The sequence below is a fragment of the Spea bombifrons genome, chromosome 13 (assembly GCF_027358695.1).
Source record: "Spea bombifrons isolate aSpeBom1 chromosome 13, aSpeBom1.2.pri, whole genome shotgun sequence".
NCBI classification, from domain to species: Eukaryota; Metazoa; Chordata; class Amphibia; order Anura; family Pelobatidae; genus Spea; species Spea bombifrons.
In genome coordinates, this window is record NC_071099.1 from 22,442,598 (window position 1) to 22,503,545 (window position 60,948).

At 42.9% G+C, this 60,948-nt stretch overlaps 5 protein-coding genes across 9 annotated transcripts; 1 reads left to right on the forward strand and 4 right to left on the reverse strand.

Moving 5' to 3' along the window:
- Positions 1–4,243: 4,243 nt before the first annotated feature.
- On the reverse strand, positions 4,244–8,235 carry TVP23C (trans-golgi network vesicle protein 23 homolog C). The gene is made up of 7 exons (XM_053454155.1): positions 8,128–8,235; positions 7,082–7,164; positions 6,458–6,602; positions 5,965–6,054; positions 5,640–5,768; positions 5,118–5,246; positions 4,244–4,783 (listed from the first exon to the last, which is right to left on the reverse strand). Exons 1-7 carry the CDS (start codon positions 8,197–8,199, stop codon positions 4,751–4,753), a joined length of 681 nt encoding a protein of 226 aa, XP_053310130.1. The 5' UTR covers positions 8,200–8,235; the 3' UTR covers positions 4,244–4,750.
- Positions 8,236–9,001: 766 nt separating this feature from the next.
- FBXW10B (F-box and WD repeat domain containing 10B) lies at positions 9,002–18,094 on the reverse strand. 2 transcript variants are annotated; one of them, XM_053454135.1, is made up of 14 exons: positions 17,449–18,094; positions 16,903–17,088; positions 16,349–16,476; positions 15,439–15,555; positions 15,139–15,248; positions 14,585–14,788; positions 14,359–14,480; positions 13,864–14,012; positions 13,492–13,634; positions 12,822–12,980; positions 12,039–12,376; positions 11,120–11,639; positions 10,551–10,748; positions 9,002–10,145 (listed from the first exon to the last, which is right to left on the reverse strand). In XM_053454135.1, exons 1-12 carry the CDS (start codon positions 17,960–17,962, stop codon positions 11,470–11,472), a joined length of 2,340 nt encoding a protein of 779 aa, XP_053310110.1. In that variant the 5' UTR covers positions 17,963–18,094; the 3' UTR covers positions 9,002–10,145; positions 10,551–10,748; positions 11,120–11,469. The 2 variants fall into 2 exon arrangements, with proteins under 2 accessions (XP_053310110.1, XP_053310109.1); XM_053454134.1 differs by having other exon boundaries at positions 9,002–10,154.
- A 1,044-nt stretch (positions 18,095–19,138) lies between these two features.
- On the reverse strand, positions 19,139–23,565 carry LOC128472084 (cytochrome P450 2F3-like). Its single transcript, XM_053454145.1, has 9 exons — positions 23,327–23,565; positions 22,447–22,609; positions 22,049–22,198; positions 21,769–21,929; positions 20,941–21,117; positions 20,616–20,757; positions 20,021–20,208; positions 19,749–19,887; positions 19,139–19,520 (listed from the first exon to the last, which is right to left on the reverse strand). The coding sequence occupies exons 1-9, from the start codon at positions 23,489–23,491 to the stop codon at positions 19,342–19,344; spliced, it is 1,464 nt and encodes a 487-aa protein (XP_053310120.1). The 5' UTR covers positions 23,492–23,565; the 3' UTR covers positions 19,139–19,341.
- A 1,863-nt stretch (positions 23,566–25,428) lies between these two features.
- LOC128472088 (aquaporin-8-like) lies at positions 25,429–28,132 on the reverse strand. Its single transcript, XM_053454152.1, has 5 exons — positions 27,769–28,132; positions 27,164–27,290; positions 26,623–26,834; positions 26,067–26,201; positions 25,429–25,842 (listed from the first exon to the last, which is right to left on the reverse strand). The coding sequence occupies exons 1-5, from the start codon at positions 28,035–28,037 to the stop codon at positions 25,800–25,802; spliced, it is 786 nt and encodes a 261-aa protein (XP_053310127.1). The 5' UTR covers positions 28,038–28,132; the 3' UTR covers positions 25,429–25,799.
- A 1,276-nt stretch (positions 28,133–29,408) lies between these two features.
- Positions 29,409–60,710, forward strand: ARHGAP44 (Rho GTPase activating protein 44). 4 transcript variants are annotated; one of them, XM_053454130.1, is made up of 23 exons: positions 29,409–29,791; positions 43,151–43,190; positions 43,392–43,496; positions 43,700–43,776; positions 43,876–43,987; positions 44,078–44,154; positions 44,919–45,036; positions 45,215–45,283; positions 46,154–46,235; positions 47,547–47,674; positions 48,774–48,885; positions 49,294–49,375; positions 49,769–49,849; positions 50,046–50,159; positions 50,688–50,779; positions 50,918–51,098; positions 52,213–52,230; positions 52,603–52,818; positions 55,020–55,442; positions 56,189–56,322; positions 56,468–56,818; positions 57,468–57,520; positions 59,563–59,699. In XM_053454130.1, exons 1-22 carry the CDS (start codon positions 29,739–29,741, stop codon positions 57,473–57,475), a joined length of 2,673 nt encoding a protein of 890 aa, XP_053310105.1. In that variant the 5' UTR covers positions 29,409–29,738; the 3' UTR covers positions 57,476–57,520; positions 59,563–59,699. The 4 variants fall into 4 exon arrangements, with proteins under 4 accessions (XP_053310105.1, XP_053310103.1, XP_053310104.1 ...); XM_053454128.1 differs by lacking the exon at positions 57,468–57,520 and having other exon boundaries at positions 59,563–60,710; XM_053454129.1 differs by lacking the exons at positions 52,213–52,230; positions 57,468–57,520 and having other exon boundaries at positions 59,563–60,710.
- Positions 60,711–60,948: the final 238 nt, after the last annotated feature.

The window sequence follows — 60,948 nt, forward strand, 5'->3', positions numbered from 1 at the left end:
GAACGACATTCTCTTTTCCTCCAGGAAGTGACAATTGTTTCGTGTGCGACCCACTTATTTGGGCGACGTAGAAAAAGCCATGTAAGCTTTAGGGACCGCAGAGGTCTCTTGTTCGGTTGATGTGGGTAGAGGCATTGCTAGGAAGCAGGGTCTTAGCGAGACATGCCATGTGACTTCGAGACCCTTTGACAGCTGTTTATGTAACTAAAGAATAATGTACTTTTGCACCTTTTAATTTATAAAAAGCCGTTTCCTGCTGTTTCTATACACATTATCGGGGGGGGGGGGGTTAGGGCTGTAGAACCCTGCGATCCCCTCATACCCAGCAAACATTCTGACCGCCTAGAAAAGAGGGGCATCAGGGGAGGAGAGAGGGGCATCAGGGGAGAAAAAGCAGCACATCAACTTGGGTCCCAAGGAGGGACTGTCTCTCCTAAAGAGGGATACCTGGAAGGTATATATTAGTCAGTCTAATATACCAGCCCATAAGTACACCAAGCTTGATGGGTAATCGGTTCCCTTAACCTCTGCCTCTCTGGACAGTCTCTAGCAAGCTGAAACTTTTCATTTAACACATTTTATCCCCCCCCCCCACAAAAAGTGCTGTGAATCCTAAGCTATTTGTATTACTAATGTGAGGAATGCTCGGCCTTTAAACCTTCACGCCGTACGCGTCTGGTCTCCTGACGGGATGAAGTGTTATAAGCGCAGTTCCTGTACAATCCTTCCAAGCAAGTGACTTCATTCTGGGCAGACAGAGCAAATTGCAAACACTTTCCCATGTCACCCAGCAGCTTTCCTAGCCCGGAGATGGAAGGGCCTGGCTCGCTAAGCAGTGATCTCCTTGGAGAGACAGCAAGGCGAGCACTTTAGAAATGCACGGTTGGGTTTACGTGCACAAAGCAATCCTGGTGGTAAAAGTGGAATAATTAGAACATTCCATTGCTGGCTACGGTATCTACATACACTGTAGCACTTTGCACGAGAACAGCCCTTTGTATGCAGCCCCTGTTATTCCTACAGTATGAAAATTATTATATATTCTCTAAAAAGTGATGTATTTGTCAATAGGATTAAAGGGGATACAAAACACGCAGAAGCACAAGAGTTTAAAGTCCTTATTACCAAGAGCTTACAATCGAGTGCAATGTTCTAAGTTTTTTATGGCATTCGCAATAAATCCTTGAATTATTCATGTACAATAAACCTCCATGTTCAATACAGGTTATTCCGTACGCAACGTACAAATATACTAACCATAGTTTCGTTGTAACTTAGGGCACTAGGAAAAGTTAGTGGCCCTCACCGTGAACCATAGGGCGCATGCGGTTATTTTGCAAGGATGGGGGCACTAATTCAGTACCCCGCTCAGGAATTGCCAGAATCTTCAACTAACGTAATCAAATCTACCCAAAGAACACGCCAACACAACATGACCATCTGCGGCATAGAGACTATGCCTCTCCTTTCTGATTCCTTTTTTCCCCCCATCCCTGCTGTTTTGTGACAGATCATGAATCACAGAGAGAATCTCCCTTTTTTGCGATAAGGGGTTATGATTCTCTCCCACAGAAATCCCTTGTATCGCAGCGATGGGTTTTACACGCTGGGACTGGATGGGTGGGAGCGAGTCATGCGTTCAGGAATTTTTGTCAGGCGGCGATGCGCACGTGTAAACGTTGGGGTGGATATCTGGTGCCCAGATGAGGTATGATGGAAATGCAGTACGTCATCTTTTGTAAGCCACAGTGCTACCGATTACAGCACAACTCTAGATCCAGAATGGATTTTCATCTTTTGGTTTGAGAATTCGGAATTAGGGTGGTAGGAATAAGGAGTCCCAAGGTGCAGCCAACAGTTCCTGGTAATCAAGAGTGCCGACAGATCAATCGGTGGTCAAGAAAACATAACCTGTCCTCTTAGAGGTCTAGAGGGGTCTATAACCTTTGTGAGCCAAGCTGGTTACAATGTTCATTGGCAATAAATGCTTACGACCAGTTTGCGATGGCTTGCCTGATATCGCAGGTGTTGGGCTAATATTTTCTTTTAATCTATTTGATTTACTTGACATATTGTTAGTGTAGCCAACTTCATTCGCTCTAGAACTCCAGAGCCTGGACCATGCAGTTCTAGATCCCTTGGAATCATTCAGAGTTCTGGCAGGTCTGACATCTTAATCCAGAGTTAGACAGATGCGAGGCTTCGAGCTTCAGACGTTGCGAGGATAGGAGGGTCAATGAATATCTGCAGCTGGAAACTCTCACATTTCACTGGAAACCATCACAAAACCCAGCCAGGACCCCGCGCCTTTACAATCCATTATATAAGGTTATTTCATTACATCCCTCCCTAGGGACCCTGGCCTGGCGTAGAAGAGCTTTACGGTATATAGAACACACACACATTGTTATTGTTATTCGGATCGGGCCTATTCTCACGCCTGTCTTCTATTACTCTATTACATTGTCTTCATCCTAACCGGCCTAACTTCTCAGCGGCGACTAGTTCCTTCATAATATCCATATTATGTCCATCAGCCTTAAAACAAACGTCTCGATCCGGATAACACATAGAAACGAAGAGTCTGACGCGAGACGAGAAACGCTTGTCGAAGGGTCTTTTCACATTCCCAGTCTACAGTATTGTACCCATTCCTGGTGATCACACATTGAGATACTGATGGGTTTATGGTTGCCCAGGTTGACGGGACCTTAGGATCCGTAATAATCCAGCGGAAGAACCAATCTAGCTCATATTTTTTCTTCTAAGTGTTATTAATCCAGTTTGTCCCGCAGCTCTGTTGTCTTCCAGCTTGGTCCCTGGGTGCCTCCAAAGAGAAGGTCCTCATCAAACATCATCATATCCAAGTTCCTTCAGGAATGCTAGATGCTCAACTGACACAGGACCCCCAAAACTAATCAGATGACAGATCTGAAGGAAGACATGGACCTCCTACCGATCATCTCGAGTCTAGGACTACCAGTCTGCTAGTTGCTCTGCTTGCATGCGCAGATTATCTTAAACATTTATCTAACTTAGAAAGACGCTGTCAACACCATGTATTTGCCTCACAAAAAAACCCCCCAAAAACGTTATCACCACAAACTTTCAAAGTTTGTCAAATCATGGAATTGGATGAGCAAGCTGTTTTTTTTTCCAAGACAGGATTTCCTTCTCAAGATTAGACACCCCATGCCCCTACTAAATAAGACCGAAGGACTACTTTACGCAGCCATTTTGAGATACTGTTGGGAAATCTAGATGTTTGGGCTCCCTCTCATGTCCACGACGAGGACTGCAAATAAATGGCATGGCTTTCCAACTTATTTATTGTTTTTACACATTTTTACAACTGTGCAAGTTTCTAAAAGATTTGTAAAAACATCAATTTTTTCCTTCAATATACAAGACACATTTTGTATATTTATACATTAAAAACATTATTATTCAGCTTCACATTGAAGCGGTTTTAATGAACACCGGTGGAATTGTAGAGAAGAAGGATGGCGTGAACAGGTCCTGAATGGATCTCCTGTTTTATACATTCCGTTTTGTTGCACCGCTCACAAAATATACATTGTTCGTTCAGGGGCCCTAACCTGTCTTAAATGTATCTGTTAAGATAACCTGTTGTCACAGTAAAGTCTAACCTACATCCCCTGCTTCCTGCCTGCGGTTTGGAGAAACATTCCAAGCATAGCTGCGGCCTCGCAGTCCTGGCAGAGCGTTTTTCTGATGTTTTCTTTGGAATAAATGTTGTGTTCGGGTGACGTGAGGGGTTCCTGCCATTGGATTCCCTCGGCCTGTTATGCTCACAGGCTGCGTTGTGTGCGTGTACTGGCATGCGCAAGCTGAACGCCTTCAGGCATGGGAACCGATAACGCACCGCGCTCTGGGATTCAACATAAACAACGTGTCTTATTTTCAAGTTTGAAGAAAAACTAAAACAAAAATACGGCATTCGGTAGTATAAAAACAAAATGCTTCTCCTACCTCGGGAAGAAACTGTCACCTGTATAATCGTAAAAGACATTTGCTTGACTCCAGTTATTTTTTACGTAAAACTCCTTTACGATTTTTAAAGATATTCCGCTATGTACTTCCTAAGCGAGCCTAAAAACAGAAAGCAGGGAAGCATTATGAACGAAGGCTGGGGAGGTCAGCATCATATACGTACAAAGTCAAATAAATGGGGGAGTAGCGGTCACCCTTATCATGTAAAGTAACTGCATGAATACCAATAAACATTTGAAAATAAATTTTATTTGTCTCTCCAAGACAATGCTGCGCTGCATCGAGCTTTAATTTATAAATATATATTTACAATTGTCAGCCAGAGAAAAACATATTATGTAGATATTTTCTAGTCACAAATCCATTTTTAACAACAGAAGAGAAAATAAATGCTGAATAACACCCAGGATTAAAAACCAAACCAGAATTTTTGTTGCAGCAAAAAAAAGAAAAAATTGATGAATTTTAGGTTTCCCAATCTAGAAACGCCAACTAAAGACATTTTTAATAAATATCATCTGGCACGAGTTCATCCAACGCAGACCCATACAGATCTCTGGTTCCACACGCCACACCAGGCCCTGTATGTTCATAAGAACATTATCAGTCTGGAGTTTCCACGAGAGTGTCATGGAATATATAAAAGCGGTTCATCACAGTATTATGGGAAAAATATAATACTTGTTGTCCGAATCTGGTCAGCAGTAAAAATACAATCCATAATAAAGTGAACGGTTTAGGATTCAGCCTGGTTTTCTCGAGCTAGTGTCTGGAACACACAAAGAAAATCAGCAGTTTAGAGAAGCATTCACAGCTTATATAAAGTATTATAGAATGACTCGCTTTCATTTTATGATCTAATTATCATTTTATTGGGATATAAACTAACCCCCCATAAACCTTCTATTGTAGTTGCATTGCAAAAGTAGTGAGTTCATCAAAAAAAGAGTAATCTCACTCAATTTAATGTAAACTCTAGCAAATGGCATCACAAAAAAACATTTTATTTCTGTCCATCATGTTCGATGAAATAGTGTAATTCTCACATTATGTCAGCTGTTCAACGGCTTCTTTGTATCGCTGAAGCCACCACTCACACTCACCTGTCTGAGGAACTGGCTGCCGAGATAACTGGTAGCGATGCTGGTCAGGTTCTTTCGGCTGCCCACTTTACATTTGACGTAACCGTAGAGGTTTGCACCTTGTAGAACGACTCCCATAATAACTACAGCCTGTGGCGAGAAGACAACGCGTCAGGGAAAGGGAACCTTACGTCATTTCCTCTACTTAGCTCTCACAAAGACAAACTAAGCAGTTGATAAGATGGGGTAGTAGGAGCATCTATCAATGTTTTTAGAGGATATTGTAAATGTCTCTAAAATTCTGTTGAGTTTTCTGTAATTAACATGTTATGACTTTATTAATATGTTGTATCTTAATAGCGTTCCATGTGTTATCCAATATGCCGGATATTTGTTCTACAGCAGCAGAAGAAACTACATGTTGAGTTCCTCTGGTTTAGGCCAATTTATTGCATATACATGGAGACACCAGAACTCGATCTCTGAATGTTGTTTTTCTTTTGAGTAATTTTTTTTTTGCACACACTCAGGACACCCACTTACCAGCCATTTTACTTTGAAGGAGAACAAAGCACTGAAGGCAAAGATAACCCAAATAATCGGGCATGTGATGAGCCCCAACCAGAAGATACGCGACTCAGCGTCTGTTGTGGCCTTTTTTCCTTGAGTTGCCTTGAAAAAAGTACAACAAATTATTATTTACAAAGGTGATGCTCTTCCGGCTCAAAGTCTATGAATGAATGAAGCAGACACGTGTTTAAAGTTGCAATAACATGCAGTTTGCAAATATCCACCCATATGGTAAAGCTATTGTCCTGAAACCACATACTTTCTTTTTAGAGTCTGCAGCTGAAAATAAATCGCTTACCTTTCTGGATTCATAGACCCAGTGACTCTGCCCGTCATCATCCACCTGGTTCCACCATCGCAGCCCGACCATTAACCTCCCTGTGATGTTCTACAAACATGAAACATATTTCAGTGCGTGTAGCGTATGCATACGAAGGTTCTGACGAACACGTGGTTCATGACAGCTGTTTAATAGTGTCTGTCTCTATTGTCTTGATATTTGGAATTCACTGGCACAGTCTATTGATATAAAGCATTTGGGGCAGTTTGTCCATGCGACTGTGACTATTTGTGGGGGTGAGCATAGCAGTTGGTGATGCCATAGCTGCCTTTCCTACTTTCTGTTTATAGTTAGTGTTGTGGGTTGGCTCTATCTATTTGTAAATCTCTCACACTCACGTTACTAATAATCTGCATGGTCAGATTCACACATCTTTTACATGAGAGCTTAAACTGTCCACTGTAGAAGTGGTCACCCCATTATATAATTAATTGATGATGTCATACTTTACCTTAACTGCCCAGAAGTCACAGGACAGAAGTAAGATGATTGTAACCATGCAGGCAATGAAACTGCTGCTTATCAATTCGCAGAGGAGGTAAACCACTATGGCACCGACGCGGAAAAACAGGTGGAAAAAAGATGCAATTGGATGCCTGGGGAAAAAAACAATATGTAAATATTCCAGCCATAGGAAGTATGAACAAATATTATGGTATTTACGTATTTAAACACATGATGGAAAGCAACAATGCAGTGGTAAAAGCAAGTAAAAGCAGCTTTATAACACAAATAAAGCTTGGTGGGTTGGATAGAGTGCCTCCTCAATGGTATCTGCTGACGGAAACTGGCTCCAAATTAAAACAATAAGAATAACACTCATTAAGAAGTCATTAAGACATTAAAGAGACAGTTTACGGTTTACACGGGAGTCACCACGGAAATTAAAAGAGACCTCTCAGCTATCATATGCATTAAAGTGCAAACGGTGGCTAGAGTATCTCTAAGCATTACTGCTTAATTAACACAATGCAGCGAGAATGCACATCTTTATAATTCGATTGCAGACAAGTAAAACCGACTTTATTACTGCAGAATACTGGAGAAGCGGTCTACAACCTACAGTGTAATGTACCTTATCTTTTTCTTTTTAGCAGTTCTTGGTGCATCCTCGTCGGCATCAAACAGAGAAACATCCTCTGTCTCATCGTTACTGTCCTACACAAAACAAAGAGAAGAAGAAGTGTAACAATCGTCTTTCGCAGAACCCTTTAACGTACATGTGCAAAGTTATAAGAGAAGAGATAAAGGGTGCAGGGAGGTTTTAAGAGGGTTAGTCCAGATAATTACAAGCTCAGACTACATGAGACTACTGGGAGCCAAAGAAAAGATCGCACTGTGCGGAAAACCATGACAAGGAGCAGCTAGAGAGAGACAAGCAGAGCGAGGGATTAACCGGAGGGAGGATAGGTGGTCAAAATAGAAATCGGATAGAATTAAGTTGCAGAAGTCAGATTGTGACACAAAAGAACAAATGAAAATAGTCATGAAACACGATTTCTGTCTCGTGTAAGCAGTGCATTTATTGCATAGGCTTTATTTACATTGACACGGAAGGGGTTTAGGAGACGGGCTGGGTCACGGGGACATGTTAGCAGTAATGTTCGTGATGGGCTGAGTGTTCAGTTGTCTTTTACACATTTACTATAACTGCCCCTGATAAAGGGGCCATGTCCAGCTCAATGACCCCTGAGATAACCGGTCACATGTCCTGCGGCGCACTGACCCATCAGAACCACTGAACCCAGACAACGGGGACCCAGCTGGGTTCTGGAAATCACTTTATTGGGTTAACTGCAAAAGGGGGACAGAGGGATTAAGGTCCAAAAGAATGACCATCGCCCCTCAGGACAGTTGTGACAGTAAGTAACTCCCCTGACTGCAGGGAGCAGATATGTCATGTGAATGCTGTGTATTCCCCTAACACACAGACACGCTGCAGGTCTATGTACATGTAACATAAACATGGCTACATACATCAGACACAGGCTGACAGCACTGTGCTGTGTAATACGGCTGCCGCCTCTCAGGCCGTGTGCACGTAGGGTAAATGCCGCTACGCAAATCCCCCTCCTCCGGCTACCCCTGCCAGGTACCCCTCACTGCTCCCACAAACCTCACCTGCCGCATCATATCTGCGCTGATCAGGAAGTAAAGCCTCTCATTTCCGGGACACGCAGCCACTTCCGACATCCGGTAGCGAGGCCACACCCCGCGCACGCGCAACCAGGCAGTAAGTTAAGCCCATGTTGCTATGGTGACGCTCTGTGTGGCGCGCAGAGTAGTTTATTCACTTCGTGAAGTAAATGATCGACTGAGGCAGACCGGTCTGGATTCTTTGAACAAGTTTAAGAACGTTTGTTGACTGTTGGTAAGGCCAATAAAGTGATGATGTCATAGATAACATGCCTGACGTAACTTATTCTGGGTCAGGATGTTCTCATACTTTTTTCTTAAATGATATAGGCCCTTTTTCATAAAAACTCTTAATGAGCCCGATTGAGCTGAAGTAGTTATTACTTTTTAATATTTAATATTTGTATCCTTCTGGTCCAAAAAAACCCCCCCAACAACGTGGATGAGGGAGGGCACTGCCTTCCTTTTTGGGGTTATTCTATTATGCCTTCATGATAGCCGAGCGTCCAGATTGGTGCTTTTCTCCCTTCTAAATCACTGCTGGAATCCCTGCTTGAATACAGGTGACTCCATTCAGAATATAGTTACCTCCTGACCAGCCACAGTTTCCATAAACCCCATTTATAAGAACCATTTGGCTGCCGCCATTAGCGGGTGGCTCTGTGTGACTGTCTATTAAAAGGTTAAAATTTAAAAACGGTACCGGATCATTTCATTTGGAAATATCCCCGGTGTGGGGAGAAATCACCTCCATGTTGATGGAATATAACAACCTTTACAATAGTTAATTCTTTAATAAACAAACCAATTCTTTGATCGACATGAAGGGTTCATTTTAATACAGAAGAGGCCTTCGAGGTACAGAAAGCTTATGTCATTTACTGTGTTGGCCCAATGAAAGATTTTGACTAAATACATGTTTTCTTGAGCTAAAAGAGTTATAGTTTTTTTGTCTCATCCCTTTCATGACCGTATTAGCCTAGAAAGAAAAAAAGGCAAGTTTTGTAAAGATGATCCCTTTATTGGCCAACTGAAGTATAATAGATAGGAAGCTCTCAAGACTATCTAGCTCTTCTTTAAGTTAATTAGATAGTCCCAGAAGCTTGCAATCTTATTATACTTAGCCAATAAAGGGATCGTCTTTACCAAACTTGCCCTTTCGTCAAGACCCATTCGGAGGAACAGATCTGGTCTGGACTACTTCCCAAGCTCGCGTCTTCGTTTCTTGTGATGTTTCGCCGTGCGTTCCCTTTTAAACTCCAGAGTTTTCTTTTCTTGCTCCTCGATCTTCTTACAATGGGCATCCCTTCTGGCCTTCATTGTGTCGAGCAGTTCTATGACGGCGTCGTCCGTTGTGTTTTCCCGAGGCGTCTTTCCATCCTCGTATTCCTTCTGCTGCTTTGCAGTCAGAAGCCGGAAGCCACAGCTTATTCTGAAAGGATTGCGAGCGACGAACGGCACGGGTCTTTTGACGGCTGCCCTGTTTGGGAGCAATGAGCTCCCGCGAAAAACGCGTTCATCTTCGGTGTCTTCTACTGAAGAGTCCAATGTCTCGTCTACAACAGGACTTCTTTTTCTCTCCTTGGATCCACCGCTCGTCTTTGGTGGTTCCGTAGTTGGTTGATGCACCGGAGGTTGAACTCTTGAACCCTGTAAGGAATCCCTGTAAGGGCCAATTTGTCTTATTGGTCCCGAAAAAGTCTTCATTCCTCCATAAGCACCAGAAAATCTGGTTTGCTCTGAACGGGTTGAAGCAACCTCTTTCTTGTTTCCCATGAGGAGCACGGGAGGTCCCCATGAATCACGGAGGCTGAAATTGAATTCCATGTTTGAGGCCAGCTCATCAGACCGCTGCAGGTTTTGGATGGTGCTGATTTTGAGAAGCATTTGATTGGGGCTCATTGGAGAATGGGGTCCACGTTTCCTCACGCGCTCCGCGGATGCTTTCTCGCTTCTCGAAAGGGCGGATTTCGGTCCTGCAGAGTCATAGCCCGATTCCTTATCTGAAATTGCTAAAATATCAAAATTCTAATTACGGAATGTTACTAAAACCACGCGTGCGAGCTGCGCTAAAAACACTGCGGCTTCACGTAGGGTAAATGAGTTGGATGAGGGAGGTCTGTGTGTGTTAGTGTAAGTAAGTGTCTGTGGGTTAGTATGAGTATGAGTGTCTTTAGGTGTGTCTCACTTATCCATCTCAATTTTATTATTCTCTCTTTCTCTCCCTTCTCACATCCCACCCACCATCTCTTTTTGTTCCTCCCTTCCCTCCTTTTCTCTTTTCTTGCTTGTCTCTCTCCCGTCTATGGTAACACGTGCCTGTCCAAAAAATATTCCTGATTGCCGCCCTACATAGAGACCAGTATGCTGATGCCCCCTGTATTTGATTTTTTAATATTATGTGTTACCAGAAGCCTCCTTGGTCCCCAGTTCTGCAGTAGCGTTCCATCTCAAGGTGTCTCCGCTGTGCCGTGCCCTGGCTTGCGATCTGCCGGCGGACAGGGCCTTTCTGAGGGTCCTGGGGTCTAAATCTATATTTTCAAAGTTCCTGAGATAATTTTGAAAGTCCTGCCATGTTATCAGTGGTAAAGGCTCCAGATCAGCATCTGTAGGCAGATAATGAATAATTACTATTCACAGGTCGCTCTCGCACGGGTTATCTAGACTGCCTTATCAGCAGCGGAGCTGAAGTAACACGTTCTATATGAATGAGGCTTCTGTTGGATCTACACCAGTTTAGGACACGCAATAAGATGGAATCCGTGGACTTGTGACTCAATTACTCATTTTGACTGGTAGCAGAGGTCTAACCGGATCGACTGCCTCCTGCGCTAACGGCGTTGACACAGGAGAGAGGGGGGGCGTTTATCCAGCACGATTTTATGCCACCTTGGCGGAAACCGTTACGGACAGAAGCTCAAAAGATATAACCTGCAAAATATAACAAGCTAGGAGGCTTTTGATTATCCTGTGTTACCTGGTGTTTTGTATTTTGTGATTGCGTTCTCTGTGCAGGGGTCGGGGCTCCGCCACACTCTTCTTCTTGAAGGGAAAGTCTCAGAATCCAGATCCGTGTTTTGAATGCTCCTGAGAGAATTCTCTAAATCAAGCCATGTTATTGGGGGTAGAAACTCCGGATCTGCGGGCAGATAACGTAACTAAAAAATATGTAGAACTACATGAATTTTCCAGATTGCTTCTGTTGAATTACCAGGATTAGTAATGATATGTAGTAAGGCGGAAAGACTACTGTCTTTTATACATTGATACCAGCTCTCCACAGGAACCGTTACAAACAAACACAAAAAGATAAAATGCTACAGAATATCAACGCGTGTTACCCTTGGCCTTGGGTTTTGTACGTCCGCCTCTCATTTTTTGGCTGGATGATAGCACTTTTCTAAGAAACATGGGCTCCAGATCTAAGTCTTCAAAGGTCCCGAGATACCTCAGCAAGTCAAGCCATGTTATAGGTGGGAGCGACTCTCGTCGGGCATCTATGGGCAGAAAAGGAGCTAATTAACACAACTATCTCGTTATATGACATTTATTGTTAATACCCATGATGGTAAGTATTATAATGAAACTGGTTCTAGTGGTTGACAGTATCGACCATCTGAAAAGTGATACGTCCAGAGAGATAAGAAATATAGAAGTTTGTGGGATTATTCATGGTATGGATAGCGGGACTTTCCAGCAATGGATCCAGGAATTTGAATACTTACCCCAAACACTATTGTGCCATCTCTGCACGGGAGCGCAAAAGATAAAACAAAAATGTTATGCAACACATTTTCAAAAGAGCCCTACATTTTCAAAAAGTTGCAAAAGAACAAGGTTTTGCGTCTTGGAAAATATATTTTTATACAAAAAGGATTTTCAATCAGCAGACTCACTCTGCGTTTCGGCCGTACTCTTTACACGCTGGGTTTGACCGCGATGGGATAGGCTTTTGACACCTTGTACCTCTTCCTTCTCTCCTGCCGTTTTCTCCACTCTCCTGTCTTGGTCGTCTTTTTCCTTTTGTTGTCGCTCAGAAACCTTTGTATTGCCGGAGCCGAATATTTTCAGTCTCTGAGCCCGCGCGTAGCTGTACGGCGCAGGCGTTAAAGCTGCCGCTTTAAACTTTTCCCTTTTTTTCAGGGCAATTACATGGGCCGACGCCATGGAGTAATCCCAAGATATATTTCCAAACTCGAAGATTATGATGCTTGATGTCACATTGATGACCAGTCTAGAACACAAGAAGAAAGGTAGGCCATCACAGGACCATGGGGTTTGTGGTTGGGATAGGGTTTCTCGTTTTTTTTTATCAGCTTCCATTAAATTGGTCTGCAGTACAGCGAAGGGGATGCCAATCTTCCTATCCTAAAAATGCATATTTGTTGAGTTGTCAAAAAGCAATGCAAGGAAATGTTTGCAAATTTCTTGGAAGCTCTCGTTATTTCTCATAGGAATATTAAACAGTGTGCAAATTATCACCATAATAAAATCATTAAGACCTTAAGGAAACAATACATTTTAAACTAACTGACCGATCTACAAAAAGGGGAATTTCTGACACTAAGTCCAACAGCTACCATTGAATAGCATCAAATAATATTCTGTTATCCTCATTTATGGATACATAGGATTTGTGCATGGAATTCCCTTTTGAAACAATGTCACCATTAATGTACCTATTGTCTCGGACACATAAGGACATCACGGGGTCGTCTCTGCTGGTGACTCTCATCACTCTGAGGCAGTCTCCACTGAGGAAGTTGAACACACGAATTTTGCCATCAGCACAGCTTGTAATGACTCTGAGATAGTGTAATGTTACGCTCGTGACCTCCCTGCAAAAGAATATATGCTTAAGACATGGCTTGATATAGGTCAACAGAGGGTACAATAATCATTTTAAAATATACCTATCCACTACTATAAAAAATAATAATAATTTCAAGCATTGGCATATTCCTTCCTGGCTTCTTACATTGGTTCAGTAGGATATACAGTATGCCTGCTCCTCACAATCTTAGTCCATCAGGCGTCACGCTCTATATCCAGAATTGATTTGGCCAGATTATTTGGAAGTTAGCCTTTCATTGGTTTGACTAGTGCAGGTCTGACAAATCTTTTTTAATTCCACAGAGATTCATTGACATGACGGCTGCTATTTTTGAGCTAGCTAGTTCACTGAAGTCATTAGGTATAATTCAACAACGTACACTTTACTGAACCCGAAAGTGGTGTGAAATAGTACAATGATGTACAATAAGTATAATAAAATCATTATTACCACTTTTCCGTTTATATAGTGGAAACCTACTGATAGCTTGGTTTCTAATTCTCAGAGGGACGTACTTGGGATGCCAGAATGTGATTAGGCTTTTCTGAAAGGTTCCCACCATGCTCCAAGCGATGGCGTTTCCATCCATTCCTCCCGACACCAAATGCCACTGGTCAAGAAAAAGGCATTTTATTCTGCCCTGGTGACCTGTCAGTGTCTTGAAAGAGACACAAAAATGTATTTCCAAAAATGAATTCCACATCAAATCGAGGCATTTTCTTCACCATTTACACACCCAATGTTACAGCATTCCATACTTCCCACTGAAGATGGCTACAGATCTGATTCTATTCATTATTTTCGTACATTATAGTAGTTCACTTTTCTAGATGTCCTTGATCACGCGTATATGTTTGTGGCATTTATGTACATGTTTTTTTTATTACCTTGATTAATGTTCCAGATTCCAAGTGCCAAACCTTGACCAATCCTTTTTCACAGCCGCCAACCACATAACGTTCGTTTATTTTAACCGCAAAAACTGCATTTTCATGCTTAAATGTCTTGGGGCATTTTCCAGTGGTAATATTCCAAACTGTCAGAGAAATAAAGGAAGCTTTATGAATGTCTACTTCCCATTAGACTGGAATGGATGCAAATGCATTATTTTTATAGACGTCATATGTATTAAAAGCGCGGCGATCACGAGTGCCAACCGTTTTAAACATGTTATGGAAAATTCTCCGTCTAACACTATTTCGCCAAGAACCATTGACCAGTGTGGAAAAAGTATCACCTGGTAAACCATGTATGGAAGACTGCAAAAAAGATAAAGGAGCATCGGTTATGGGACATTTATTAAGAGCTTTCCTTTGGTGGGCAATATTATTTCTTATTCGCCCTGGAAATTATTATATAGGAATTGGATGACATAATATGACCTTTTACAAGATGGTCTTTAGATCCAGAAACCAAGTAATTCTTGTGCACATCCAGGCACGTGACCGTCTTCATGTGTCCGTTGTAAACTCTCACGCACACTCCGCTGGTCAGGTCCCACTGTCTATTAAACAAGACGTTACACGACGATGTGAAATATATATCACAAACCGAGAAAATAAAAAGTGATGGTTTTTTTAAATGTATGTAAGTACAGGGTCTTTTTACCTGATGCCGATGTCATATCCTCCTGTGAAGAGGGAGCCTTCCTCCTCGCACAAATGCACCACGCGGACGCTCCCAGCATGTCCTTTGAACAGGGGCGGAATTGGCTTCATCTCTGCGATATCATATACCTTCACTGTGTGGTCAACTGAACCAACAGCTAGAAATCTTCCCCCATCATAGTGAATCACCCTATGGTGGTCTGGCCTGTGATTTTATAACAGACTATAAGATTACGGTAATGAAAAAGGATGAAATTTACATCTGATAAAGCAGGGGCGATCGGACCATGGTATTCACGGAAAGTATGGGAGTCAAAAAGTGTACAAATGTACAGCACGAAGGAAAGAAGAGGGCACATGATGGCAACATTTCACTACATAAAGAACTTGAAATTCAGGAAGAAAATCTTTTAAGCAAGGAAAAGAGATCATGGGGTAAAATGAATGGATCAGGAACACACGATGCACGATTCCACAAGATGATTTAAATGTACATTCTTGGCATCAAATATGCCAACAGGTTCCACTGGTTTGCGTTTACGGTACTGGACTTACTCTTTTGTGACAAATAAAATATTATATGGTCCACAGTAGAGATTTCGCTCTTCCATGAGGACTGTCATTGTTTCTTGACCGATGTATGCTGTATGGAAGCTATCACCGGGCTATGGAAAAGCAAGCTTTGATTATAATGTATGCAGATATTAAATCTTCCATTCATAATGTAAGGGCATCATGCACACCCTCCAACTGTCATCAGCACTCTTTTGCAAGAGCGCTACTGAATATTGAATAAAATATAGATTTTTTTGCATACATATTTTTGTAATCCAAATCAAACGTAGTTAGTTTTACCTGTTTCTGAACTTCTTTCCCTCTGCGTGAAACATCGCCTTCTTCAGGTCCATGTTTCGGAACCTGAACAGACTGCATTTTCGCATAGGAAAGTCTGGCCTTTTTGTTGGAAGTGCCCTGTACAGGAAATAAAAATGATTTGGGTTCATTCCTTTCAAAAATAATAACTGCTAAAATTCTTTAGTTTTTTACCCTTTGTTCTTAGAATCTCCTTTCTTCCCTAACATTGTATCAAATACAAATGTCCCACTGTGTTTTGAAAAGGCCTATTGCTTTGTGGATTATGATGTCATCAATATAATGACATCAATATAACTAAATCGAGTTCTTTCATAATACACAGCGATATCAGGGAGTTTACATTTTCAACTCTCCTGCAAACTCCTAGGTTTAGTGAATGCAGTCCTATAGTTTTATTTCTAATCAAATGAATTAAATGCAAAAGAGGAGACAAGAACCTCTAATAGCCTTTATAACAACGGGAATCAGTAGCAACTATGGTTCATACAAAGGTCCATGAGGGTCTCCGAAAGTCGAAATACCCTCAAAGCAAAAAGAAAACCACAACAAAAGAAATATGTAGCGTATTTTTAAGAAAATTATTTATTTTGGCATTTGTACCACATCATCAAAATCTAATAATTTACTCACTAGTCCAACTCTGGATGTGTTGATCCAACTTGTGTTGACAGATTAAATATTTTCCCACACAGTGTGAGTCAACACCAGTCCAGTAGATGGCGCAGTTGTATCACCCAGGGTGTGACTGCTAACCAGGTTAGACAGGCTTCTAATTGTTTGTTAAGTTAACAGTGACTCAGCAAGTCGTCCTTAAAGCCTTTTGATGATTGATTGGTTAGGAGGACACTTTAATGAGAAATCAGAGGCTTTCATGGCAGGAGATAGGTACCTGCAGTATCATAGCCTCTTTCTTCACCAGGAGTTCGGCTTTTAGATCCTGAAGTGTACTTTCTGCCAGATAGCGCCAGTGATGTGACACAGAGAAGCAGACTTTCAGAGTGTCCTTATTTAAAAACCCTACGAATGGAACAGAGAAGCAGAATGAAGACAAAAATGATAGAGAAACAATACCAAACGAGTCTCAAGGAACATCTCATTCTGTTCATACTGCCTGAATTCAGGGAAGACTCAGAGGACTGAATTTAATATTTTAAGAGCATCAGTTTCTAACACAAGCCTCTAATTTAATGCTTAATTATACAATACCAACCTGTCAACCATCGGGTTAACGATTTACACGTGTTTAACTTTTAATACGAACAGGTAGAATTATCAGCATCATCAAAGTTTGTCTGGAAATCTTGAAGACATTCCCTTATTTACCATAATGAACCTCAAATAACAAAATAAATAATTTGACAATTAAGGTGGTTTGGGACGGATACCACCCCTAACAAAATATTGGAATGAGTACAAATCCCCAAAAGTGCCCAATAAGCACACCTAGAATCTTCTTGGACAGATGCACAGGCAGGCAGCTGATGAAGTCTTTGTACATTTTGACACCCGAGGTCGATTTAACTGATGTCGGAGGCACCATGAAAGAAGGGTCGTCCACGTCGGATGGATCGGGTTCCTTTAAGCCACATAGTTCCAAGGCTCTGGGGCTCTCGTCAGCACCAAAGGCTTCTAGGAAAGAATACTTTTTTGGTTATCGATAACTCTTTCCGGTGACCCATTTACCCCAAATAAAACTATAGTCTAGGAGTTTCTTCAACAAATGACCCAACCGTGCATTTCCCTGTTACTTAGCCTCACAACATCAGAACTGGAACCAAGACACCAGGACTGTACATTATATGGATAAAGCGGTAACTCACATAGTATTTCAGGAGTATTTCATTTCAAATCTTTCATTTCAAATCTTAAAAAAAAAACTGGACTAATTGCTATGACCAAAGATGAAGACAGGAATAAAAAGTTGTTCCAAATTCATTCCTTTACTCACATAGAAGCTACAGGTCATGTGACTCGGTTATTGTTTTTTACCTTCCTTGAGTAAATGCGCTTTCCTCCCTTGTGCAATCAGGACTTGTATGAGGTTGGCGGCGGTGTGTAGCGTGTGGGTGCTGCACATCTGCAGTAGCAGGAGAGTATAGTTCAGTTTGGTATAATACGAGCCTCCTTTAAACCATTCCCAGATCTCCCGCATAAACTGCCACAACTTGTCCGGGTCAAGAGCTCGGTTGAAATGGGCAATTAGCGAGTCTTGGGGCAGACTCGGCTTCATCCGAGACCGGCTGTAGATAAAGTCCTTGCCTTGTACCTGACGCAGGATCCTCTCTACATAAAGCAACATTTGCAGGTCCCGTATCCTCCTTATGATACCAAAAAGGAAGTTTTTCTGCGAGTTTTCTCCGGCTCTCAAAAACCATTCTTTGGTGAGGTCGTGCTTGGCCGTCAGGACGCAGTCCTCACAGGTTTGGCAGGAAGGCAGACTCGATGTGTCGTTTTTACACGTGAGCTTCCGGTCAGAACCCAACAAGTATTCCGATTCTACCATAGTGCCCACTTTAGGGTGAACGGTCCACCTATCGCAAAGGACACTTTAAGTGTAAAACGATGTCTCCATGTTTAGTTCGGAGGTCCCGACTTACCCCTTACATTGTGGCTTACTCATTAAGTTGAGTGGGTCCAAGTAAAGCTTGGGCCACTGTAACAAGTTCATTCCAAGAACCCTGCTGTGTGCGCTATACTATCTCCAAGGAGACGCACGCTGACTACCTTAATGCCTCTATAACAAGCTCCCATGCTGTAATCATTCTAGTAGCCTGGCAACCAGCAGGCTGTTAAAGGAAACCTGCCAGCCTTTTGTGTCGAGTACTCTGTATTACTCGTCTGTAGTGTCGTCTCCTGAGAAGTCTTCCGGAAACCAAGAGCGCGGCTTTGTCTCACCACGACAGCCTTCGTGTAAAAACAAAATGCTGTATAAAATATTGATTAGGATTGACTCGTGTTTCTGAAAGAAACATTTTGTTCCTAACGAAGGTCAGGATTTTGGTGGCAGGACGGTTATCCCCTGTCCATAGCTGGAATAATATGAGGTATGACCCTAGAGCAGGATTCTGAGTTTTTTGGGGGGCTGTTAGATAAAATATACTGGGGTTTGCACAGTATGTAGTAGAACAGAAAGTTAAAGGCGATTTCCCATCATTCTCTCCGGTGTTTTTTTTTTTAAAATAAAGCATTAAGTATGTAATTAATAATAAGATACTTAATTCTTTAACTGAAACCCTAATAATGAATAGACTTTAATGACTGATTAAGATTTGAGTCTTTACAGCAGTAAAAACCATCAGACTAGACGGGACGGGTGGTTCTTATCTGCCATCAAGTTCTGTGTTTCTATGTAAGCGTGTCCTCGCAACCTGGAAGCCTTCTGGAAATTGGAATATTTGCACCAACGATATCAGATGCGACGTAATGTCCGATGTAATTGCATAAATACAGATGCCGCAAATGGCGTCCGACGTCCTGGTCGTTAGCCACACGGCACTATAAAAGTCACAGCATGCGGCTTAATTATTGGCGATATACGGCTTCACGTATAGGGCATCTGTCTTCAGCTTGCTAGTGTCACCCAATGCAGTCCAACCTAAGCTCACATTACTAGGTGCTCTTTACGTAACAAAAAAAGTATCTTTAAAAAAATAATAATAATAATGAGAGTCTACGCCACTTTATAAAATGGACTTTAATAAAAAAAAAAGCATAATAGACAGATAGCAATCCACTGGTGTTCCCTTTTATGAAGTACTAATAAAATGTGCCTGGAGGTTTATAGTGCGATATTTTTAAATACTTGTATTACAAGTACCAAGAGAAGAAATGTTTAGTGTACCGAGCTGTACAATGTAGGATTTGGGCATATGACCCCTGACGTCAGACACGCCATTCAGCACACAAATTGAACGGTTTTGGGGACCGCGTCCCTCCTCCAATCAGCTCAATGGGTCCATCTTCACCTGGAACAGGTTTTAGGGTGAATTTCTGCAGGATGCTCACAAAAAAGATAAAGATTTCAGTTTTTGCAAGTGCTTCCCCAATGCAAGACCGTTTCCCTGTAAGAAGGTAAATGCACTGTTAATTAAAACAAATAGTAGAGAGCAAACGTGTTTCTAACTTAATTAGCTAGTGACACACACACCATCCAAAACGAAAATAGTCCTTTAGGTCTTATGTTGCAGCTGTCTCTCCTAGGTTACATTTATGAACCAAGTCCCTCTACAGACCCACAACAGGGCAAATGATGCAATAATGTAACAATAGGGCATCTAGACTGATTTTACCTGCTCCAAATGGTATGAGGGCCTCGTTCTTTACAAATTTGCCATTTTGAAGGAATCTCTCAGGGTTGAACGCCTCTGGTTTGTCCCAAAAGTTCTTGTCGTTCAGAGCGGAGTGTAGAAAGGTGATGATTTGGGTCCCCTGCATTGAGAAGAGATGTTTTGACCATTTATTGAATTAAAAAAAACAATTTCTTTTCCGTAGACATAATTAACTACAGTTCTAATAATAAGTATCCTTTTATTCATACACCTAAACAAATATGTATTGATACCTTGGGTATGGTGTAGCCCTGGAAGTTGATGTTCTCCAGCGCCTCATGGGGGAGCCCGTTTGGGACAATGCTGGCAAACCTTTGCACCTCGTGGATCACAGCATCGGTGTAAGGTAATCGGACCCGGTCCTCAAGAGATGGACGTTTTTCAGACCCCAAAACATTGTCGATTTCATCCTGAATTTTCTCTATCACAAGATGAAAAATGTTCAAGGAGACGGATTGAGTGTCGGAGGAGATGCACGATACCATAGAGTAAAATGTCACAAGGCTAGACAAGCAGATATTCGATAAGAACAGTTCTACGACTATTCTAGAGCTAAAATACTCAGTATTTGTTGCCAACCTATATCCTCATACGGTCTGATTTCAAGGAATGGACAGTCGACAACATGAAGACCAAGGACCACAAAAAACAAAAAAGCATGCATTTTTGGGATGCCCCCGCTTGATTCCTTGCCAACCCTCCCATTGAAATGTTTCTTTGTATGTCTTTGGCACAACTGCAATGCTATAATCTGATAAATGGGAAAAACGCAATTCCGAGATTTAAATTGATGCCATTGGTGATTGTAATTAAGGAATGTCAGCTTACTTTGAATCTCTGGATACCTCAGCATAAACCTCAGTGCCCAACGGATGGTGGACGCTGTCGTCTCCGTCCCGGCAATGAACAGATTAAAGGTTGTATATGTCAGGCTTTCCATAGTAAAGTGTGAATCCGGGTTACCGGCTTCCTGAGGACAGAGGAAATGAACAGGCAGCATGTCAATCGCCACCCATTGCATCTCAAGAGTTGACTGGGACTTTTTTAGTAGTAGTGGAAAGTGAGGTTTCTAGTGCTACGTTTAATTCTAAAAGCATTTTATAAGCACCTGATGCTTGTTACAGTGTCTCCGAGAGCGCGTTATATACATTACCTCATCTATCTTGTTAAGGAACGAGTCCACAAAATCCCGAGGACAGTTGGGGTCACGCGTGAGAGTGTGATTCTCTATGAGGCCACCAAGAAATGCCTGCAGCTTGGAAGCGTTTTCAAAGATCTTGTTGTGCTCCCCAGGAAGCCACTTCAGGATGTTTGGATATGTGTTGTACATCTGCAGAAGCAAGAGGCGGTGGATTCATTCCCAATCACGCCACTCCGACACAGCTGTAGACCCTCTAATATTTATTTGCACAACATCGGTCAGACTGCTGATGTTTAACAGAGATTTCTCGTCATACAGCGCTGTATACAATGAATCCGCGCGATGTACACAGTAAAACATGAAGACGCACATGATTTTTTTACACACAAAAAAATAACGAACACTTAGAAGATATGAGGTCTCCAAGCTGAGATGCGAAATGTAATAAATGTATTATTTTTAATAAAATATTTGTAAATGCTTTATTCAGTATCAAAACCATCTAATTGCATCCAGAAGTGATGATTTATTATTCCAGAGCAAACAAAAACATTATAGTGTGATTCACTCTGCAATGCTTGTCAAAGGTTAGGCAAAGGATATAAAGGACTGTGCGTGATTTAATAAGTTACTTATTATGTTATAAAAATCCGATTGCTAATGGGCTGGATTGCCAAGCAAGCCTTATTCCTTATCCAGTTTTCTGGGATAAATCTACTTAAACTGGGAATGGAAAATGTATTTTTTATAGACCAACACACATTGTTGTCAGTAGAAATATACATATTGGGCCCAGAGGACTGGATTTCTACAGGGCTGCCTGCTACAAAAATCTCCTACCTGGAAACCACGTTGGCCCAGAAAGGCAATGTTCTCACTAATCATCTTGTGGAGCGTCTGAAACGTCTTGTCTTCCGTATCGAAGCGGTCTCCGAACACGATAGAGCAGATAACGTTGGAAACGGCGGCTGTTATCTCTGGTGCCGGATTGAAGGGTTTCCCTGAAACAAAACCACAAACGTTATATTAATGGCGACGTCTTCTTCCAAAACTGGTGTTATTGCAAAGACTCTACCTAATTTACACAACAAGACTTTGCATAGGGGAATCAGTAAGTTACCCTGCTTTCCCTGAAAAAAATCCAGCAGGAACTTGGCTTCCTCCGTCACGCGGTCCTCGATGCTTCGCTTTCCCATCCCAAAATTACGCAAGGTGGCCAAGGAGAAGCGTCTTTGCTGCTGCCAGTGAGGGCCGTTGGAGAACACCAGTCCTAACAGGATTGAATGCACAAGCCACATTTTGGGAAAAAGTGTCTATTTTAAATAAAATATTAAGCGATCACAAAATATAGAGCTGTTCTTTCTCTTCATCAAGCAAAAAGTACATATCTGTATGTGAAATTTGTTGCTTAGTCTCGTCTTCCATTGATCGCAGCATTTAACCAACATGAAAGAACTTTCACCCCTAAGTTCACCTCTCTTCGCAGCTGTAAATTTACAGAGAAAATGGTTTCGGTACCTTTTCTGTTTGCAATCCTTTCAAAGACGGGCACAATAGCCCTTCCGCTGAAATCGTCTGCCTGCCCCAAGAGGGCATCCCTCAGGGTGCTGTATCCGTACAGCACCACCACTGGGTTCCAGCCGAAATAGATCGTAAAGACATTCCCGTACTTCTCCCCCAGCTGCCCAAAGGGAAGGGGGATAATCAGTAACGAGACAACTATTACCGAAAAAAGCTTCTTCAAAATTTCTGTTGTTTTTGAGATTTAAAAAGACAAATCGGTCCGTTTAAGATGTCTTGATGGCGGAAGAAAGGCCTCAATCTACATGAATTGGAGAGATCTCGCTTTTCACACTGCCTCTTATAATACAGTTATGCCGAATGCTAAATTCAAATACTTCACATGTATAGAGAGTGGGGTTTTTGTGGAACGGTACATTTAATCTACCCGGATCTATATGTAGACTACCCCGCTGTATCTCATGAAATCTAGCTGAGCATTTGCACCTCTTTGTCTGCATTGGGAAAGTAATTTGATCCCGGATGGTAAACACGTTTCTGCGGCTCAATTCACTTTTACCGTTTGTACTAGGCGTACTTGTTATACACAAACCAATGTACATATAAAAAGGTGCAGAAGTTTGACTTTTTTATAGGTAGATACTTTGTCCCCCGTGTCACTGCTGTGTGCAAAAAAAAACAGTTGAAATTGTAAATAAAAAAGGAATTTCAAAGAGAAAAGTAATTTTAAGCAGCAAACAATTGTCAGTTATAGAGATGGTCCGGTATTTAGACTTTGCTCTGGAATTAATCTGGTTTCATTCGGCTTTTATGGCGCACGCATCAAACCCCCATTTTTAGGAGTTCTACTCTTTCCCTCTATGGACTCACGACGTACCTTTGTCAAGCTGTCATATGGAGCTAGTCTGTCGATCTGGGGTATGTTACCGATAACGGGCCAAGGAGTCGGCCCTGGTGGCAAATTCTGCTTCTTCTTTTTCCATGTAGACAAGATGTACAGGACTAGTATAACGAGTACACCTAGAAGGAGAGTAGACAGCATGGTTCTCTGCGGATACCGTGTCTTCTCTCTCTCGGTTCTGGACTATTTATGTGCAGAGGGACTCCTCCCCGGCTGTGAACTCTCATCCAGTTCTGTATTTAGGGCAAACAGTCAAGACGGTTGCCGGTGCTGCCACCTACTGTAAGTCACTTGACTGCGTCTTTAAATATGCTAATATTATTATAGTTTATGTTCCATTACATATAGTTCCAGAGCACCTGCAGATTCCATACTGCTACTGCAAAAAAGGGGGCAGTGAAAATGAAGAGCGACATTGAATTTGATAATGTACAAGTTGACAATAACTCACATATACTGGTATAGAAGGAGAAGAGGGTCCAGTTCTTGTGATTGTATAGTCTATCCCTGGCATTAACTCAAGGGGGTTATCAAATCTTTTGCTATAAGTTAACTAACCTTAACCTCACGGAAGCAGCCCGTGGCAGAGTCAGCATTATCTAATCAATTTACTGCGTGACGTTCTCTCCCTTTACCAATCAGCAACCTAATAATGAGGAATAGTCATGCAGATCCTCATAAGATCGCTGTAAGAAGGGGCTCTTTATATATATATATATATATAAGCCATTTCTTTCTTGCAGTCTTTTTTCAGAACACTAACTAAGATAAACACTAGCTTACACTAACTAGTAGCTCTAATAGCTCAAAGACCACAGTATAACCAACTTCCAATAATACACGTTATTAAAAAGGTGAGGGAACTTTGTAAATAATCCACGAGGTGTTAAACTGTGCAGGGCGGCAGTACACCAACTCCAACAGTAAGAGGGGCTGCTGCCTCACAATTTCATACAAAAAATCAGAAAAAAAATCTATTTAATACATTATATGATAAATGAGGGACATATCATTCTTCCGTGCTTATATGGGGTAGGGTAGTAAAACTAAAAATTTCAAAATTATTTCAGTCTATCCGTATCTTTGAGCTTAAGATACTATTTCAGAAAAACCCTTACTATAAGCTCAATTACCAGTACCTTCACTTGAAAGGCTTGGTCTTCAGAGAGCCTGTAATTAATTAATCAGTTACTGTTTCAATAAAAAAAAGTTTTATTACAAAGATCTCCTCATGCAGGCAGAGTAACAGTATCTAATCTTGAGGTTGGAAGTCGGACCTTCACAATGATGTCAGCAGGAGTAAGTGTGATAGATTTGATATCATAGCTGATTTCCTGTTGGGCACGGATGGGCCCCGGGTTATGGTGTGTTTTGGGGGTCAGGGTGGTGGGTGTTAGTCAGTTAGCACTTTAGATTATATGTAGAAGATGAACCAAACAGCAAGATTGCTTTAGCTGTTAATACAATTCTTTGGTCCCAAGGATGGAGTCCATATTAAGTGGCGCTTCAGCAGCTATTATAGTGCTCATGGAATCAATACACACCTTAAACAAGTGATACTACAAAATACACTGCATACACACACATTGCACACTGGCATATTTCTAATATGTAGGACATATCCTAAAGTGAGGGTGATTTAGAGGTAATTAAGATTTTGGGGTTTTTTTTATAAAAGAAGCTGTAAGTGCATGGTGCAGCCTCCCCACAGAGGTGGTGGGTGCAGCACAACAACAATAAAATCATGAGCGATTAATTGAGTTCCTTTTATCGAAAAAAAACAGTTTCTTGTTTCCTACCCGCGACTTTTTTCTTAGGAGACATTAATGTTTAAGAATGTCGTTGGCTATACGTGTCAATGGAAACATTAGCTTTCAAGCTGATTGCAGAAGATTACTTCATACATAAATATTCTTGCATCATTTGTACCCTTTGCAAAGAGAGGACAGAAAACTGAGCCGTAAGCATGATTTTGCCGTCTACCTGCCAGTGACTCACGGTGATAAATCCTCCCCCGCACGCTTCTTACGATGTTTTTTTATAATGGCAGCAATTTGAAAATGAACAGAAGACAGACGGACAATACTGCGTGGGATTTATTACATAATAATAATAAAATCGTCCCACTTTATCACATGTTCGGAATTGGTTTTTGTAACACAAGGGAAGAGTCGTGTAGGAAAGTAACTCATTACAGCGGAGCTCTTAAAATATCACTTCCGGAAATGCCGCATACCAGAGATATGGAATAGGGGAACTGGTCGATAAAAAAGGTAAATTATTAAAAAAGAAATGAGGATCGATGTCCGAGTACCTTAAAACTTAAATAAAGTCGTAAAATCCATAGGATGTGAGGACCGGTGTGAATTTCTCTTCTCCAGAGCAAAATGCCCACGTTTGCTGCTTACAGATCGGTAAACGTGGACCTTTTAATTTGATTCTAAATTGGTTATTTGAAGAATAATCTATGAGACCTTCCAGCCAACAGAAACCTAAAAACAAAACGAACAAATATACATTTTTGGATCCAATTGTAATTTTACAACAATATGCTTTACTCGGTAAAAGTACGATTCATAACTATTCTTCGCAATATGATTTTATGATCTCCGGTAATGTTTTTATCTGTCCGCATAAACACAGATATATACTGGACCGAAAGTAATAATGTTTTTAAAAAGCCTTTAGAAATATTCATGTGTAGAAGATCTCCTACCTGTATATAATAGACACGATGAGGGCCCCGGCAATAGGGCCAACCCAGTACACCCAGTGATAATCCCAGTAACCGCTGACCACGGCGGGGCCCAGCGCTCGAGCTGGGTTGAGACAGGAGCCTGATATTGAACCTCTGCAAAGTACCAAGACAACACGTCGCTCTTTAGGATACAACACATCCTCTCCTTACCATCAATGTGACGTTAACAACCTCATCACTCTGGACCCAAGAACTGACTCTTGTTTTGACCCAACCCACCATCACTTTGAGATAGGTGTAGTAGAATTACAAGGCTCATGTGCCTCAAGAGGTATCCTTCAAGTTGCTGCGATGTTTTAGGGTTTCACTTAGAAGTATCAGTAGAGGGCACTGTTGCATTAGGTGTTAGTTAGCCTGGTATATAGAGTAGCTTTCATAAGGCCAATTGTGAAGCACCCCAAGGCACCTGACCATGATAAATATTGACTATATCACAGTAGACTCATATTAGTAAAACTTGTTTGCACCACCGGGTTACAAGCTCCTGTTGCAAAGAGTAACTTCAGGCCCTCACCCTGTTAAAATTCCCGCCACAACAGTGAAAGCCACAGAGTACGGAGCAAGTTGAGTTTTGGATCGGTCACCCAAGGCTCCCATCAACACAGTGAAGATCAAGAAAAAACTCAGGACTATTTCCACTCCCACTGCTTTCCCAACAGAGGTTCCACTGTGGACAATACAGGCCGCCCCCGTCCGATTCAAAAACAAAGCCTCGTCTGCCAGTCCCTGAAAAATGAAAACAAGAAGAAAATGAAATGTCCTGGGTTAATATTACGGCATTATCTGCCCTTGGTATTTGATGATCTAAACTAAGAAGACTTAGATACAGCAAGGGTAGAAATGATGTGCAAAATGGGAGAATAGGGTGATGCTATTTTTCGGAATCTGGAGAAGTTGAGCTTAATAGAGTTGTGTCTTTGCTGATTTTACATCAGACATAAGTTTCCTACCCATGATGGGAACATTTGAGTCTTGCTAGGTCTTTTTCAAGTGCTCCGGTATAATAACATTATTAACTACTTAGTTCATTCAGATGTATGTGGTGTTATGCTTACTCTTGCCAGCAGGGCCCCTAGCATTCCTCCGGACAGCTGGCAGATCCAGTAGGGTAAAATCAGTATAGGAGTCAGGCCGCCAGAGATTACCACGGCTAGAGTAACGGCCGGGTTGAAATGTCCACCACTGGAAAGTCAATAGCACTAGCTGTGGTCATCTGAATCACACATTCTATAGGTAATACTCTATAGGTAATACTCCCATTCCATCATAAATTTAATCAGCATGCAAAAAAGAAGAGCCTGACAAACGGTCCATATCCACCTACTCCTGACAATATTTGGTTCAACACCTTTTAATGATCAAATACTATTTCTATAACTTTTCCTCTTGTACTTTGAACTCTTGATGTCCCGAAACATTTTGTAGCATGCACCTGACCTTCTTCGCTGTTTGATCACTTTGTAAACTCGCAAATCTTTTGGATACAGAACTTTTTTTCCGTAGAGTAGGCTAATTTTAAATGTGCCGTAAATTTCGTAATGATAATAATTAGGCTGAAAATCTTACATTTATTTGTTAAACAACCATAATACCATTAAAACAGTTTAACAATTACAAAAAATATGGTTGTTAAAAGATCATTAAAAATGTCACCCCTTACCTTACATTGCCGAGGACAGAGATTAGCGATGCCAGCGTGAGCCCGTGTGCAAGTGCAGGTATCAGGGGTCCGGCACCTTCTGGGTTTATAAGCACAGATAGACATCCTATGGAGAAGAATAAGGTGCTCCCAAGCAGCTCCACCAAGCAAGGCTGGACAAACTTCTCCAGGACGTTGGGCTCATGCTTCTGGCCACCGAGGACCTCTCTGGATGTCGAGCTCATATCTCGCAGCTCTGTCTCAAATATATCCTTATCAGATTTGGCCATAGAGGGTTGCCCCTAACCCTACAATTTGAGCTGGTATGCCCAACCTGGAGAATACGCAAAAAATATATTAAAGAAGGTATCAAATATATTTAACCATTTCTCAAAATAGAGCACACTATTTCAGATTATGTATGCAGCAAAGAGTCTCAGGTGTTATTATATATAGGACTATGTTAAATGTGAAACTGGGTATCATAAATACATGTCTACAATTTTGATTACTACTCGATCATACCAAAACCATGATACTCCCTGGATCCCAACATTGTCACCCCTTATAGGAAAGCATTTATAAAGCCAACCTCTTTACTTACTTTTTTCCCCGATTTGGTTAGTCTCCCGGTCCTCAGATCGAGATATGCTTAGTTCTGGTCATCACTGCTCTGGAACTGAAATGCAGCAAACTGACAAAGTTCAGATTTGTATGCTGGCTTTTGGGGCCAACAAACCCAAGGACAGCCCGTGACCTGCAAAAGAGGACTAACATCTATTTGAAGAGTCAGCTAAGAAGATAACAGATGAGCATTGAACTTGTCTAATCTGAGATCCTTTCATTTCGGGAGATGGATAAAATGCATGTCACCGTTATATGATAACGCCATGACGCATATGGCTACTTTTTGCATTAAATATACGGTATGCTACAGGAAATCATTCTTCCTACCCCCAAAATATCATCCCCTTTGAAAAAAGTGGTATTAGAGGCCTGCTTTGGAAGATACCTGGGAGAGACTATTTAGCTGAAAAATTTAGACGGCGGACCTTTTCCAAAAAAAGAAAAAATTTAAAAACACACAAGGAAATCATTCTTCCTGCCCCCCAAAGAAAAGTGGTATTGGATGCCTGCTTTGGATGATACCTGGGAGAGACTATTTAGCAGAAAACCTGAAAATATTTAGACCTTAAGTTTTTTCCAAAAAATTAAAATTTTGAAAAACACACAAAACCTTTAGGAAATCATTCCTCCTGTCCCTCAAATAACATCCCACAAAATCTTCAGAAAGAGAGTAAGGTTTGTGCCCTGTTAACTGTGTATTAAGAGGAGGTGGCAGGTGTGTGCCCCATGGGCATCAATAAATATTGGGAATTTATAGTTTATTCAGAGAAAGGTAAGAAACTAGCCCCATTTATTTTGATATTTTGTATTATTTGACCCCTTGTTGCATTTTGGCAGATCCAAAAGATAATACTCCAAAGATAATGCCCATCTACCTACTGGCCCTACATTGTCCCTCCTTCCCTGGGCACCCCCAACCAGCCCTTACAAAGGCTCAGAACAGAATGAAAACTACAACTCCCGGCACACCTCGCGGCAGGCCGCGCCTGCGCACTCCGAGTCTGCTGTCCAGCCTGCAGTGCGAGAGCTGCTGCCCAGGATTCCCGATCAGATCTGATGGTCCACAAAGGGAGGGGTGGATCTGGCAGAGCCTGGACCATGCAATAAAGAGGAGCAATAATAAAACGGCAGTGGGTGTTTACAGAGAGGGCACCCAGGGCACCCCAAAGCATCACCCATGGATTTAAAGGGCACCCTGGCAACAGTTCTGCATTGGAAGATGCTCTGTGCTGCAGCTCCTCTATAACAGGGGGCATGTAATCTTCTGCTACCCCGGGGGGAGGGTCTATTTATTTATTTATTGTGTGGCTGCTCTACACATCCAGAAGATATTATAAAATATTTTGTCTTGATCTGGTGCAAAGATGAAGAAGCAATTTAATCGGATGAGGCAGCTGGCCAATCAGACCGTGGGAAGGTAAGGGGTCTCTGGGTATGATGGGGCTTTTGGCCATTGTCACCTTTAGGGCTTATTCTTTATTGTGGGGGGCTGTACGTCCCAGCTGGTGGTATTACCTGGAAGGATGCAAGCCGGTGGGGGCATTCAGTTGTGGCATGTTGCATTGTAATGCATGTGTTGCTAGCTGCTGTGATGCATGCATGATATTGCAGATATGATGTACATGGTATTTACCAATGATGGGCTTGGGTGGAAGACATGCTAGAGATGTGTCAGCATTGCTGTTTGCAGCTCACTGGCATGATGCAGGTTAAATGATCTTGGGGAGCCACAGAGGGTCTTGCGCCCTTTTAATGTATTTCATAGGTTGCATGTCCATGTCTGCCTGCATAATGTATGGGGGGTTTTGTGAGCTGTAAGAGCCGGTGTTAGAGGGGATGTCAGTGAATGGAGGATGCAGTTTGCTGCAGGGATCTTGCATGCGATGGTGACATGGACAGGGTGGGTGACAGCAGGAGTCCCCTCCCTTCTGTCAGGGCTCCTGTGGGGTCTGGCTGGAGGTGTCAAAGCCCCACCACTGGCGTGGCATCTTGCATCATCCGTGCATGCAGGGTAGAGCTCGGTGACACGGACAATTGGTAATAAAACGTGTGTAAAATCCCCATGTGATGATGTGTCACACAGCACATAAATGGTTAACGATTGGGAAGGTCTCTTTTGCCAGAAGGTCTTTTCGTTATTTTTCTGTAACTTGATCATCTTGCACTATGCTATCTGCCCAAAACGTCTCTCCCACTACAGCTTCCATTAGAGCATTAGGGGCGATTGATCGAAATGATGCTCCATGTAAAGGGAATGACTGCGTTCCAGAATGCGTTGGCACCTTTTAAATGAATGACTCGAATATTGACCTTTGCATGCCCGCAGTTTTGTAAATATAAACAGTGCGTCACTCTGTATTGTGCAGTGCAGTGGAATATGTTGGCGATATAGAGATGAATAAATAATAATGCAGACAGCAGCACAGGGCACGATGCCCTTATCGTCTCGTGTGGCTTCTGTAGGCTTTGCTGGATTCCTGCACAAGGTGATGCAGCACGTTGTGGCAGTTCGGCCATGCGGCCTGTGGATAATTGCATCTTTTTTCGCCCCACAATAGCCCTGCGTTATCGGCAGTAGCGGGTACAGAATAGGGGCAGACGAGCTGGGTTCCAGAGCTGGAAATCCCTTGTGCTCAATGGGCAGCCACAATACCTCTCCGTTTGATTGTGGCATAAAGCACCATTTCTTATTTCTGCTCTAAAGATGCTATTCAGCAACCATGGTGGTCCACTTAACCACTGTTGGACCTAAAGGTTGGAGCAGGAAGCCTACTGTTACCCCAAGGGCCAGCAGGGGCCCTGTGTGCTATTGCAGCACAATTGTCATGGCCTGCTATCTACCTGAAAAGACTACAAGTCCTATAATCTCTTGCCAGCTTTCAAGGCTGGTCAACGAAGGAGAAATGTGTAGCCCAGGAACTCTTCTATTGCTGTGTAAGATCCGCCATGGCGATGTGCATTGCTTTAATATATATATATATATAGTTTGGGTCATCGGGGAGCTGGTTGTTTAGGGATCTGGATTTACCGCGCACAGCGTCTCAGTGAGAATTGCACCGCTATACATTAACACGCTACTAACCACATGTTAAAAAGAGGGGCAGGTGACATATTCCGGGACTGACCGCCGGAGGAAAGGAGAACTATAACATTTTTCCAAAATCAGGCCATTTAACTTCAAACCAATTAACTCGCTATCCATGAGGATCGGTGGGGTTATTAAAACTATGAGAGAGCAGTCAAAGCAGAGATGGAGAGGAGAAGGAAATCCCATCCAGGTAAAGACACATCTAAACACGCAAGCGTTTATGTGTGGGTGACAGGATTTGTGGGGTCAATTTACCATTTCCTGAGTGACACCCCAACTTCAGGTGTGACCCAAATCTGGTTCATTGACTTTGAGCATTAAAGTCAGAATTCCCCAATGAGAATGGCCACATTAGTCCTTCAAACTGTTTCATAAATGCCCCAAATGGAAAATGATCCCCTTGGACTTATTCTTGGGTCATCTCGGCCATTAGACCCAATAGGAGTGGCACATGTGGATACACGTATGACTCCATATCTCATTGTAACAATATTGGGTTATAATGTAGCCAACCGTATTCTTCAGAGATTGCCTTCACGCCATTCCGAAGCATGGGCTGAGAGGTGGCTGCATTGCCTGCAACGTAAGCAGTGGACCAAACTTTATAAAAAGAAAACCATTGACCCCGTGAAACTTGCGTTTTTTTATAGTATATGTGTTAGGAGCCTATCTGAGCTGCCTGGGAAGCAGTGTATAGTATTTTTTTTATTTGTTGTTCTAAGGAAAGGTCCCATTAATTTTAAACTTCCTCTGCTTCCAGTACCCAAACCAAGAGGGCAGGGAACATAAATCATGTCTTCAACCCTCCGGGAGAGTAGCCAAAAAAAAAAAATGTTCTATTTATTGTAGCGCGAAGAGTCCATACTGTGTTGCAATATTTGTTGATTGTTTTTGTTATTTAAAGCCCACGGAGTTATTTCAGAAAGCTAGATTGTAAGCTCATCTGATCAGGGCCCTGTTGTTTCGTCTTGTTGTTATGTTATTTGCTGCTTCAGAACGCAAAACCTTTATATATATAAATGCAACATTACAGACATCACCTCTGGCACAGCCAAATGTCTAAACAATTCCTAGAAATAATACTTAATTCTCGAAAAATTGTGTCTTCATTATATTTTTTTTACCAGGAGCAATGTAATTGTCATAAGACACAAAAGCAGGCACTGATAGGTTGTTACCATAGAAACTGGTTCTTAAAGTCTTTTGGGTTGGTTTTATACAACTTAACCTTCAGACACAAAGAACAGAATAAGAGATCTGCGAAGGTTTATTAGCTTTTCAAGCTAGAATCTTTCATGTTTCGTCTCCTTCTTACACCATCTGTGCCTTCAGTTAGTCTTCTCTGGGTGCAGTTTTTCTTTGGTATCCCCCCGTAACTAACAGACATGTATTCTAGCACCCACTCACCCTAACAGCATACAGTAACACACTCACATACACACAGTGCCGTATTCTGGACTAGGCCCAGGCCTAGGGCGACAGTCCCCCTGGTACAAAACCGGAGGGCAGATCGCCCTCTCGGGTCATTAAGCCCCCCGGAGTTCTGCCACACAATGGGATGCTTACAAGGGAGATCACCTCTGACTCACAAACACCATACACACATACACATGCTACTATACACACATGCTAACACCATATGATGACACACACACTCATGCTCACACTGTATACTGACACATACTCTTTACATCATACAGTAACAGACACACACATGCCAACACCATACAGTAGCACTCACACCAATACCATGTGCGCACACGCATATACTCTGACCATACAGCAACACACACACACACTCTATGACCATACAGCAACACACACACACACTCTATGACCATACAGCAACACACACACACTCTATGACCATACAGCAACACACACACACACACTCTATGACCATACAGCAACACACACACGCACACATGTGTAGTAAAGTACTCAAAAAGTACTTTAATATATATTCATCCAGAGAAAGGCTGCCTGGGACACCAGCCTGTCCCATTAACATCGCAATGTTTATATCATGAGGATTTTTGGGGCTCTTGCACTTGTCCTTGATGAACCCCTCTGTGTCAGACACAATCTGTCCCCGGGCATTTCCCCCCGAAGACTTCAAAATACAGAATTTCACAAAGTTCCTCCGTTTGCACATTTAGACAATGGACACGATCGCTTCCATTACTTTCCCATTATTGCAGAGCAACACAATACAATTCACGGGTTTGAGTTCCATAATATGGTGGAAACTCTATCCCGGCTGGTTTTTTTTTGTCTTATGAGGATCAGATTCCAGAGGCTGGTAAATATTATATTATAGGCGCAGAAGAAAATGCCAAACCCCAAATCATTTCCAACCAGAAAATACATAAAATAAATCCAAAATATGGAAAATAAAATCTACAGCCCTTTGAATACAAGGGGGGAGAAATCTTTATTATTCTGGGGTTTGTAGAATTACGCATCGTCTGTAACTTATTTAGTTATTTTGTTGTATGTTTGTTTATTGTTGGATAATGTTTACTATTCACATAATAGTATTTTGGAAAGCAAATGTGTCACATCGGATAAATGCTGTGACTTCTGTATCCACCGAAGATGTTGACTGATGAATTTAAGATGTTCTTCCCCTTCCTTCAAACTTCCAAGAAACAGCAAGAGCCACCAGTATACGTTCAGATATCTTCTCGCTATTGGTGGGATTTATTCACATGGGGTTGAGTTGCCAGACATTGAACCATAGATAATAATTCCCAAGACCCGTCTTTGCGTATATACAGAAAGGAGGCCAAGACTAATTTGAAAGGCTACTGAGAGGGTGGTAAATAGGCGGAACAGCCTCCCAGCAGAGGTGGTAGAGGGTAATACAGTGAGGGTATTAAACACGCATGGGATGGGCATTTGGCTCCTGAATCTAAGACGAGACCAACGACTGATTAAGGTTTGAGTCTTTACAGCAGGAGAAACGGGCGAGGTGGGCCGAATAGGGCCGATCTGAAGGCCAATTCTTCTATGAAACATTATGTAGTATATTTCATAAAAATGTACGGTTGACGTGCAGAATCAAGTAACTTGTTTTACAAAAAATCCACTAATTTGATGCTTTTTTAAGTATAGTTTTTCCTCCTCATATATGTATGTCTTACACCGCATAGCTGATGGCTTTCAAGAAATTCAGTGATGCGGTTTCTCTGATTTCCTGGAAATTCTGGTATTTTGATGGCCATTATCTCCTCGATCTGTTCAAACACCGATAATATCGCTATAGTTTGTGGTTGACGTCATTTAATAAAAACGGCTATTTTCCCGGCAGGTCCCAGATCATTTGCGGTTTTATAATATTCATATTTTCTGCTATTTCCAGCTATTCTTGCCCTAAAATGCATTGCACTTTAATTTGAACAAAGTGGGAGAGATTGTCTGTGCATTTAGTCCACGTTCTAGATCGTTCTAGATCATTACCAGTTGACTTGTTTACGGGGAAGCTTTTGCTTACTTCGCCAAATTTACCCCAAATCTTTAGTATCGTCGTATGGCAAGGAAACCAAAAAATGCAGGAATGTCAAGAGAGGCTGAATTCTTTCTCGGATGACTAAGGATTTTATTTCCCCCGGGGAGAAATAAAAACTCCCATTTCCTCTCTGTATCCTCTGCTCTGAAATGCTTGTCCAATAAAATTTTGAACGTTACACTTTTTTCTTCTGTCTGATTCTGAAATTCTCTGAGTCAGAATTCCAGCATCAGCTGGGGAGAGAACATCACAGAGGATGTATGTGCGTGCGTGCGCAGGGGGGGGATCGGAATCTGAATGTGTTAATATCACTGCGTTAATTATGTAGATTTGACCTTGTGCCCATTTCCATGCTGCATGTCTGCAAACACTGATTAAATAAATTATAAACATCCAAAACGGGGCAGAACCAGGCAATTTACCATTCTGATCACGCAAGGGCAAAATGGATAGAATGTTTTTTTTTCTGGAACAAGAGCAATTTCTACAATCTTCTTAAATTATATGTTTAATACCTTTTTATCTTTCTTTTTTTTCTATTAAATTTGTAAATATTATTACCAAATCATTATGAGCAAATCATCTAGTGAATGAAGATTCCTTCAGTAATCCTTGTCCCGCTATGATGTCACAGTGATCCCTTCTGTCTCTTTCGGTTTCTCCATCCCAAACCTTTGCTGGGTGACATCGCATTTCAGTTCAAGAAAGTGTGATGTCATCACGTCCAGCAGTGTGATGTCATCACGTGCTGCTGGGCTTGTGTTGATGTGACGTTCTGTGTGTTACCTGCTGCTTGGGTGATCGCGCGCCCCAAACCTACTGGAATACAAACGTTACCCCTGAGATGACCTTCTAACCAATCTCTGTACAATCTCAAAAACCTCTCCCCCTCTCCATTCTCTGTGTGCACAAGGCTGCCATCCCCTCTTTCTCACCCCACCCCTCTCTACCGCTCCCTCTCCTCTGGTCTCCATGGATACTGTACTGGAGGCAGTGAGATGCTGATAATGGCCGCTATGGAGACAGGAATGAGGATGCTTAGGACTGATTTGATAGCACCCGACCCGAGCACGCCGAGGCACAATTTAAACATATGGCAGATATAATACCCCCATTCCCGTGGCAAGCACGTGCCAGACTGCAATCGCCTTCTCCTTTTAACATTTATGGTGATCCAAGTGATATAAAATGAAATATATATCATCAAAAAATCCTTGCCCAAAGAGCTTCCAATCTTTTTATGTCTATAAAGTCTATATAAGTTGCTGTTATAATGGGAGATTCTGTGTCAAGGAGCTTACACTCTAGTGATATAGAAGGAGAGTCTACCCCAGTGAGCTTACAATCTCATCCCGCCCCGGCGAGATCAAGTTTACATTATTGTTGCAACGAGCTTACAATCTAGTGATATAATGGGAACCTTTATCTTAAAGCCCGATAACAGCGGTGGACTCATTGTTTCAAGCCAAGGTTTACGGTAAATTCTAGCCTCCTTATAATCTCCAAGTGAAGTTTTCATCTTCTTAATGTCAACTTTTCATATTTTACGAGAAAATGGTATTTCTAGTAAAAAGTGTAGTGTGAGACCAGTGAGGGTTTCCACACCAACAGACCGACGGTTCCTCGTAAATAATAACATATTGTGTGTATTCTTCTGCGTTTGGTGCAGGACCCCCCCGGAGACGCTCACACAGCCAGCTCAGAGGGGGCTTTTTGCCAGCGTGTTTCTGGTGTATCCTGGCAGCCTTCAAGCAGAACAGAAATCATTATTATTGCGATGCCCTAAAACATATGACGATAAGTAACGAGTACTGTTAAGGGCCAGGATTTGAACCCAATGGATTATGTTCTTATAACACAACCTACACAGGCTGATCTTATACGCCCTTATAGGTGACCCCATTTTTTTTAACAGGGACCCCATAGATTACTTGGGTTCTTAGGCAGCTCTATACACCGCTATGGTAGAGTTACCCACTGGGATGGGTCGCTGCCCGGTTACCTTAACATTCCCTCATACCACCGGGAACCCATGCCATGTGCCCATGACATCATTTCTGGGGGTCTGGTACAGGAAAATCCGACAGTCGGAGCTTACAATAAAAATATAGCGGGGTCAAACAAGAAACATGGGGTAAAAGATGTCGTTCGCATTTTCAGCGCCGGAAGGGACAGAGTTAACTTCAGCAGCAGGCTGTGTTCCTGAATACATTATACAGAGCCGGGTTCTTGGTGTTTCATGTGTCCACGTCCCGCGGTAAATCTCCAGATAATTTGGAACAGCCCGATGTGCTCAAGCTGGTCTCGGTTGATGTTTTGGGGGAGGGGGTGATTGGAAGGTATGCATGTCATTGAGGCAGCACTTGAAGGTTGCAAAGCGGAGAGGCCGGCCCGCTGGGAATTGCGATGAATCCTCGGATTACGTATTTCGTATAAGATCTGATGCTATATGACTGTATAACAGCGCAGACGTGGAATAGATACCGCTTATCGTATCACTTATGCCAAGGCAAGACAAATCCAAGGATCCAGGTAGCCATGGCTCTCTCATTGCGTTGACGTGACTTGCGTGTTTTCACCAACTGGGCATTCAGCACCATCCCATTTCCCCAGTACTGGTACCAGCGGAATATGATGGAGTCAGCTCTACAACTCTGAGAACCAGTCCATTCTGTCCATTTATTCTCAGAATATGCTCATTCATGCTTAGATTTACCCCGAGAATCTACGTATTGACCCTAAGATGCCGCGGATCTATCTATCTATCTTAGAATTCACCGGGGAATCTGCCCTCCCCTCCTACAGCTGCTGCTTTCTTACATGAGTTACCTTGAAAACTTGCCCTGACACCCTGAGAATCTGCCCTGAATAAGTCCGTACAATTGGAGTAAAACAGCCCTGAGTTCCCTGATTGGAGCAAGTCCTGCTGGACTTCCCTAGAACTTATTTGAGAAGAATATTGATATTGTTCCATGTCACCAGGTCGCGTAGGACCATTTAAACGCCCATTTGTTTGCTAGAGAGAGCTTGTCACGGTGGTATTTATTTTGTCATCTTCCTGGAAGCCAGCCGGAGTCATCCATTCCATGTTTTAGGCGATGGTGTTCACCTGTGACATCATTCTAGAGGTCTTTTGGTATCAGCCAGCTCTAGAGTAGATCTCTCAATGTGTCTCAAAAGCCGAAGCTTTCTGCTCTAGAACTTGGCCTGCTCCATCCTCACACGGGGCATCTGGTTCATATCCCAGCGACATCTGGCATCATAGGAGTTTGTAGACTGGTTGAAGAGATGGAAATTTAAGGGGAGAAAAGTGAATTGGTCTTTGCCAAAGGAGGGGTTAACGACCATTTGGTTGCGTGAGTGCTTTCATTAAAGTGACAGCGTTCTTTATCTACATGTTACAATAATCAGGAGCATAATGGAGGCAGAGCCCAGCTGCCGGCCTCATCCACGTTTCAAAACACAGCTGGGGATCTTCTGCATGGTCGGCACATTATATATAATAGTAGCTGTTGCTTTGTGTTTTTTTTATTATTATGGGAAATGGGGAAGGTTTGCCCTTAATTTAATTAAACCCAATTATAAAGTCGCATGCGAGGGGGGTATCGTTGTGTACCAATGCTTCCATTCATACTGCGATACCCGGCTTCCTTATACTGCATTGTATTCACACTGTGATTCTTAGAATATTTACACCACTTGTATTTATGTTCTTTTATTTTATAGGACAATACCGTGTAGATCCATGTTTTATTAATGGGTTTCCTTCTGGTTGTAAAACAATTTGAATGATTGGTATTTACATTTTCTATCTGTCGGATGTAGAACATGCGGCTCTCCAGCCATTGTGACGCTATAACTTCCATGATGATTAACCCCTTAATGACAAAGCCCGTATATGTACGGGCTCAAAATGCATTGCTTTCAATAGGTTTAGGGACCGCCCATTGTCCTTAAGGGGTTAAAAGTTACACAAAACCAACGACATTGATTACGCAATGTATTTAGATGTCGATACAATAGCCGTCCCTGCGTAATTCAGGACCCACAAATATGGTATGTCATCGATATACCTGGCTGCCCTATTTGTAGTTCAATTGAACATTAAGTATAAATACTCAGAATTTTCCCCATTTTAGGACACTTAACAAGTAGCTGTTTATTAAACACATGTTGGAAACCTCATGAGATGAAGCAGAATTCGAGACTAAATGTAATGGTTCCCATGGTGGACATGAAATTTCTGCGTTTGCCCCGGAACTGCACCTTCAGCTTCGGCCATTTCTCAATATTCACAGCTTCCAGTTATTAAGGAAACAAACATTTCCTGACAACTAAATGCACAACATTAGGACCAATTAATTTGGACGGCGCTGCCATGAAGACGCTTGGCTCTTATTTGCTGAATAATTAATTGGACTTGAGTTCACAGCCGCGCATGAAGAATTTGGCTTTGTAAAGCAACATTTCCCAAAACTGGGAACCAAACCTAGAAAAGCGATTATTGTCCTCCCATTGAGGATCTAATTCTCTGAATTATTACAAACAAATGACATAATAAAGACAGGCGACATCATCGTTAGTCTCTAAATGAACATTCTATAATGTTACACTAAACAGAGCTCTATTACGTTTTTGGGAATAAATATTTACTGATTATACAATAACAATAAATACAATTTTCAGATATAAGGGGATATGTCTGATGTGTGTAATGAAGGGTATTAAAAACTACATTCACCACAGCACTGAGACCACTAACTGCGTCCGTAACCATCGATGCAATGGCTCCTCGGAAATGCTAGGGTTGTGATGTCAACGGAGGGGAAGAGTTTAGCATCCGCGTAAATTTACGGAAGTAATGGCTTTGGGATTCTAATATCTCGTTAAGAAAAACTAAATGGAATTGTTCTTGTTCTAAAATACCCACTTTTAGGGTTGTAGATAAGTGGAGCAGCCTCCCAGCAGTGCATGGGATAGGCGTATGGCTCCTGAAGACGAGACCGACGACTGATTAAGGTTTGAGTCTTTACAGCAGGAGAAACGGCGCGTTGGAGTGAAATAAACTGTTATCGTTATGTATCTAGATTATTCTTTTCCGTAGACTTTTGTGCTCTCCGTCTTACCATTTAAGAACCAGAGGAGAAGATGCGTCCTCCCTTCTTACTTTAAAAAAGAATGTTTCAAGTAAAATGATACCCATTAAACATTTAACATTCTGAGCTCGCTTTCTGATGAATTTCAATTGTTTTGGATGGGGAAACGCGCTGCGTCTGTGATAAGGTCCTCTACACAAAAAAACCCAACAGAGCTGTCCCTTGGGGCCGGAGTGTTGTCTCGCTCCTGGGCCTACACTTTACAATCATTTCGCGCAGCAGAGCGCAGCGCAGTGACATGCTGTCCGCCTCGCTCAGCTTCACACGGTGCGGCGGCAGCGGCGCAGCGGCCCCCAGAATCCTCCATTCTCCCGCAGGCGCCAGATCGTGCAGTAAGGAGCTGACATGCAGGGACACCGCGGCCTTTGGTGTCACGGGCGGACGGGCTGATTCAATGTGACAAGAGAGAATCGCAGGAGTCAGCGGCTCTGATCGCAAAGAAAGGTTGGATGAAGATTCGGAAATCCACATTCCCTCTGATGTGCAGACTGGGGCATAAAACGTGATGGGAGATAACAACCACTTAGCCCTTCTCACCTACATTTCTCTCTGAGCCTCCCAGACCCTTCGCCTTCCATATATATTCTGTATAGACTTACCACGATTCTGTCTTCAGTCCCACATCATGTTGGGCAATGGTGCATGAGAAATGTGACTCCATATTTATATATAGGGTCTTAAATTCTCATTGGTTCATAGGCTACATCTCCGTGAAAGAGCTGAGTGAATGCGGTGTGACATCGTGGCGTGGGTTCTGTCCATTGTGTTATGATATTGAATAAATGAAGCAATCATCTATAGACTGATTGCTGAAATATCCGACACTCGTACCCCTGGTAGGACCATCACCTCGCATATGTTCAACAGAAACGTAGTCCTTGGGTGACGGCAGGAGGTTATTTAGATGTTTCTCGTGGAATTCCTCTGTAAGTAGTTACAGATTATCCATGCTGCTATCTGGTGCTAAATGTTACGTCCCTTGGAGTTTTCACTGATGTCGAACTCTAATGATATGAACGGAATATTGTTAAAACCCCATTATAAATATTGGACTGGTTGCCCCCCTCTTTGCTTCCAGATTTCCACTCAAAGCCTGAGATATTTCTGTGATGTTTCTAATTCATTGCGCGCCTCGGGAAAGACGCCGTCATTACATATAACGTGGGGTTCGTTCATCACCACCCTTTATATCCAGATGTTCTCATAAACCGATCAAGCAGACATCTAGAAATAATCTAGATCATGGGATCCAAGCCTAACATACGATACCGTGTCCCCGTAACAGCTACCGTAAGAGGAACGTCCTCCTTCTTTTCATTGCTGGAGGTGCAGGATCTCATGAAATGAATCTTCTCTTTCTGTTTGCGATTCTCAAAGCCGAGCTGCTCTGTCCGGGGGCCGAAATCATCGTTTGTGCCCAGGCTTTATGTAAGTGCGCGATGCCGAGCGGCAGGGAAATGTCCTCTGTCTTCTCTGCTCCGTTGGAAGTGCTGTTTCCGACCGTGTGGGATTGATACATTATTGCAAATCATAATGAAAATATTTCCAGCCCGTGGGCAGCTGTTGTCTACAATGTGTCACGATGTCATCATCTTAACACATAAACAACCTAACGAAGGATAAATCGTTCTCCCTCACAGTTTGAAATAACATATTTGTAAGTTAATTGGTGCAAAACAATTCAAATACACATTAAGGAGCAGATAATGCTAAACATTGACTGCAAGTTATATAGCGTCACTGGCTTGCGTGTGGCATCGCTGGTCTTCAGTATCAGCCTTTTTGGCTGTTTGGGGAAAATGGAGGACATTTTAGGAAACATAGACATATATTGTGGGCTGTAACCTTTTTTTTGTTTTGTTTGGGGTCATTTTTAGCCTGCCATACTTCTTAAACCAGGGATATTCAACCTGGAGGCCTCTAGATGTTGCTAGACTACAAGTCCTACGATCCCAGCCCACAGGCAGCCTGCCGCAGTTTCAGAGGTTCTGGGAGATGATCCCTGATTTAACCCTTGACTGGTCATACCCACTCTTTGATAGCAGGCCTAGGGTTGTGTGTCCAGCGTTGCGTGCAGACTCGCCCCAGTCTGTGTGTTGGGGTCCTGTAACCTGCGAAAGAGCTGCACCTCTCCCTGTTTTCGCTCTGCAGATTAATGGGATTTTTCCTTAGTGTTGTCCGTGTACATTTCCACAGCTCTGGGAACAATTCCTGGAAATACTCAGCTTCCCGTGTTTGGTGAGCTCGAGCCGCGTGGGGAAGCTGCTTCAGGCCAGAAAGGGCTGACCAATGGTGTTTTATTTTTGTAATAGCTTTAAACGAGTGGGGGATTCCTTTGCTTGCATATCAGCGGAGAACATGGGCAATTTGGTGTCATATTAAGCTTGTTTCTAAAAAAGTAATTTTTGTAAGAGCAACATTCTTGGAATAAACCAAATAAACCAAATATTTAGTTATATATTATAGTGACAATATAGTAAATTTTTACAATAATAACGCTAAATGACAATTATTGTCCTTAACTTTCTTAGCACAAGATGGGCGTAAATGCAGAAGTGAAACCTAGTGGCTGTATATTAGCCTCCCTCCTCTGACACATCCCTGGTCCAGTGGACCCGCCCCCGCAGTCCCAGTGGACCCGCCCCGCAGTCCCAGTGGACCCGCCCTGCAGTCCCAGTGGACCCGCCCCCGCAGTCTCAGTGGACCCGCCCCTGCAGTCCCAGTGCCCTTCCCCTGCAGTCCAAGTGTCCTTCCTCTGCAGGCCAAGTGTCCAACCAACCTATTAATATTTCTCCAGCCCTGGCAGCTTGTTGCCTTCAACGAAAAGCTCTCTAAGCCTCTTTGGAAATAATAAAACAATTGCAGAGTTTACATGTTTAGCCTTGTCTCTGGTAGTAGCAATATGCATACATGCCCTGCGCAGGCTGAACCGGTCTTTGGAAATACCATGAAATTTGTAAATCCATTCCTCTGACATCAGCCGAAGCTAATGACTGCATTAATGTCCTCTTCTGTTTGCAGGGCGGAGAAGACTGAGGTTCTGAGTGACGATCTCTTGCAGGTACTGATTATATATATTTTTATATATATATATTTATATTGCAGAACTTCCATTTTAAATAAATTGTGAAAATCACAGTTAAACCCCATATGCATGTCCTGTGATTAGCTTGTTAGTGCTATAGAGCAACTATTTTATTTGTTATATCTGCTTTGTACTGTGTTTGTTGTATTAGATCTGCTTCTTGTCTGTCTCCGGCAGGTGGAAAAGCGTTTGGAGCTGGTGAAGCAGGTCACCCACAGCACTCATAAGAAGCTGACGGCCTGTCTGCAGGGACAGCAGGGGACGGACACCGACAAGCGATCGGTAGGCTCACTAAGTGATTTTTTTGCTTTTCATTGGCTGGAGGGAGTGTGGCACTTAGCTGATTCCAGCGATCAATGACTCAAATGGATTAGTGATCCCGGCTGCCGCAAGTGCAAGAAATAAATTGCATCGTTCTGAATAAGTTATCATAAGACAGAAAACGACCATGTTTTTATAACACGTCTCTCCATCTGCGTCTCCAGAAAAAACTACCGTTAATAACGCTGGCTCAATGTCTGATGGAGGGGTCCGCGGTTCTGGGAGATGATTCTCTTCTTGGGTGAGAACACAGAGTTTGACTTACCCCGTATTACCCCTTATTTTGATGTTGCTGCAGAAGTTAATGCCTTCTTCCATCTCTTTCCTTATCCTGTTATAGGAAGATGCTGAAGTTGTGCGGAGAAGCCGAAGACAAACTTGCGCAGGAGCTGGTCCACTTTGAGCAGGAGGTGGAGAGGGATGTGGTTGACCCCCTGTTTGTGTTGGCAGAGGTACGAGTGACCTTCGGCAATGCTGCAGTTTAAGCAGAAGACTATGTTATTTATCTTGTCGTTTCTGAAGTCTGCCTCCTGTCTTTTAAGGTGGAGATTCCAAATATCCAAAAGCAGAGGAAACACTTAGCCAAATTAGTCCTGGATATGGATTCATCTAGAGCAAGGTAGGTCAAACGTACTTGTAACTTCATGTTCCATCGCTAGAATCCAGAACCTTCAAACACAACTATGACGTTCCCACAAGTCAAAAGACATCCAACCCCCTCATATAGAACTAAAAAATAATGTGGTACCCCACCCCAGCCAAGTATTTCCCATAAAATAATTAACCAGGTTAGAAGAAATGTGGCCGTAGTAAGTATGGCGGCTTCATTTTGGCTTCTTTCTGTGTTACTTTAATAAGGGCCAGTATCCCCTTCTCATGTACTTATAGCCGGTGGTATTGGAAGGTCGTGTTTGTCTTCATGGTGATCACTGCTATACACTAAACAGTGCTTGTCCTCCCAGGGCCACCAATCACTCGTATATATGATAATCTTGCAATCTTTAGATCTCTGGATAAATCCAGAGCTGGGTGACTCAGAGGAGTTGTCTGCAGAGCTCCTCGCTTCATTAAACTGCCCAATGTATTGATGTTTCTAGGCTGACTCACTCGTCTCACAAGGAACAGCCGTAAAAAAATAAAAGAATTCTAAAAACCATTTGAATGAATAGACAAAACAGGAGAGAAATCATTTTGGGTGGGAGGAAAAAGAGACGATCAGAGACGAACAATGATTTAGGCAAATAATTACTTGATAGAGATTACGGATTCTAATAAGTGGAGTAAGTGGCGCAAGGAGCCCTGTGTATTTGGGGATTTTGCTTGTTTATAGTGTCTTTTCTGGTCTCGGCAAGGTATTAATGCTGTTGGTGGTTTTGTGAATAGGTGGCAGCAGTCTGCCAAGTCCTCTGGCATCTCCAGTAACCTGCAGCCCTCGGGGGCCAAGGCTGATGCACTCAGGGAAGAAATGGAGGAGGCAGCAAACCGTGTAGAGATCTGTAGGGTGGGTATTAAAACTGAGATCTGTGACACCTGTGGCATCTGCTCCCTATTGTTGCTTCCTGTACCTATTACCCCTACCTGTAATTCCTCCCCTGACCTCAACCTGTAAATCCTTAACTGCCCTGTAGCCCTAGTGATGTGTTCTCATATTTACTTGACTTATTGCTCTGTCTTCCCAGGACCAGCTGTCGGCAGACATGTACAATTTTGTGGCCAAAGAAATAGACTATGCACACTACTTTCAGACGGTAAGCGCATTGGGCCCTTTGGACCCAATCCCCTGTGCCCCTCCATCCCTGCCCTGTCCTCCTGGTGACAATCACCCCCACCTTGGTTAATTGGGGAGCCTGTGGACCTCCATTTTGTTTTTTTGTATTTATTTTTTAAAAACACATTTAATAATGTTCTTTGTTACAACTGGAGGGAATTTAAAGTTACAGGTGAGGTCATGAGCGTTCATACTAAACATGCATGCCCTCGTATGCAAATCGCAAAATGTAAGATTGCAGGTGCTCGCATACCCTCACAAACAAGTCACAGATTAGTGAAGGCATCTGAGTTAATCCTAAACTAGACTGTCCACTTGACTTTTTAGAGGCGTGCACTGCTTTTAATTAGATAAATTCTTGGTGTATTTTCATTTTAGCTAAAATCCCGTTTGTACAGAAAGGGTGCAGACTGCTGAATAATTTAATGGCCGATTCTTAGAAAAGCAGCGGAGGAATAAATGTTACTTTATACCCGGGATTTCATGTGTGACACCGAAATATATAACAGCATCTCTGAAAAATCAATATCCATCTCAGATCGCAGCTCATCAATGATTTACGGCAGAACGCACGCCAAGTCTACGCTAAAGCGTAACGAATACACATCGCACAAGATGGTAGCCGTTCCATTAACTAGGGCTAATAACGAGGATACTAATTAATGGAATCATCGCTCCATGTGTTAATTATCCAGCGTATAGGATAGACACCCTTCTGTCTCTATTTAGTTGAACGCGCAGTGACTATGTGAATGCCATGTTTAGCACGGGGCCCACAAGGGCCTAAAAGCCCCCCGGGGCAATTCTAACAGTTACAATATAATCTCCCCAACTTCCTGTTTATACCCAGCTAATAGAAGTTCAGGCCGAATACCACAGGAAGTCTCTCGCTTTACTGCAGGCTGTGCTGCCACAGATCAAGGCTCAGCAAGGTGAGTCTTGAAAATAGTCCAACTGGGGTTTCCGGATGGGGATTGGCCACATCCACATACCTGGGAGCTTCTGGGGGAGTGGCTTCGTGGGGGGCAGGGCCAGCCACCAGACAGCATCGAGTCGACGGGGAGTAGGAGAGGTATCCGTCAGGAAGTGGGTGTGGCCAAAGATCAAAGAAGCCAATCAGGAATAGCAGGTCATGTGCATGCTGGGATTTTTACGTTCTAAGCGCAAGGGGTGATATCAATGGAATCATAGATTTTTTTAAATTTGTAATCAATTTTTTTTAAATGATATTTTAGCGTTGCCGTCAGTTTTTATTGAAGTCTAATCTAAGCGTCGGTGTCTGCGCCCAGAAAGTGCACAGCAGCGTTAGTAATATCCAGATCGTCCCTGGAGTGCGCTGGCTTGCCGGTTAACATATGGCTGCCTATACATTGTAATTGGGAGCAGGCTTGGAGCAGGGAGGGGGTGGATTTCCACATTTGACATTGATCAGTAAACGACCAGAAATCCCAAACGTCTTTGTTCCTGCTGGGGAATGCCCCCCCCGACCTGTCAAACCTGCCCCTCTACACATGACATGTCCCTAGCTCTACACATGACATGTCCCTAGCTCTACACATGACATGTCCCTAGCTCTACACATGACATGTCCCTAGCTCTACACATGACATGTCCCTAGCTCTACACATGACATGTCCCTAGCTCTACAAATGACATGTCCCTAGCTCTACACATGACATGTCCCTAGCTCTACACATGACATGTCCCTAGCTCTACACATGACATGTCCCTAGCTCTACACATGACATGTCCCTAGCTGGCTTCATACAACCATTGCCAATTTCTCATTGACCTTCTAACCCTTTCACCCGCAAGCTCGTTTACAGTTAAATTACCTGTCAGGTCCGGTCTCGTTATCAGTGATATTTTTTTAAATGCCCCGTCGTCACCTGCCATCCTGTATTATAATATTGGGGGCTCCTTACCAGGGAAAAGGGGTTAATGTATCTGACCTCTGTCCGCACCAAGCCGTGTAAGCAAAGAGGGTAATGACTGTCTCTTTTATTCCGAGAGCCTGCCAGAATGTTCTATTTTATAGAATACCTTAAGTATCCTTAAGGTCGGATGACATATGTCAGGGGTGTCCAACCTGCGGCCCTCCAGCGGCTGCAGGACTACATTTCCCATAATGCTCTTTCAGTTCATGAGCTAAAGAGCTGAAAAGCACATAGATCCACATTTCTCCCTTACCCTCTCGGGGTTAAAAAGCTCTGCATTGGTTGCATTTTCTTCTGTTCTCCCAGAGGCCTGGATTGAAAAGCCATCCTTCGGAAAGCCCCTGGAGGAGCACTTAGCAGTCAGCGGCCGGGAGATCGCCTTCCCTATCGAGGCGTGCGTCACCATGCTGCTGGAATGCGGGATGCAAGAGGAGGTACGATGGCGGAGAACGCGGCCGCGGTACAGGGGTCACCAGCACCCCAATACAACATGAAATGAACACGTACACACGCTTACACGCTATTATTGAGTACCACTGGCAGGGCTGGGCAAGTTATCTGCATATGAGGGTAACTAGCCAAACCTACTTGCTTCTCATGTGGATGGGTAGCAGCGAAACATTTTTAGTTATGTTGCCACTTCCAACACGCCATTGTGCCATCTGTACCCCAAATGTTGGTTAACAAAAAAAGACGTCCAATAATGTCCTTTACTGGAATTAAGGGGTTAAGGGCGAACGTTCAGACACATATGAGCCCGTCTTCGGGGTCCTGGTGTGCAGTACCACCTAGGGCCAAACATGGGCCGTGTAACATTCCTGCAGAAAACAGCATAGATCCCATAATGACTTTCAGAAGGTGCCGGAAGCTTCCGGTGTTACAGACCCCATAGAGTCTGACATGCCGGGTAGGAGGAAAGTTCATACAGGGAGCTGTTTGGTTATTCAGCGCATATACATTTCAACAGCGCCTGATACAGCAATTATTATTTCCGCCGGCGCGGAGAGGAATTCACATTTCCCCCGGAGTTGGTAAAACTTCTGTTCAAGTTAATTTAAGGTCAAAATGTAAAATGGACAACAAAAAAAAGCTGTTTTTCCCCTTTTAAACGAGACAGCTGGAAATCATTTCCACTTCCTGTGGGGCTTTAACAAACATTCCTCCCAAGCTTTCATCTAGCGCAGCTCGAATTCACCCCTCTCGGCCTGTTGCGAAAGGCGTAAACCATAACTGCTTACATTGTTACCTAAAATTGATTTAGAGGAAGTCACGATGAAAAGGTCAAAAAACGTCTACGCAGAAAAAAAAAAGAGCGCCTGGAAAGATATCCCAAAAATTGCTTATAAAAGAAATTCCGCAGGGTCTGGCGCGCCACAAATTGCCGTGAAGCTGGGTCACGATGCTGGTGAACGCAGCGTGTGAAAGGACGCAGCGTGTGAAAGGCAGCGTGTCCCTGCTTCCGCGTCCCTTCTATAACTCCAAATGCACGCCTGATATTTATGGGTAACCCTCGCCTTGTTGTTCTGTTCCCAGGGCCTCTTCCGAGTGGCTCCTTCTGCCTCGAAGCTGAAGAAGCTGAAAGCCGCACTGGATTGCTGCGTCGTGGATGTGGCTGAATATTCCGCAGACCCCCATGCGATTGCAGGTTAGCTGGGCCTGGTAACCACGCAGCTATCACTATTCAATATTCACCGTCACCCACCTCCTGGGCTCCACATGTTATGCCATTGCCGTCATGTTGACTCCTAAACAGTGCCTGGGTGGATGTTCTACGTTTAGATATGTATCATGGGGCTCACGTTCAGGCAATATCTCTTATTTTTCCATTCATGGGTTAATTAGACAACCTAAAGTGCTTCACTAGGGTTAACTCGTTGGCAGATCTCGCCGTGCCACACTCTCAAAGTGATTGACATTCATCAGAAAGTCCTTCTGCTTTGGGGTCTTTTGCTGGTCTAATGAAAACATTTTGTAAGAGACGGCTCTCTGTAGCCTGTATGCCGCCTTGACAGGATCTCGATTTACAGCCGTCAATAATCGGAGTCTCTTCTAGGGGCGTTAAAGTCTTATCTCCGAGAGCTTCCTGAGCCACTGATGACGTTTGAACTCTATGATGAATGGATCCAGGCTTCCAAGTGAGTTAAAGATTTTGTAGGAAGTGTCATTTGTCTTTAACAAATCTAACCAGAAATACACATCCCTGAGTTTATTATCCAGATCTGTATGGAACATTGTACTGCAGAAGCTGAAAAAAACCCTAAAAACTATATTATTTGTGTACCCCGACCTTGTCAGGACTGGGTCACCTTTCCAAGGACGTAGGAGACCCATTATAGAGAAAATAAAATGATGTGTGTAACGTATAGATACGTGATAAATGACATGTATGTCTGCTAGATGAGGACGCACTGACACTTGACGTAGAACCAGACAGGAAGGTCCCACCATAATGTAGATTTTTTTTTTCTTCTTCCAAAAGATCCAAAGATAATGTTTGGTGGATGGGTTTTTGTTTTTCTCCTCTCCAGTATCCAAGACCAGGACAAGAGGTTGCAAGGTTTGTGGAACGCGTGCGAGAAGCTTCCGGAAGCCAACTATAATAACTTCAAGTGAGTTCCAGAGAGCCCCTGGGATGAGAACCGCCGCTAGGCGCCCAGTTTGACCAAACCTTTTATCTATGGTCATCTTTGGCAGCCCTGTTTAATATGAGTTAACCTTTTGTATCCCATATCGATATCACATAAGTATTTAGCATGATATAAACCTCCACCAGTCTCTCAGAAGGTGATTTTGATTTACTTGCAGGTACGTTATAAAATTTCTCGCCAAGTTAACAGAGTATCAAGATTCAAACAAGATGACTCCCAGTAACATGGCCATTGTGCTGGGACCCAATCTGCTCTGGCCGCAGGCTGAAGGGTGAGTGACCGTCTCCGTGCTTGGCGTGAGGAGGACCAGACAATGAAATCCTAACCTGGCCAAGGGAGTCTTCATCGTTATGTCCTCATTTTTCCATCACACAGCATTGATGGCCAGGGATGGTGGAAGCCATATTTAAATACATAATATATATAATATATATATATAAACTACAAGGGACTCCAGAGAAATTGAGAGTTCATCCTCCTCAGGTTTTTTTGTTTTAAATTCCTAGAGATTATTAAGAAAGAAGATATCATTTGTGGGATGAAAAGGCTACGGGGAGCCTCAAAGACCTTGCTAGCTCTAGATGAGTGATAACTTTCTAGAACATCTGAACAATGTAACATATTTTATCTAAACCAGATTAAGTCTAAGCTCTGCGAGATGTGGAGATACATCAGCGTACGAGCACAGGTGGATGTTTTAGGATTAGAAAGAGCCAGCCATCTAGGACATTTAGATTCCTTCCAGATAAAGACAGATAGCTTGTTTTATGTAATGTCTGAAATGCTCTTGCTGCTGCAGGAATATCACGGAGATGATGACCACGGTATCCCTCCAGATCGTGGGAATTATTGAGCCCATAATTCAGAATGCAGACTGGTTCTTCCCGGGAGGTGAGTGTGCGTGGGCGCTGGTCTCCTTCTTCTCACGGGTTTCTGCTGGCGTATACGTTACCCGCCGTGGTGTCCGTCCGCTTCCTGTGGGTCCTTGTTAATATTTCATAACCTGTTATCTTTGTGCTCGTGACGCAGACATCGAGTTTAACGTGACGGGTAACTACGGGAGTCCTGTGCACACCAACCATAATGCAAACTACAGCTCCATCCCTTCCCCGGACATGGAGCACTCGGACCGCAAGCAGCACGACCAAACCAGGAGACCGCTGAGCGTGGCCACAGACAACATGATGCTGGAGTTTTACAAGAAGGATGGGTATAAGAATTTACCTCTTTCTATGGGATTTCAGAATCAGGGTCCGTTTGTTTCTAATCATTTGTATAGCTTGTGGTTAGAAGATGCCTTAAAGGGAATTTATACTCAATACGTCACTTTGCAAATATTCTGGGGTTTTTTTGGTCTCTCGCTGCTATAAATGGAAGTGATCCCCTCTTTTTAGGTCAATATACAAACATTATTGTAAAACCGGTCGCTTGTAATAAGCGTTAACGAAAAGCTTGTGTTCCCCCCCCCCGACAACGTTGTAAGGATCAGAGAGAGAGCTGGGGCAGTGGAGAGCCATTCCACCCCGTAACTGTAACCCTGGAAATGGTAACATACCACATTTAGGGAAAGAATTCCAATAAAACCCGTTCTTTTCTGTAGTTACACAGAATTACTAGGAAATGGTAGAAAAAAATCTTTAACGCCACAGGTTAGTTGTTACCCCCTTGAAGGTGGAGGTGTAGCCCAGATGCTGGCTCGTTAAAACCTTGATTTATGAGTCCGCCAGCCAGCAGGCGAGCCAAGCCTTCATTTTCTCCCCTCCGCACACTCCTGCCAAGTATTAAGCCGTTTTATTCTGCAATCATCCAATATCAGCTCACCTGCAGACCTCGCTGCATGAGGGCAAGCCCCGGACAGGGGAACCATGCCTCCAATTTATCCATACAACACCCAACAGCCTCACCAAAATGTCCACCAAAAGGGAAAGGCACACACTATAAATGTATTTGCTTTTTACCCACGTTCTTGTGTCCATGTTTTCTCTGGACCGTCCTGTCTGCTTTTCATGTTTATTGTCAAATCCCAGCCCGATGTAGGTGCCGGAATTGCCCCTCAACCCAACATTAGGTTAAGTGCCGACCGCCCTTCCAGAAGCCCTCACCAGGTAATGGGGGTATTGTCCAGCGGAGAATCGATCGACCCCAGGAATCAATTTGAGGACGTTCCTAGTATAGACCATTTTTCCACCTTGAAACCGGTCCCACTTTAAATGGCAGATTGCCCTCTTGGTGCCATGTTCTGCAGAGGACAGGACCCGTGTCGCCCCCGCCATCATGCTGACTTTAAATCCCCACTAATGATCTCTGTGTTTCTGTCAATGCAGCCTTAGGAAAATTCAAAGGTAAGGTGCACCCCCGAGAACTCCCTCCACGCTGTGCATTCTCTATTTTTTTGTTAATTTTCGTTCCTTGTCCGAACGTCGGTAGGAATGTACTAAATATTTTTGTAATTGAAACAAAAAAAAAATACTTTTAAAAAATGAGGACTGCCGGTGCAGTACTCTGTATCACTGTATATGGCTGCGTGCCGCCGGACGTAGCGCTGTAAGGATATATATGGCGTCAATGCTTTGTTTTAACCCTTTGTTTCTATTTGTTTGCTGCACCCTGTATTATGGGAGCCCTATGTACAATGTTTCTGGTTTTGTGTCTCTCTGTCTCTCTAACCACCTCTGTAGAGATGGTAAGCAGATGTCTTTGTGTTCCCCCCATAGCATGGGCGTGAGGGTCATGGACACTTCTTGGGTGGCCCGCCGCGGCTCTTCCTTAGTCCGAAAAGGCCCCTCTACCCCGCCCGCCATGCAGCCCCCCGCTCCTCCTGGGCCCGATACCGCAGCTACACCTCAGTCACCAAATCCAGACCTGTCTGTAGACACCCCCTCCCCTACTCCTCCCAGTAGCGGCTCCCAGCCAGGTCCCGAGAGGACAAGGTAAGCCCGGAAAATTCTCCCTCCTTAGCTTTGCATCAAGCCACGCCGTCTCTTTACCCCCCATAACAACAATTCTCAGCAAAAGACCGCTTTTAGGTTTCTCTTTTCCCCCAAACCTAAAAAAGAAGCATCGCATGATTCCGTTGTAGCAAGAGCCCCCAAACCTTTTAATAAAACCTTTTAATGCATCTTTTACAAAACGATCACTATATATAACCTTTAAAAATCAAGGGAGAAATAGAATCACGGACCCAATGCACACCTTTCACACCAACCGTAAAATATTATTTCTTTACGTCTGACAAATGCAGAAAAAAAAAATGTTTTTTTATATAGAAAAAATAATCATCAGTGGTGAGAGGTGGAGGCAGCTTTTAAATTGTGGGAACTTCTAGTTTAATTTATTATTAATATGTGTATATTAATAATAATATATTAAAAATACTGTAATAATAAAATTCAGGCTCTATCTTTTATAGACTTACAGTTATAAGTATCTTATATTTAGGAGATTTTGTTGAAACAAAAAACATTTTTGAGTATTCTATATAATAAACTAAAATGTGTAATGGAACCAAAATTAGATTCTAATAATGAATAATTGTCAGCCGTACTATAGCATTACGTGCAACATTCTAAACGTATTCCTCTCCCCAGACACCAGGGGGCACCATTTCTTTAAAGCTCATCTCTAGATAAATATTCTAAATAATACACTATTTATTATTATTATTATTATTATTAAAATGTAAAATAAACAGTTGGATAGTAAACATGGGGTAGTCGCTGGACCTACAGCTTAGCCCATCGTTCCTATCTGGGAGACCCTTTTCAGTAGCCCCCTAAAATTTGAAGGCTGGGACTATTGACCCGTATAGGACATCACCTAAAAGCGGCCCTGCATGTACTTCTTAATATGACAGCACACCCCTATTCTGCTCTGGCATGCGCATGAGTGCAACGGTGTCGCTTTCTTATCTCCTTCACATGTCCTCGCAAATCAAACCCGGCTGGTCCTCCCCAAATGTCTTCATATTTTGCTTTTCGGATCTCAATGCACATTTAATATTTCTTTTTCATCATTTTAGTAAATATTCTCGTAAGGCTCAGCTTATCCCCAAATGAGCCCCGGTACCTTGCTAAGCACCCCGTGACTTCATGGGCTAATTAGTTTACTTGCTCGTTTGTATTTCTTTTTTTATTTTTTATTGGATGTTTTATAGTATTATTTTATATAAAATCCCTCTTTTGTAGCACCCTTTTTCTCTTTTTTTTGTTTAGATTCCGTTATATATAATATTACTATATGTTTTCTATTTATTATCGCTAAGCCTAATTTTCATATCCTGCTGAAGAAAAAGGCAAAAATAATTGATTTGAAAGGAATTTATCAATGGGTGACTAACCAGATTATGCCAAATACAACTGCTAATCAGTCTGAAATTATAATTATTCATTTTCAAATAAATGCCAAATCAGGAAATGGGAAACATTTGTCACGAGACGAGAAAATGTATCTCAGACAATTAAAATAATTTGTTAACCTGATGAAATGTTTCCTTTTTGTGCTTGGTTTGGCTGCTGGTAAGCGATATTTGCTTGCCGTATAGGACTTCCCATAACATAGCATCTTAGACTTAAATTTACCCATTTGTAACATGCTTAAATTATTTTTTTCCCAAAAAAAATCACAAAAATGAAGTCAAAGCTATTTGTTCAAAACCTGAAGTTCGTAGCTTTAGATGAATATGGTAAATTCATGATTATTTTTTTTTTATCTTGTCACCCAGTATACACACACCAGACGTTAAACCTGCTTTGATTTTATCATTTTTAATACCTGAAGTCTAGCGTTATTCTCCCAAAAATGTATTCAACAGCATTTTTACTTAAAATGCAATTTTTTGGGTCCGTGAGCAGAGATTAGAGAATGTTGCACAGCTGCATGTTTTGTGATTTTGTGTCGTTTAAGCTCCGTTGTCTACTTCTGCGTGTGTCCCACTTTGCGTGTCATCAACCACCATGAAACTGTGTCATGCTAACGAATGGCTTCTCGCAGTCTCTCGTTTTACACTTCATGCCGTGTCTCTTCTCTTTTGTTGGGTTCTTCCTTGTACAAATATTTTTTCTGTTCTTTTTTTTTTTCTTTTCTTTTTTTCTGTGTGCCTTTTTTTTCCTCCGCATCCCTCCATCGAGTGCAGCGGAGATGAGATTTCGCCCCAGTGGTCGGATTCCTGTTACAGCTATCCTTCCCCTGAAGAAGACAGACCCCTCTCGTACCCATGCTCACAGCACCCTACCCTTCATCCTCACCCTCCAAAAGCTCCGCCATCTTCGAGGCCTGATGCTTATCGGTGGACTGGGTACAGCCAAACTTTGCCACCTTCTCCACCTAAGCTTGACATAAACTCAAACCCCAAACCTTGCTTCTTACACCTTACTAAGCAGAGCTCTCTCACTGAACCCCACTCTTCCGAGCCTAATGTCTCCGCTTTGTACATCAAAACCCCACTTGTCCTAACCAAACCTGACCCACCTAGTACGACTAACCTTCCCACAATGTCAGCCTCACCCCCATGGCTCAGCTGTTCCTGTGCTCGAGACAAGGGAACCAAGCTGACTAGGTAAATAAAAAGGTTTGCTGTGTGACTGTAAGATTGCCACGACAATGTTGAACAGCTTAGTTTGGAAGGGTTCGATAGGATGACCCAATGCTTATGGTGGCAGGTAACCAATATGGCACCTGTGATGAGTTCCCCAGTATAGCTACGGCCTTGTGATAAAGAGGCATTATCTTTTGGAGTTTATGGTGGCTGCATGGCTCATCCACACCGAAGTGACTTAGTTGTCCATGTCTCTGCTTCCATTCGTGATGAGATGGAAGGGCTGAACGTGTGGTTGATGGGGGAAGAGCTGAAAGGGGAGGGAAAATTAATTATCGGACGTTAGGATTTTGAAATCAATGCTCTTGAAAGCTATTGTTGAGGAAGAAAACGTACTGACCCAGCTCGAATAAAACACTGATGTCCAAGAGGCTAAATGGTCGCTTTATTAGCAGCTGCATTCTCCACCAGAAAAAGGTCACAGGGTCTTTCTCATTTTGAGGGTTTCTTTTATATATAAAACCTGATAATGTGAAATGAGTCAACAAAGTTGACGTTAGCGGTGGATGAGTTTAATCGACCTTTACCCTTTTCAAGCTCTTGTTTAAGCCAACAGAACTTGAGTGAAATAGTGTTTGCACCAGTGACATTTCATTAAATGAAAGGGTTATATGACTGAATGCGGAGTTTCATCCCCCAAAAAAGCTATAGACTAACCTTTCTGTTCTTGAGTGTTTTTTTACATAGGTTGTTTGATTTCCTTCTAGCACGTTGAAAGGCAAAGAACTTTCGCCTGTTTCTGGACCAAAGGGGAGTCCAAGTGCTTGTCACATTGTGTCCGCCGGTGGCATGGGTCTCGCCCAACTCTCAACGGAACAAAGTCCTCATTCTCTTAGGAAAGGTACATGCTGAACCCGAGGCATTGGGGAATTCCTCCGATTATCATTCACGTGGAGTCAGAAATGAGGACTCTGTATAACCTTCTTCATTCTGAAGGAGAACCCGTCTGCTCTTCTTATAATTTGTGATATCTTATCTTTTCACAGTCTCCAAGAAGCTAGCGCCAGTCCCTCCCAAGATTACATACAACCAGACAGGCACGGCATCCGACCAATCCACGGGTCAGCCTTCTCCCGTCAGCCTCTCCCCAACGCCACCTACCACCCCTTCGCCGTATGGACTTAGTTACCAAGGTTCCTTGGCTATTACCCCCAGTCTGTCCTCCCCCCCTCCACTGACCAGCACTTTAACCAAATCCCGTCCCACCCCAAAACCAAGACAGAGACCCTCGCTTCCTCCTCCTCAGCCTCCCACATCGAGTCAGTCTGCTTCCAGTCCCCAGTCTACCGAGAACAGCATCTTAGATGGCCTCTCTCCTGGGGAAAGCATGTCTACAGGTGAGTGACTCCTCGCCGTCCCTCTTTTCCGGAAAAAGATGCGCCTACCGTATCGTCCACTGGAGCAAAACAATATGGAACAAGGATTTTAGCTGCAAAGTGTAGGAAAAATGTTTACGTGACAACTTAATGGCCCAAAATTACCAACTCAACCCAGAATATGCCGAAGTTTCACCCCTTTCCTTAAAAAAAAACATTTCTTAACGGATCATTTTTTTGCATGTAATTAAATACACTTTTAAGGTAAAATAATTAGTTTTTCTTTAGGTCTGGTAGAGGCACAACAAAAAAACTCAAGACGCACAACAACATTAAAACTAGACACACAAATATTTAATAGGTTTCGTTTTTCAGACAAACAGAAGTTTATTAATGTTTAGGGCAAGATTGATTCATTCATAAGGAAGATTTTATATATTTTTTGAATTAACGTAAGTTTCACAAAGCGTTTGGCCAAGGACCTCGTTCCTTCCCACATAGAAAGCATATCAGGCTGCTCCTTTAGAGTAAAGATGGAGTCTCATCGAGACTCAAATGTATCCATTTCTTCACACCCCCCAAGTCCCGCAATCAAAGAGCACTAAGAGTCTTTTGTTTCTTGTTATGTCCCCTCTGTCTACCCTCGTTCTCCGACCCCCTCTCCTCGCAGCCGTTTGACGTGAGTGGCGCTATGTTGGATATGTGTGAGGGGGAAGCCTGCTGGTAAGCCGGAGCCTTAAGCGTATCACCCTCACCTCGACCATACGCTCCAGTCTTGAGCAACCACTGATAATTGAAGCTGATTGACACGTTACACCCAAGACGTCGGCATGACTTTTTAAAAATATCTACATGTAACCGCTACATCCCAACTGTACTTCGCTCTTGTTTTGGGGAGTCCTGTAAAGTCAGGTCAAAATCCTAACACCCACTAGAGTTTTTTTTCTACTGCAAACCAATTTCTAGGGAGAAATATCGAGATTTTGATATATGCCACAGAGTAAAGCCAAAAAAAAAATACCATGTAAAAATGTTTCTTGGGGCATTAACCGGCATTGCGTTGCATGTCTGCCTAGCAAGAAGAGAGTAAAAGAAGCCACGCTTGCCGAAGAGCTAGTCATCTCCTGGTACTCTGCCTTGGGTTATATTTTATTCAGTCTCCTGGCATCGGGAGGCAAATTAGCGAGCGGAACGTCTGGTTGTTCTTTGATTCTTTGTAGAGGAAAGCATGCTGGCCCCTTTGGGTGTAATTTGTGGTCACCACCTATGGAGCTCATATTCGTCTTGGTTGCCCATCACTGCTACATTGTTACCTCTTTATTCCTTTGGCCTGACCTCCAACCACTGCTCCTGCGCGTAGCTGTCCAGGCCAGGACTCTGATGGAATTCCGATTTCTTGGCATTTAGACTCATGAAGGCAGCAGCTGATATTCAGAGCTCAATAACACATCGTTCAACTACTTTTATGTTGAATATCACGTCGCTTGACATAGAAACCAATGCTCAGGCTTACTGGGTATTGTTGGTTTTTTTCAACAAGTTTCCAAGACCTTGATGAGTCTTAGGGCCACTTTCAATTGGGGGACATGAATTGCCATCAACTGACCCCTGACAGCTATGTGCAGGACCCTGGCACTAATTCCTCCGGAGCTGTAGCCTTTGCATGAGGTTGCAGCAGAGACGCATGGCTTTAGCCTCTTCCCGCTTGGCAAGGTCCACCAGAGGCGGTAGGGTGTGGGATGTTGTGCCCTGTGCTTTAACTGTCATCGTGTTAACCGTTAGAAGCGATTCTAGAACATTGTCCACTCCGTTGTAACAAAACCCTTTCTAAGTGATGCTTTGAAGACAATCTTGTCTCGTTTGTTGACTGCATAATGTACATTTTTGAACTTTGTGTTGTTCTTCTCATGAAACTGAGTTTGTGGACCATTTCTATGACATCTCAGGATGAGCACAAGAGTCTCAGCAAAGAACGACAAGTTCTTAAAACCACAACATTTACCTGTTGAGTTAGAGGGTGTTAACCCACAGGCGACATGTAACACCTACATAGTTACATCAGAAATGGCCAAAAAGTATGTATTTACACCCAGAATAATCGTGTGACATCACTGTGTCTCATAACCCTCATGCCTGGTTGTTTGTCCCCTGTGCGGGGATGGCAGTACAAACTATATATTTTTTTTAATGAGCTTGTAGAACTTTATGTAGTATTAGCAGCCAGGCCTTTAAACCCTTGACCACAGGTTGCTTTACCCCCTTACAGAGAGGAAGGGTTTGGGGGTAACGCATTGAGAAGCTGTCCCTGCATATAGGGTTTGATGGAGATAGGGACATGTGATAGGGGGAGAACAGATCAAAGGGGTAGGGAGGTTCTTCTCATCCCAACCACAGAGTCTCACCCTGCCTGGTGGTAGACGTGGAGCTTCCATGGAGCAGAGCCTGGCACTGAGTATCAATGTCTAGCACAAAGCTCAGCGGTTAAGTGAAGGAATGTATCCAAGACATCACTGTGGTCCTTTTTTTTTTAGAGATTGTATCGTAACGTTACCGGAAAGGTCCCTTTGTTAACTTTTTTTGGGGGTAGATTCCTTTAAAGCCTAAAACTGCTGCTTCCTCCATTTGACTGCAACCTCCTCTCCTGGACCATCTCCGGCATTAAGTCATTAATCCTAACGCCTCTCCCAGCAGACACCTCTAACGGTTATACCTTGGTGCCCAGTGGCCACTTCCTAATCTGCTTATTCCCACCTCGTCCCTTTCAGGTATCATCCATTTTGACATCCCGTCTATTCTCATTGAGATCGATACCGCCTTGAAGCGAGATGCCATGAAGCAGAGGCTGTCTGCGGAGGGCAAAACGGAGTCGGACGAGGACTCGGAGAGCACGGCCCTTTGACGTTAGTGGAATTACTCCCCATCCCTGCCAACCACACGCGACGAGCCGCCAAACCCGTGCCAAGCTCTCCGTCTGACCCTTCGTCGTGCGTCTCACCTGGGGTGCCATTAGCAAGGATTGTAAGGAGGGTGTCTTCTTCTGAACCCAAAGGCTTCAGACTAAGGTCCCTCCAGGAGAATTCTGTGAAGTTGGAGAAAAAAAGGGAACAAATATTTTGTATTTTGTGATTTTAACCCATTTCCTCCCAGTATGGCTGGTAATGGACAAGAAACAAAAAAAAATGTTTCAGCTGTATATTGAGGCGAGCTTCCACCTTGCTGCTACCCGAGCTGCCCGCTATCATGTGTTTTACTGGTGCGCGAACGTCCTCCTTTAAATGCTGCGCGGTATAGTGGTGAGAGGCATCTCAGTCCGTTCATTGCCAGTTGCCACAGGGGGTTATTCAGCGTCGGATAGGGTGGCCAGCCTGTGAGGACTACAACTCTCAATATCCACATTTACGGAGGGTAAAAAGCTGAGAATTCCAGAAATGTTTCTTCTTCAACCAACCGCAAATAATATGTATGTGAGTGAACCTGTCAGGGGACGCTCGTGGAGGTTTGCGTGGTGCCCCGCCATGCTTTCTACCCCTTCTGGTCATTAATATATTGACCCTATTTTTGATTTAAGCCGGACCCCGGTATGTGGGGTGAGATTCCCTATCTTTCTTTTTTTTTTTGCTGCCCACCCTAGCTGTATATAGACAAGGCGATGATTTTCCAAATGCAGATTCAAGTTTTATTTTTTTAATTTATAAATATATTTGTATTTATGCCTCCGGAAACCTTTTCAGTGTTAGAGAATGAATTCTATATATTTTCTCCGTGTAATTCTTTTGGTGCTTATGGTTATAAACTGTATTGTTTTGTGTTCTTGATCGCAAAACCGAGAAAAAAGAAGGCCTAAGAATTTATCGTTTTGTTTTCGGTATTAAACCACAGTTGAGTCCAAATGTACGTTTAACATAAAAAAGAACATTACACATATTTCCTTGTGCGTTTCCACTGCTTCAGGGTTCTCCAAAGAAGTTTGTGATGCCTTTTAGCGGGCCAGCATTCGTAGAGTAAATTCCATTGAGTTTCAAAAAAAACCTTTTTGTCTTAATTTATCCTCAGTTCTGTTTTTATTTCACTTCGGTTTCCAATATGATACCAGGGACAGGGTTAGCTGTTAAATTATTGGCTTTTACAGCCGTTTTCTGATGTGTCTTGTT

Coding starts and splice junctions, on each gene's coding strand:
- LOC128472088 (XM_053454152.1), bottom strand. CDS start 28,037: ATGGCCAAATCTGATAAGGATATATTTGAGACAGAGCTGCGAGATATG. Junction 27,291..27,768: donor TCTGTCCTCGGCAATGTAAG/GTAAGGGGTGAC, acceptor TTGACTTTCCAG/TGGTGGACATTTCAACCCGG. Junction 25,843..26,066: donor ATCGTGTCTATTATATACAG/GTAGGAGATCTT, acceptor TTTTGTTTTTAG/GTTTCTGTTGGCTGGAAGGT.
- ARHGAP44 (XM_053454128.1), top strand. CDS start 29,739: ATGAAGAAGCAATTTAATCGGATGAGGCAGCTGGCCAATCAGACCGTG. Junction 45,284..46,153: donor ATGCACACTACTTTCAGACG/GTAAGCGCATTG, acceptor GTTTATACCCAG/CTAATAGAAGTTCAGGCCGA. Junction 49,850..50,045: donor GCCAACTATAATAACTTCAA/GTGAGTTCCAGA, acceptor ATTTACTTGCAG/GTACGTTATAAAATTTCTCG.
- LOC128472084 (XM_053454145.1), bottom strand. CDS start 23,491: ATGCTGTCTACTCTCCTTCTAGGTGTACTCGTTATACTAGTCCTGTAC. Junction 22,610..23,326: donor CATATGACAGCTTGACAAAG/GTACGTCGTGAG, acceptor CCCTTTGGGCAG/CTGGGGGAGAAGTACGGGAA. Junction 20,758..20,940: donor TCCTTAACAAGATAGATGAG/GTAATGTATATA, acceptor CTCTGTCCTCAG/GAAGCCGGTAACCCGGATTC.
- FBXW10B (XM_053454135.1), bottom strand. CDS start 17,962: ATGGTAGAATCGGAATACTTGTTGGGTTCTGACCGGAAGCTCACGTGT. Junction 15,249..15,438: donor GGAAAGAAGTTCAGAAACAG/GTAAAACTAACT, acceptor GCTTTTCCATAG/CCCGGTGATAGCTTCCATAC. Junction 12,981..13,491: donor ATCACATTCTGGCATCCCAA/GTACGTCCCTCT, acceptor ATTCTTTTGCAG/GGAGGTCACGAGCGTAACAT.
- TVP23C (XM_053454155.1), bottom strand. CDS start 8,199: ATGTCGGAAGTGGCTGCGTGTCCCGGAAATGAGAGGCTTTACTTCCTG. Junction 6,055..6,457: donor GTGACTTCTGGGCAGTTAAG/GTAAAGTATGAC, acceptor TCATGTTTGTAG/AACATCACAGGGAGGTTAAT. Junction 5,247..5,639: donor CCTTCAAAGTAAAATGGCTG/GTAAGTGGGTGT, acceptor TTCTCGCCACAG/GCTGTAGTTATTATGGGAGT.